At 39.3% G+C, this 72,089-nt stretch overlaps 1 protein-coding gene across 1 annotated transcript; it reads left to right on the top strand.

Moving 5' to 3' along the window:
• Window positions 1-20,042: 20,042 nt before the first annotated feature.
• On the top strand, window positions 20,043-65,795 carry LOC143904843 (uncharacterized). The gene is made up of 3 exons (XM_077419803.1): window positions 20,043-21,804; window positions 43,391-43,563; window positions 62,476-65,795. The coding sequence occupies exons 1-3, from the start codon at window positions 20,892-20,894 to the stop codon at window positions 62,758-62,760; spliced, it is 1,371 nt and encodes a 456-aa protein (XP_077275929.1). The 5' UTR covers window positions 20,043-20,891; the 3' UTR covers window positions 62,761-65,795.
• The last annotated feature ends 6,294 nt before the right edge of the window (window positions 65,796-72,089 follow it).

The raw sequence follows: 72,089 nt of genomic DNA, 5'->3' as shown, positions 1-72,089 counted from the left end.
GACTTAAAAATTCCCTAGCGGCACTTTATGCCAAGCGTAGAGAACCTTCTAATCCGTTGACTCAATATTTATTATATATATACCTAATTTACCTAAATAGAAATCTTCCTCCTGACCGATAAGTCTATCGATCTAATTTCGAAATACGCGGGCGATATCGAAACTGGCGATACCTGCGCCGCCAGCGTCGAAAAAGTGAAAGTAACGTTTCTGATTATGACGTCATCATATAACGTCGGCGTTAGAAGTAGAAGAAGAAAGAAGAAGAAGAGGAAGTATCTTAAAAATAAATTTTCCCATTTGGACTTTGCGTCGCAATATCTCCGCTCGTAGGGCACGTAGCGGAATATTATGAGAGAAACCCCCCCCCTAATTGGACCCCAAGCTATCGATCAAGCCTACTTAGAACTTGATCCGTTCACTCGTTATCGAGATCTCAACATCTCGGGTACTCGCAACCCGTCGCGTCGCGTAAAAGAGTCACGGTCGGTCTCTCTCCGCGTGTACTTGGCGCGAGACACTACTGTGTCTCTTGATATTAAATTAGATATTACAAATTTTCATATTTAGTATGAAAGTATATCTCGGGTAAAATTAATTTTTAAAAGATTCTTTAATAAAATCGTTGCGAGAACGCAATTTTGTTTAAAACTGATATAATTAGCCAAAAGATAAATCATCAACAAAAAAATTAATGAGAAAAAAGTGAGTCTCGGCTCGTTTATCGTTAGAAACATGCGCGATTGTGAGATACGGATGAGTTTTAGGTGATAGTTAAAACCGATGAGAGAATTTCACTTAATGTGCAATTAATTTGAGAGATTCGTAACTTGCGAGTAGTAACAGCCGCAGCAACGAGCGAATAAAGATCGGTTCCATCGGTGCGGGCATGAAATCGCCGCGCGATTTGTTCCTTGATAACAATCGAACACGAACAGCGCTTGAGAGACGTTCGTGCCCGCCGCGTACGTACTAATCGTCGAAAGTCCATGCCAGCTGTCTACGGAACTATTAATTTATCTCAGGAGAGAACCGCTAATTTGTACCCCACGAAGTGAATCCTGGATATCTGCGTTTTCAGATGCGTGGCATTCACGTTATACCCGACTGAGGCCGATTATTCCAAGCTCATCGATCACGAGGATCCTCCTCGGAGGATCGACGCGAGCTCTCTATAAATCGCAATTATACAAAAATGTATTCAGACGCGATGGGATGGCCGCATTTTGCGAATATTGGAAACATTAAATTTATCAATTATTTACTGTTAAATATTTGAACCAATACTTTGAGTTAAATAACATTTTGCTATTTTTAACCATTATGTGTGTCAAAATTTATTATTTTAACACAAAACAGTATTATTTTTCAACTCAATTATTTTAGTTAAATTAACATTTTTTTTTAGTGCGGGAGCAGTGACGACCTATAGATTAAAAATGACTCAAATTGAGTATAATCGGACACTACGAATTTAACAGTATTGGCTTATTCTTTAGTCTTTTAATATTGACTCATTCGATCTTTGAAAGGAAAACTTCTAAATTTTAAATTTTTTTAAAAGGACCCCGCGCGATTTACTTATATGGAAAAAAAAACAAAAAAAAAAAACGTTTTTGGTCAATCTTAAAAAATTGTTTTTAATATGTTGTAGTACTTGTGTCTCTGATGAAAAGTTTTAAATTTCATCAACTTTAGTGAAAGCACGAGTAGAAACCGAAAATCGAATCTCCAATGCAATATAGTATCAATTTAATGAAAATTATGCATCCGATTTTTTTAAACTTACAAGGGAACGTTTGGAACTTTCCCTCATCTATTTTGATGGGCTTTCGATATATTATAGAGTAGCAAAAAATAACAGCTATACGTATTTTTTTATCGGCTTCGAAGCATGTTTAAGGGGTTGAAATAACCACTCGAAAGAAATTTCATATATTTGATTACGAGTAAATATCTCTGAAACTGCGAGGTATATAAAAAATGTTCTAGAGTCCTTTTTCTATACATAGCTTAATATCTCTTTTGCTCAAATTTTTTCCGATCTTGATATACGTGCGTTTGACTGCAATTAACATGAACAAAAATTATTTGTTTACTAGGAAATCATAGAAGTTCGGAAATTGCGATTGGCAGATGGACCCATCGTGGTCTGATAGGGTTCGTGCGCTCACGAATCGATCTCTGCATCCTTGGCAATCGTCGAAACTCTATGCCCCAGCTGTTATCCGAAGAAACTATTAATTTATTCTCTGCCGAGCAAGTCCTAAATACGGTGTAAACGCGCTCGGAGGTATGAGATGCGCGGTGTATAAGTGCCGATCGGCCGATTCGATACACAACGAAGAGGCGCACGATGAGAAAGAAGAGAGAAGACGAAAGCGAAAGAAAGATCGCTGGTAAACCGAAGAGGCGCGTTGTGTAGCTTGATTGCAGGGTGCCGCACGGTGTTTGCTTTATAAATCGTGCCTTGAACCACGAGAGAATGAGAGGAGAATACGGATGCAGCGCTTGAAACGAAGTATCCTTGTTCGAAGGCAAGCGAGTAAGCTAAAAAGGACGGAAAGAGAAAGAAAGAAGAAAAGGGGGGCAGGGGGGAATTGCGCGATTGATATCGTTCTGAAATTGGGTTATGATTTATCGAATTTTCAGGGTCAGTTCCGAGAGTGGTGGAGAGTGTCCGATTGAATATCGTGCTGCGTAAGACCCCAGATAAAGGGTATTTTATTATTACAAATCACCAGGTTGCGTACCAGGACGATGCGCCAGCGAATCGAAACAAAGCCGCGATCCCGTTGATGCTAAGGATGAAATTATTGACGATATAAGAGATCAGTCTCTCACGAAAACTGGCTTCTCTGTCTGATGTTCGTTGTGTATATAGGTATATGAATCTTAAATATTCGATCAAAGTACATTGATGACTACAATTTGTACAGGAAACGAGCATAACTTCTTTTTTTATGACTCCCTCGGATCATGACTTACGATTTGATTTCTTTTTTATTTAGTGACTTATAAATCCTCTATTAGAGCAATTATATTTACGCAAGTCTTTGATTAAAATTATTGCATTTAATCAGAATGATTAACCTTTATTATACAAGCTATAATGATCTGAATTAATAATTAAGCGATTAACCCTATAGCTTCTCACACTGGGGTGCCTGTAACCGCAGGTAAAATTCTCTAGTTTGCTACTTCGAGAATTTACTTTTTCTTCACAAGCGAATATTTTCCAAACTACTATTTTTTCATATCTTCTTATTCATAGGCATAATTCTTGATGTCTGGGATATGGAAAAAAGTGACTTAAAATCAGTTGATTTTTTCATATAGTTTTAGCTAAATATACGACGTGGGGTAGCTTGTACCCCAATGTGGGAAGCCCGTAAAAATTTGGAAGTGTGGGAAGCTAGGGTTAATAAAAATAAAACATTTATAAATTTTTTTAGGTTGCATATTTCTAATAATAAATGCAGTTGCATGAGAAATGTATCAGGAAATGTATTAGGTGTGAAAAAAAACGGTTAGAACAAGAATAAATCGTATATTACTATTTTTAGATATTATATACGCATCGTTAGCATTACATTTAAAAATATTTTAACTGTTATTTTTGTAAATTTGAATGTTTGTGTTGTTTTCTTAAAAAAGCTTCTTCCGACGATTGTTTATGTTAGCCTTTTGAAATAAGCATTTATCACACATATTTATCACTAATAATAATAAGACGTCCTCGCAGTTCCGTATATACTCGCTGTTTTCATGTCAATTAAGTCATACGTCAAAGGCAAAAGCGCACATTGGGGCTTAGGAAGCCTGAGTCAATCAAATCTTTCTTTTTTTTCCGCCATTTAGTTTGATATCGGCGTGGTCCTGTTTCCACTTCGATACTTAGATAATAATCCGATAATGACGGGCTCCGTTCGAACGGATTACTTTACTTTTTACTCGCTTATCGTCGCGCGCGCGGAGAGAACCAGAACAAACACTCCAACGTGGAAAATGATGATGATGATGATGATAACCATCATAATGATGATGATGATCGTAACGATAATGAGCGGTTTTGCGCAACTAGCTCACCAGCGCGCTATAAGTATGCGTATATGCATGCGTAGGTAAACATTTATTTTTCAATGGTAAACAAAAATTCCAGCGATATCGCCAAGGAGATAACGTTCTCTGTTACTTGAATATATCTTGATCGAATCAAATGATCCAAATCTTGATGAAATATTTGTAGCGTATATATAGCAACGATTATGGAAATACTGCAAAATAGCTTTTATTAATGGCGAGTAATAATAGAGTAATATAATTACGAATATTTAGTTTAATTAATGTATTATCCTTTCTATTTTTTTGAATAAAATTTAATAATACTTATAGAGCACATGTTATATCAGTTGTTGATCCGATATCTTTTTATTCTTTTGCATAAATAAATTATTATTATAGAAAGAAATAAAAGTGTCGCTATACTTGTATCAATTGCTAATTAGTTTTTAGCTTCGATTTATAAATGTATTTACGTAATATTTTCTGTATTTGCGTAATTTTTTACCTCTAGTTGTTACAAAGTCAAATAACAGAATTATTATTTGCTTGCAAAATATTTATGATAAAATGCGACAGTTTTGAAATATTTATTCTTTATACAAAAAAGTGCATCTATCGGAATTTTTAAATCGTCAGGAAACACACGTATATATTTTTTGCGCATAAATGTTAAAAATTTTCGAGCTTAAATATGTAATTTAAACAATCTGTGTTTACGTTATTTGACAATTGTAGCGATTTCACTAAATTGTAGTTGTCGTTTATGCTTGATTTAACGAGAAATAAGTTGCTTCCGTCACTTATTCACTCTGGCCCGTGTCCCAGTGTTTACTAAATGCCTGTTTCGATGCAAACGGTGTCTTTTTAATCGGCTACAATCACGCTGGGCCCCACGAAAAATTTTGGTCTCCCGGTTGACTGCCACTGGTATGCCTGGAGGTACCGCCTCCTTGTTTGAGAAACTAAGAGACGAGACATGCCTGCATGAGTGCTTTCTTTCTTCTCGTTCTTCTTCTCTCATTATTCATTCTTCTTCTCTTTCCGTCGCGTTTGGTTCTCCCTCTCTTCCTCTCTCGCTTCTCTTCGTTCTCTCTTCTCTCATCGCCTTAGAGAACGGGGTTCATCCGTTTCTCCGTTCCCTCTTTGTCGTCCCCTTTTCTCTCGCGCAGCATCGTCTCTCTCGAGCACACGCAACCCCCTCGACTTTCTCGTCGATGGAAGGTGTGCTGGTTCGCAAGGTGGCCAGTAGTTAGCACTCCATTACACATGGTTACCTATCATCAGAGCACGCCAGCCACACGATTTGCTCTCCGGACCCTATGGATATTCATGGGCCGTAAGTAACGCGTTTCATGGTCGTATCGTGCGGATATACGAGCGAGGAATATCGGCGACACGAATATCGGCTAACGATAATCGATCGCAGTGGGCGAAGGTATCAATGGTTCGCGAGGTTCACGCAAATTGCGATATATTGGTGAAATAAAATAATGTTTCGATAGAAATTGAGACACAAAAAATATTAACTGTGTGTTTTAAGCGATTTTAACGGAATGTTGAGTAAGCAGATTTATATTCAAGTTAATATATGACTACAAAGCTCTGCGCACATTATGTAATTGCTTACGAGGGGTGCTCTCATTAGCCTAATTATTTCTCTTATATATGCAATATTTGAGGGGTACGTTCGTTATTTCGACTTCGCGGCCAGAATAATTAAAGCTCATCAAGATGTAACGCCGTGAGCATCGAGAAGGTACTTGCCCAAATTGCCATATAATTGCTCTGCCGGACACGTTATGGTTATAACATAAATATAGGCTATTAGATATAATAGCTCTCCATCTAATTAAAAATGATTGCACGGTATCATAGGTGGACGGGTATAAAAGAATGAGGAGATCTATTTGAATTATAATTAAAATTAAAAATTATACAATCTTGGAAGCCGAGTCGTGCCGGACCTCTCGGTGCCGCATGCCGACGAGTCGTTTTATCTCGAAAACGGAGCTAATTGCGAATGTAATTAACACCGCCGAGTGACGTAACATCCCGCGCCTCTCTCGACTTATGGATATTCATGAGCAATAAGGGACGTGAAGAATGTTGTTCTTCCAAGTCCTACACCGCGCGCTCTTTAACGTAACGCCGCGACCGTAATTGAAGTCTAGTGAGCGATAATTATCTGGATATTTGCATAAACGCGAAAAACTCATTCGTATAACGCGTAATGAGTTTAGAGAGAAAAATCGATGTCAGAGCACTATAACGCGTGAAAAAATGAACGACGTAACATAACTTAAAAGTCGACAAAATTATATTCATCGCGATTACACGCGATGCTTTGGAAACATCCTATAAACTTTGTATAAATTTTTGCACTTGTCATTAATACATTGAAGTTGACTTACAAAAATGTTGAAAATAATTGCACAATTATAGTCCCAATAGCTCATTAAATTACAGAAATTTAATTACTTGTAATGTAATTAGAAATTTTAATTAGGAGAGACTTAGATGAATATAAAAAATACATGAATTATTTACATATATAATAAATTATATATATATATATATATATGTATATATATAGTAATATATACAATATAAATATATAATATGTATTTTATACATAATACATTTTTTTCAACATTAAGAAAAATTATTATTTTAGTATAAAACGTATTATAACGTTATTAACTAAATAATCTTTATCTCGCATATTTTGAGATATGCATGTAATGACAAGCTTTCATCTCGCGCTTCCCTCGAATCTGTGAGCGAAGAGGATCGTTTTTCTCACGATCGGTCGGTCGATCAGCTGCACCTCGGGCTTCCGCCTTCTCTCGCGCGCGCGTAAATCCGCGCCTCCCATGTTTTTAAACGGGCGTGCAGAAATATCAAGTGCGAACACGACCGATCAATTTGCCCTAAAGAGCCGTTAATTTTCGGTCGATGCACTCTCACTATCTTCGTGCCCGTCAAAAATTATATTCAAACCGGCGATATACGAGATGCCAAGGGGCCCGTTCTGCCAAGAGGCCTACGAGAGGAGGTCCACGACGCACATAATAAGGCCGATCGGGCCTCTTTAATGAGGCATAATGGCCCCGGCAAGTATGCGTAATCGTCGATGATGGCCTCGAACACGATTTCATCGCGTTTTTCCAACCTTCCCCTCGGCTCGTCCTGCATGCCCTTGCGCGTCCCGCACATCCGCGCGCACGGTGGTGCGCGAGGTACAGTGTATATAAAATAATAAGCGTCATGGCGACATACATATGCATGCATAATAGATTGTTTCACCGTGGCCGCACTAACGGTTAAGTCTTTCTGGACCTTTAGGCGCGCATGTGTTACGTACATGTATACATATTTTCGTAACGTAAAAAAATATATATGCACATATTTTTTAAGTTAAACACGTATAATGTGTCGTAAACGCAAAATAACTGATTATCATAATGCGCCTCATAACACGGTCTCCCGGTGGCTTCTTACGGATCGCCGTAAAATTGCGTTTCACCATAAATGGTCGGGTTTTAAATTTTTCTTTCATGAACCATCTGTGGTTCAATACGCGGAGCTTTCTTACAAACAAAATAGAGTTCTCGCACGCGGCGCCTATCGTCGCTCATCCTGTCAATAATTGCGCTCGTGTAGCGCAATTCGGTGGATCTTCCGGCGCGCAGTTTTGTCGCGCGGTCACTTAAACTTATTTACTTACCGAGACAAAACGATGCGCAGCCTTGTTTTATACCCATCTTTTCCCCCGAGCTTGCGAATCAATTTAATCGAGCCGTCGGTCGTTCCAAGAAAATCATAGGTGCCGGCCGGTTATTTAAGATACCGCGGGAGACCACGATCGTCAGTGGTTCTCAGCCTTATTGTTGAAATTCCATCTGCGCATTCGATATAGCGTATTCACTGCTGTCAGTTTGAATTCTTCAATACGCTAATATTGATTCGTCTGTCGAATATCCAATCCAATATTTTCATTTAAGTCAAACGTTTTCTTCACCACTGGATGCGCAAATAATACCCCTTTTATAAAATAATTTCTTTTTTCAATAAAATGTCGAGAGACTCGGTGAGATTCTTGCTAATAAAAATATATTTACTTTATATACAAATTATATATTTTATATCAACTTTGTTATTCATCTAAAAATGTTTATTTCGATTTATCTTCGAACTAATTCTAGTATATGATTTGAAGTAATCTTAGTGCGCCTGGAGGTTGTAAGGAAGAAGCTAGCGATCAAGACCAGTTTGAAAAACAGCCGAACGCGATCGATCTGTCGTGCTACGATCGTAAAAGACAACGTGAGCGGATCTCAAAAGGTATAACCGATCTCGCGCGTAGTACCTGCGGGTTAGAAAACCCCTTCAGTGCCGCGTCCGAGATTTCTTATTAAGGGCGATTAGCCTGAAAGTGGGCAGATTAAGTGGATGCACGTATAGCGGGGCCTCGCCTATATAAGTGGACGGTAATTGAATGTCAGCGTAACCTCGGTACTCCTTTTGTGCACAGCTCTTATCCCCCGGAACGAAAGTACAGCCGTGCGTTAGCTGGATCGTCCGGTATCGGCCACTATCCTCGCGCAAATCCGCGCAGGGATCGCGACCTCTCGTAAAAATGCCGTCCGTTATCTAAGCTCTCCTTCATCAGGTTCACGAAAAGGGCAAGGAGTTATTTTTAACGTTCCGCGAACAGCGGCACGGTGACAACGGTCAAGCTAGGTCGAAGTTTCTAGCCCTCTATATCTTGCAACAAATGTAAAAGAGAAGCATTTCGAGGCCAACCTTAATTTTTACTTATCAGTATTAGAAGGTAAATAAGTTTAATCTTACTATTTTTGGAAGTTATTTCAATCAAGATTTATACTAATTTATAAAATACACAATTATAATTTACAATCAATTAGAAAAGGTCCATTTACGGTTCAGGTTGAATTTTGGTAGTCTAATAATAATAATATTTTCTGTGTAAATTTTGTGAATTTTTTTCCAAACTCAATAAGCTGCACACTCTGATATTTTGTCGATCTTAAAAACATAGCTTCTTGTTGGAACATAGTAAATTCATATATTTAAATCGGTAATTGATTTAACTTTTTGATGCTAATAAGAATCCTTATTAAATCACTGTAAAACATTTATTACGAAATATATCATCCCAGCCAGGATTCGAACCTGGACCTCTCTACATTGCGTCTTCCATGACGTCTTTTACCAATTCAATCACTAAGCCATGTGATGATATTTAGTGCAATAACCGATTAATTAAATAATAGGAAGAACATCTTCAGACGATGTATATATAAAAGTGAAACAAAACTGATATACAATATATGATATACAATCAATTAGAGAAAAGATTATTTACGGTCCAGGTTGGATCTTGGTAGCCTAATAATAATAATAATAATAATAATAATAATAATAATAATAAGTTATTATTTATACTCTACTTAATTAATGTTTAACTATAATTGATGAGATTCGAGCGCGCATTTTCTTCAAACGCGAGATTGAACGGAGGCGTGAGTTGTGATTTAAAGTTCAACGCGAATTTAAATGAAAGTTTCTACTTACGTTTAGGTGCAGACTCGTTCACCTTTCTCACAGTCCGAGAGCGATAAAAACCAAGAGCGACGCTTTTGAGATTTCTTTGGGACGAGTCAATGGTTCTCGACGGTGTTTCATTATGCCGACATTACAAGCTTATTATAATTTCATCGGACGCGCGCAATACATACAATGTGCAGTAAAGTACGCGCGTCCAGGCCGAGACCAGCGGGGCCTCGGTAGACGTTTCGGAGTTCACAAAAGTGCCCTCGCTTTTCACGGCCAGACCGGCCGTTGCTCGGCGAATAAATGGCCTGATTAAGCACGCCATTTTGCCTGTAATGCAATCCTTAAGCACGTCGAGAAGAAGAGAGAGAGAAAGAGAGAGAAGCTTCATTCGTCCCGCGCCATTGTGCCCTCGTGTACATGCGCCTCTGATCGTGCGGTCGGATTAGTCTCGCTCCCCTTTTATATGCTCGATTACATTCGATTCTCGCGCGTAACAGAAGGAACGCGCACGTAGAAGCCGCGGTCTGGGAAATTAATGCTCCCTATGCGAAACGAGCCTTTATCCCGCGACCGATTCTTAAGCCGAGTAGGTCTCCAGCGGATTTGCATAATTGTCGACAGTCGCGATAACGCGTTCACAAGTCGCAGCGTTTACGAGCTTGTAAATGAGAAAGGGTCCGTTCTCAATTTTTAGTGATTTAAATTTATGATTATTTATATTTTGTGGAATTAAAAGCTCCGCTTGTACGCCGTGGTTTTACCTTATAATCTCTAAGATTTTCTACTAATTTGAAACTTTACTAATTTATGACTTATATGTCTGCTTCAATAACGATTGCTATATTGATACCCTTACTATCCCACGGAACACACGTTTCTCGAACGTATAATCTGAAAATTTTCGCTCTCTCGCGCAATACCCGGCGCGGAACTTTCTTTTCGCACGTCTGCTCGGCGTAACGTAACGCCAACGAAAAATCAAATTTCTTCGTTTGTTCGTGACGCGAGAAAACATGGCGCCAATAAAGGGGTCAATTTCAATCGATCGTGAAATACTTCGGATCGGATAGGAAACGAGCGGACAAAGAAAATCCATTGTTGCTCTGGGGCTATCAAACAATGGCACGCACAATGCCAATACAATCGGCAATTGTGCAGTAGCCGTTACTCTTTTTATCTTTTTTTTTTCCTAGATCACACTTCTTTGCCTTTTTCATCACGACAATGGCGGTCTAACGATTCTGACTAGTTAACGGAAAATGTCAACGGATTTGTCGAGTGGCTTCCGCGATTTTTTCATGCAGTTCTAGAAAATGACTTTTTTTTTTAATAGACTCATGTTTTTTTACACATGTAAACGGATATTCTCAACGGTTCTTCATGTCGGAAGAAAGAAAACTGAATTTAACCGAAAGTTACTTAAAAAATTTCGATGCACTTTTATAAAAATGTCTTATAGGACCTTAGAGCTATTGACAAACACGACTTACACGTGCCACAATTCTGTCTATAAGGGAGGGTTGAAAGCGAGGATTGTAAGAAAATACAATAGACTGCAAGTTCAACTGTACACAGGACAGAAGTTTCCCTATTCTGTATGTTTTGTATTATTGCGAATAGAGAGAAAATATATTGCGATATATTACAAATATAACAATAGGTTGTCAATAATCATGCATTCTTGATATTATTAGTAAAAATTGATAATAAATAGATAATAAATTATTTTGATGATTGTGCTCTAAAGTCTAGTGGAAAATATGTCTCTCTCTTTATATATATATTTAATAATTAAAACAATTATTTATTATAGTAAAAGTAAAAGAAACAAAGTTGCAACTATATTGTTGGCAAGTTTTAGGTTGAATAATAAAAATTGGTTTACATTTCCAAAAAGTAGATAAAATAAGGTATTTTTTTTGTGTGTGTGTACGTTTGATATCCAGCAAAAAATGCATAGTTGATTAATTGATTGAGGCGTATTCTTTTCGATTTTGCAAATATGTTTCGGTAACATATGGTAATATATATGACTCTTTCTCATTTTTATTGTGTTAATTATAAAAAATGAGGAAAGTGTCCTATGATTGGATCGGAATCGTTAGCTCAAATAAAATAGAAAGAGCCTTGCAAGAAACGGTCAATCTTTAGAAAAAGTTACACAGCTTAGATCACTTCTATCTTGACATATGTTGTACAAGGACTCATTCCTGAGTAACTTTGCCTTGACAACTATATAGATGGCGGTCTCTTATTATTTCGGAAATATTTCAAGTCCAAGTTCAGTAATTTTTAAACAATGTTCAAAGAATGTAAAAAAAGCAATTAAGAAATATAATCTTGACCATATAATTATAAAGATAATAATTCTAAGTAATTTTAAAAAGATTGTAGTCGTTATTCATTATTTATTTAAAAAATTTTGAACAAATATAAAGTTGATTTAAATAAATGTTAAATGCGATAACTTCAGCTTTACCGAGTATTACGTTAGTTGCATATTTGCATATTTAAGGTAGTCGTCTCGTCAGGGCATGTATTAGATAAAGTTTTCGATTTCGGATTTTATATCAAATTATATGATCAGCTTTGCAGTCGATTTTTTCTGTGGCTCCTTACCGACTATTTACTCTAAAAAATCGATCTCGAAAATCACAAATTTTCCATTACTTCATATTACAGACGGCCAGAAAAAGAAGGCTCTATCCACGGTTTTAATCACATCATATATTTTCACATTTTTCGATTAGATGAAGTGAGAAAAAACATTGCTTTTTGTACATTAGATTTCGAAGAATTCGATGCAACCATAAAATATATAGTTTACCGGAGATTTCGCTGCTAATTTTTTAGTTTATATTTTAGTGAAAATGCGGTAATCGAGCAGACATTTTTTGGTCGAGGTGAAGTTGGAAAGACTTGGCAACGCTGCTGGCTAATCACTGTAGTTGCAGGTTATGGGGCTCGTCTTTCTTAGCCGACGTGGATAGTGATTGACACCCCTGTCATGCGTTTTGAAACCCTTTCTCAGTAATTGTCAAAATTCAATCAAAATGTATTTTTCTCACTTGTAACCTTTCTCGACAACTCGCATGATCAGCTGATCAAAACAGAGTCAAATGAAAAAAATCACATAATTTGGAAAAAGTAACATACTTTGTCACGTATGAAATTTTACACCATAATTCATAAAATTATTTTTTCCTTAGCAAAAATTGCCTGAAATATATTTCTGAACGTAAAAACCTACAAACAGTCACATGACTAGCACGTAGCGAGACACCTATACCTTAAGTAAATGTGTGGGCAGGGGCAGGGGAGAAGCTCTGCCGCTTTCCTGCACCTCATCTATCCTAAAAAAATTCTCGCCGAACACAAATCTAATTTTAGTTTTAAACTAGAAATTAGCTCCGCCCTTCTCTTTTTCCCGCCTATGCATTTACTTTGTAATAAATATAAAAACAGTAATTCAGATGGTATGTTTTCAATTTGGAAGTCAAAGACTGTATCGGTAACGCTTTAAGTAAAGCGTACTAACAACCCAAACACAGCACGCATGTTTAAAAGACATCGTATAAAGACATCTTTAAGACATCTTTATGGCGCCTTTTAAACATGCGTACTGTCTGGAAAGTAACATAACAACAAAAGAAACGTAAACTTTTTATTTCTTATTGTTTTTGTGTATAATACATGTATATTACGAGAAAATAATATTCTAAAACGTTTTATAACTATCAATTTTAATTATATATTTTGAACTTAAATATATCTCAAAAACTACAAAAGACCTCCACCTATTGTTAAAGCAAAATTATTCAGAAATAAAACTCTCTATAACATATAATCAAGATCAAAGTTATCCGAGTTGTGTAACTTATATACTTTCATACATTGCGGTAACATGAAAAAAAAAAAAAAAAAAAAAATAAAATAAAACATCTAAGCTGTGTTCATATCTGAGACTTACTGTTGTTTTTCTTATTTTCTACAGAGAGACATCTTTCTCTAAGAAACAAAATACAATTGAATATGTTTTCTAGGGAATTTGGGGAAAATGCCCATTTAAGTAGATAGTTTTGGTTTTAATCTTTTTTTTTATTATACAGATATATGAAATAATAAAAACAAAATTCCGATTCAACTATAGATTTTGATATGTTAATGTTTCTATAAATTACAATTATTTATCTAAATTAACTTATCAAATACAACGATAGCATGAATATTTGTCATGCCAATTTAATCGCATCATGCAATTTAAAAATCTTCTGAAAAATCCTTCATTTCCTCCTTATAAATTTTTCGCTAAAATTCCGTTACCGATAACCGATATATTCTTCAAGAGATATACGAATAGCTTCATTTCTGATATAAAGAAGTTATCAGAGGAGGTGAAAAAATCTCGCGATCGGAGAGAAAACGAGGAGAAAAACGGCTAAGAGAAGGAGGAGAAGGAAGAAGAAGATGAAGGAGGAGAAGAAGAAAGAGAAGATAGAGCCGAGGGAGCTCGGGGAGGAAATAAGAAAGCGACGAGTCGTTGAAACGGGCGTGCTCGCTGCTCGCGCATTGGTGCACCATTGTGCACGATATGTGCACAGTCGCCATGTTGAATATCCCCACTTCTGTTTCACGTGTCGAGATACCTACACACGTCACACGTGCTGCTGCCACTGTCCTAGCCACACGCGCCGTCCTCGGTAGGGTGAGAGATCGAGCCTCATATCGGCTCCGCCATGGGGGCTGGTTGCTGCTACGCGGCGAGCCGGCAGAAAGAGAGGGGAAACAGAAAAATACGAGGATTTAAGGGGTTGGATGCAATTTCGGATAGCCGACTCACTGCGCAGCCTCCTCTTAATTGAAGACCCTGACGGCGGTTCGCGTTGTACATGATATTTATTAGGGCGCAGAGTATCTTTTCTTTTGGACTTGAATTACGATCGTAACGTTCGTAAAATTATCCGTGAGAGAAAGGGATATATTCTTCGGAACGTCAATGAGCAACATTGATCCCATTGTAAAACTTTCCCGTGATAATTGTGGTTTGAAATTCTAGGCCGAGTAAAAAAAACAATTTTTATTGAATTGAACCAATATAAAATTGATCGATTACTAGAAGCCATAAGAACTTAATTTATTAATCTGAATTTATTATTCTCTTCTCTCTCTCTTTTTCTTAAGTGCCATTATGAGTAGACACTAACACGAATGTAATTTCCCTTAAAGCACACAACAATGCGCCACTAAAACTAATATTGATCGATTGAAATTAAATTAAATTATTGATTGAAAGTATAATGATGCGAATCGTCAATCTCCAAGCACTTACATTTCTGCGTGCTGTAAATGCCGCACGATATCATCCGAACATGTGTAACATTAAAAGTTAATCGATTATTCCTGGCGAGATGAGGATCGTGGTGATTGAGTGCTTTCAATCTCACGCGATATGGCGTTTACCGAGCGTCTCCGATCCGTCGTCCTTTGATACGTCGATTGATTCGTTCTAACTCTGATTAGACGTAGCGATTTAGCACGGAATTTATTGTCGCTGATAGACTCGATTCCCTCCTTCTCCCCCTGTCATGACGGAATATTTCTTCTTATAACATATCGAATAGTCGATATCGATTTGCTAGCAAATGCAATTTGCAATGCCGTATATGCCTTTAATAACAATGTCGAATGTTTTAAAGCTATTATCTCTATATAGCTCTGACAAATCGTTACGTTTAAAATGAACCGACTATAAAACGTATTCTTGCCACGTCCATTTAATGACATATATCTTTCTTAAATATGGAATTTAAATTACTCTTTATAGAAAAGATTCGGTGAAGCTTGAGAGAGAGAGAGAGAGAGAATATTCCAGAAATATTTAAAAAGTAAAACTTGTATTTTATATATAATCAAGTATTTAGCACAATGATGTAATCATATAAATATACGATTCATTAAACGTTTATAATAAAAGAAAATATGGTCGTATTGTAGAATTGCATTCTGTATGAGTGCCAATCAATGTAATTGTAACGAACGCGTCGTCATCCGTTCTAATTTTCAACGCGGTTTTGAGACCAATGTTAGCTTGATTACAACCGATGGTTAAACGTCGCCCGAAGATATACACGTCAATTATGAAATATTCGCTCGGTTGACAGTAGATTTTCACGGATCCGTGCGATCACGAGCGTTTTCATCGTCGTGACAGGAGTGTCAATTCGCGCCGTCGGCTGACGTCTTAATTGCGTAATTAGCGTCGATCAAATTAGACGGTGTCGGATGTTACTGTTAGATTCCCCGTAATTGTTAGATCGGACGTATTAGATATCAGCCAGTCGACGACACATGATATCGAGATTCGAAATGCACGAATTTGCATGCGTGTTCCACTTCTAAACAATCATAATCAACTTTTCATCCGTAACTTTAGTATTTGTGTTGCGTTTCATCGAATGGCTAATTTTTGTCGACTAATTTCAGGGAGCAGTTTCTGCATATACAAATTAACAGATTTAAATTAATGCTTCATAAATTGTGAAAGAGATGTCTTTAATTTGACAAAATACGCATTAACACTTTACTATGGTGGTTTCACGGTGATTGGTCATCCATATCCATGCAGCGCTTAACATTTTATTAGTAGTACCTCGATGGTCACTGATGATGACTGGCGTTAACGAAATTTTTTTAAACATTTGTAAAAAATAAATGCCATTTAATATAAAATTTTGAATGACATAAACAGCTAGATAACATTGTAAAATATAAAATGCACAATTCAATATACTCTACCCGTGAGAATATATTCTTATTTAATACATATTTCTTAGTATTTTTTTAATATTATATGCTTACGGGGGGGAGAGAGACAGTGAAAATTTGGTAAATCTACAGAAAAACTTACACAGCATAAATAAACACGACCTTGACATATATTATAAAGGATTAATTCCTGAGTAAAACATATGCTTTGAATCAGGTGGCGCTCTCTTTAGTTCCTAAGATATTTGAAATTGAGAATATATGTGACTAAAAATAAGGGCAAGGATATATTGTATAGAACATCTTAGAATATATATTTCCCCGTAATATATATAATATATATATCTTATTATATATACTTATATGATATGCTCAAAAACTGTAAAAGATGAGTTGTGTTTCCACTTTCTTATTTTAATGTATGTACGCGTGCGGTAGTTTTTCCAAATATGTCATTCGACCAATATTTAATTTACAAACATATATATGTATGCATGTATATTTTGGAATTATGACTGACAATTAAAGGGTAACATTAGGAAAGAAACGCATTCTCGCCCCGAAAAAAACTAACTAACTCATACCTATTTCTGAGTTAAAATTATGATCAAGTTTGGGTTAGGTTAATTTTTTTCGGGATGGGAGTGCAGAGGGAGGGATGAAGCCCGTCCAAGCATTTACTTAAATATACAAAAAAAAATTATTCTAAAACGTTCTACACAATTATCGCGCTCATACTTTTATATCTTTCACCTGCAATATCTTAGGAACTATGAAAGAGCACCACCTGATTCAAATCGCATTTTATTTAAGAATTAACTCTCTATAACATATATCAAGGTCAAAGTCGAGGTTATTCATGCTGTGTAAGTTTTTGTAGATTTACCGAAAATTCTAATACTGTAGTCTATACTCTAGGCAGAATAAAAAGTCAAAATGATGTCAAAATAATGTCAAAGTGACCTAAAAATCATTATTTTGCCACTATTTTGACATCGCTTTGACATTATTTTGATTTTATTATGATTTGCTGCTCTACCTGAGACGGTAAGACATATAAAATTTATTGGACAGGCAACGTGTTAAAGACACCTTTATAGGTTTAAAAGACACCCACTGACTTCGATCTCTAGATATTTTGTTATAGTCCTAATCTATTACAGTCCTAATTTATAATATATACAGAATAGCCTACCTGTTACAGGATCCTAAAAATCCTCTCAGGAAATATGACAGAAAGTACGAATACTTTAATACATATCAAAATAATATCTGAGATTAGGCTTGAAAATTTTTATTCTTTTTTCTGGATTTACTTTTTCCATTTTTATTCTTTTCTTTTGCCTTTTGTTATCATTTCTTTTCACATGTTCTTTCGTGTTGACAACGAAAAGAGAAAACCAATTTTTAAGTAAAACTCATATCTTCACTCGTCCTACCCCGAGTCGAAATTTTTCTCCTATTTTCGACCTCAATGTTCAATCTAGCACCTACTTTCGACCAAAATGTTCTACCTAACACCTACTTTGATACTTTAAGCAGTCACATCACCCTAATTTTGAATCTCTTCAACCTCTTCAACCTCTGGCTCCTATTTAGAATCTGACAATTCTGTTTGAATTAAGAAATCATGCTCCTACTTTAATGTTCCTAACGTTTTCTTAATCTGTTTTGATGTCAATTTAACCTATATAATATATATAGAACTGTTATTTTTATTTAGTTAAAAATTTTTTTTTGTTATGACATAATATGAGTTTAATAGGTTAATGAGTTTAGATAGTATGCAAGAGTACATGAAAGCAAATAAATATATGTTTCTTTGTACCTTAGAAACAAACGTGTGCGATTTCTTAGATTTTTTCTGACTCTCCTCCTTATATGCTATTTACCACATTATCATATTAACATGCTCTATGTCATGTATATTATCGGTGACTTGCAGTGGAGTTTTTATTTAAGTTGTGTTTCAGATGATTAATAATAAAAAAAGATTTATTATATAAATAAATTTTATAACATTATTAATTGTGACACATGTATGTCTATATGTATCTGATTAATTAACAATGTTATCAAATATTTTTGGTAATATTTTTTTAATATTAAAAATCTTAGATTCTAAATAATAAATCTAGATAAATATTGCATTTAACAGAGCAACGAGATACGACAATATAAGTCAAAGTCACAACCGCATCTCGTTGCTCCATTAAACGCAATTACAAATTTATCAAAACCTGTACTATGAATCACCGATGATGTATGTAATATGGAACATGTTTCATTACGATTTAAAAAGTAGTAAAAATTAATACATTCATAATAAAATGTACTACAATAAATGTTTTCTCCAATAGTCCTAATAAAGTATTCTTTTGAATTCAGTAAATATTTTATTAGGTTTAGAAAATTTGTTTCAATTGGATGAATAATTTTTTCATTCGAAAAATATTAACTGAATTAAAAAAATACTTTATAAGGACTATTGGAAAAAACATTAATTAAAATTTAGTACATTTTTCTATCAGTGTAGGATCTAGAGGGTTTTAGGAGGTTTAGGAGGGTTTTACCGATAACTCCTCTTTTAAACCTCAAAATGGGAAACAGTCCGTTTTCTGCCGTTTTCAGGCACAAAGTAGGAGCTAAGTACAATACAATTAGAATCTATCAAAATCCTCCAGAATCCTGAGATGTGAAAATAAGAGGTCGAAAGAAGGAGTAAAATTTCGACTCGGGACAAGTGGAAATTCCCAAGTATAATTTGCCATAATGGTAGAATCCACGATTAAATTTGTAACCAATCGTACAATCTTTTTCCCGCTAGTTTCCGTTTAAGATAAGATTATTTCGTAAACAACAGCGAAAACGGTAGCGCAAAAAATCATTTTTCTTAATTTAAATATCCATTAATTATCCATTTTCACGTAAAATATCTTTCACTGAAAAGGCTATTGTACAAAGAATGTAAAGACGGTAATTACTATATACAAAGAAAAAGATGCTTTTTGTTTTGAGGTAATTTTCTAGATATTTGTTACTCTTTTGACCTTTTCACAGCTTTTTATTCGAATCCTGTATCCCTGGCGGAGTTTTATTGCTCTCCAGTAGAGAGGATAGTCGAAGGAGCAAGCGAAGCCGTACAATTCACAAACGAACGAATAGCTCCTCTCAACGTTTCTCCCGCGGGGCGGAGTGGAAAGGGAGGAGAAAGGGGTAGGGGGGCGGAACGGGGGGCGGTAGGAGAGAAACGGGGAAACGCGGGTGGGAGCGAGAGCGAGAGCCAGACGTATTAATTAAACGACTCATTTTCATCGCACGACAAAAACGTGAGTTTAACGCCCATCGTCGACTAATACGTCGCCCCACTGCAGCTTCTACGTATCTCGCAGGAACTGTGGTATAGCCAGGACCGCGTTCGTGTCCAACTCTGGTTTCGCGTCGCGTCAAATTGGCCAATCGGATCCGAGTGCACGCCTTCGCGTGTGTAACTTGAGCAACGCCCATTCCCCACTTCGCGAGCACAATCTTGCTTCGACGAGAAATAAGCTGGTGGGGCGTACAACTCGATGCCCTGCTCCAACAGAACGCTGTTCCCCACCACGGCGTGGCAAGCGCCTCGTTTAGCCTGTAATTTGGCTCAAACACTAGCAAGCTCTCGTGCCAGGAACATCCGTCAGAGCTGGCGCTCGGTGTTCGCTCTCTCGTAACCGCGAGAGCTGAAATTCACAGGACACGCGCGACGTGTGGTCCCCTTTCGACGTTTTATCCACAACAACCTTCCGTGTCGCGTTTCTCGTCGAGGGCGTCGAGGCTCCAGTCGTGTCGCGCGAGCAGGTCGATGGAGAGTGTCTGACGTACGTGACGTACGAGTGAGTGTCGTGAGACTCCAGCCAGTGCGACGGCATTCGTGATTATATATGACGGGATTACATCAGTTGAGTTACGTTGGTGGGTGATTTGGAGACACCTGCGCGGCGGGACGACGAGTTTGCGAGTACATGATATATTCTATCCGTCGTATTCTAGTGATGCGCCAACAAGAGGCCGGGACTTAATTGTCCGCCGTCGCGAGTGACTGTCGAGAGGCAATCGGTGCCGATTCAACGTGTTCGCGGAGTAACAAATTTCATCGATGATCATTGTGGTTGAGAAGAAGCAATTAATATTCCCGGACAATAGAAAACAATCAAGAAATTGAGATACCCTGGGAATTGTACGAAGAGATACAGACTTTGAAAATTGTAGATCTTCAGGTGGGGGTTGATATGCCCCAGTGACAATTTAATACCGCTTATCGAGAGCGAATACGTCTAGAAGTTTACCGTTGACGTATTAGGTCGTGCGATCGATTCGAAGAAGACGACTTCGAGGCGGTCGCGATGACGCGGCGAACTTAATCAGCGACGATTCAGCGCTCGCAGATCCGTTGGTCCTTTCAAAGTGGGTTGTCCACCTGGGAAGCGTACGATAATCGTACGATGATGCCGCTCGCGCCGACGCCAATCGTTCCGGTGCCGTCTAAGCCGAAGATCGGCTTCAGCATCGACTCGATCGTCGGCGGCGGGCAAGGTGGTCGCGAGGCAGACCGGCTCGAGCAGCGAGTCGAGATCGATGGCAGTCCGATGGAGATAGTCGAAGGCTCCTCCTCCCCGCGAGCGCGCCGGGTCGCCACGAGATCGCCCGGTGCTCATTCCGAGGGTTCCGATCGGCCCGTCTCTAGGAGTTCCTCCGTCGAGTCGTATCCCAACTCGCGACGAACACCGTCGCACGCTACCGTCGGTAGCGGCGGCGGCGGTCACCATCATCTTCACGGCGCTAACCATCACGGTCACCCGCATCACCACCTGTCGGCGACGACGCATCTAGACTTCGGACGGACAACCGTTCACAGCCACAGCGGCGGGTCCACGCCCAACAACAGCCCCAGCCCGCCGCACAGGATACCACACGGGGATTCACCGATCGGCTCGCATCCCCAACCGCCCCCAGGGGTGGTCAGGCCCAGCCCAAATTACCTCGCCCCGCCATCTAATGCCGCGACGGCCGCGGTCATGGCCGCGGAACAGCTCAAATCTCTGTATGGACTACCCGGCGGTCACAGTCCCGCTGGACCGCAGGCCGGTCAAAACGAATACCACTCTCAGCAATTGGCTCTAGCCGCTAATTTGGCCGCGGCCCAGCATTTCCAGGCGGCGAATATCGCGGTAGCACTTCAAGCGCATCACGGCGCGTCGCCCCATGGGCCGCCGCATGGACCTTATCCGCATGGTGGGGCTCCCGGAGGGCCACATCCGCCACCTCATCCGCATCAACAGCCTAGAGATAGCTACCCCCTGTACCCTTGGTTACTGTCAAGGCATGGTAGAATCTTTCCGCATAGATTTCCTGGAGGTATGTCCTTCATCTTTTCCGCTCTTTTGAGTATAATAATTCTTATTAGTGTTAGACGTGCGAAGTCAGGTAACTGTTTGGAAACAATTTATGTTTTTCTTTCGCGAAAGACGTTTAATGTGTCCTTTAACGCGTGAAATTTAACGGATGTTATGCGATTTACGCGATTTGAAAGAAAAACTACGTATAATAATGAAGATAAGATGTACGTTATATATTTAGTCAAATTTCCTTCGCGAATGATTGACTTGTGTAATTCAATGGAATTTACACGCGTTGACGTTAGCGAGTGTCAAGTGTCACTTGAGTGAAAATATTTATTTTGTTTAATGTGAAAGAGATCGCTGTTTGTCCGAGAAATGTTTATATTTGGAAGCTAAGATCATCTTCAAGAGCCAAACAATTTAGAAAACTTACTTGACCTCGATTTAACGATTATGTCTGTTATACGCTGAGCACACAACTCTAAATCTGCGTCTGAAGATTTCGGCAATTCGGTTTGCAGACGTAATTATATTTACACATCGGGTTTATCGCGTAGTAATTTATCTGCGTGAAAGTCATGCAAGTAGATAAACCATACCATTCACATTCCTTATCACAAATCATGCGAGATCGATGTGTACAAGCATTAGAGAAAATATAACAATATTCATAACGAGAGGCGATTTGTCTCGGAGACCGCTTTGACTGTTTCATATGTATTCATGCCATTCCGATATGTCAAAGGACATCGACACATATTTTTTTTCAAATGTTATCGGATCGAGACGTATGTATAAATACCGTCAACTGACAAAGCCGAGTGAAACTCGATCGGCGCACGCGATCGAGAGATCGCGGTCGCGCCCGCGTCCCATTTGCAATATTGATAATTATTCCTTATGTACACTGACGCGCGCGCATCGCTGCGTTACGTAAGTATTTCGTAATGTAGGATTTTGTAATGTTGTTGGTATGGCGTTTCTTATCGCGCGCCACGCCGCGCCGCGCCATGCCGGGCAAAACAAGTGTCGTGTAGCGCTTCCCGCGTTTCTCGGCGTCGTAATTAATTTATTTCCTCGCGTTGATATAAGCGCCAATCCAATTACGCGCCTATCGCCGTACGTACTATTAATGGGAAACAGAAGAAATATCGTCGCACCCGAGAGAGTTCTCGCTCTCTCGCGGCGGCGTCTCGTTCCGGCTCCCCGCGGTTCGACCGTTTCGTTCGCGCGATGCTGAAGCACGCATATGCACAACTTTATGATGGATGATGCCGCTTATCGGTTACGCCGAGATAACGATTTCTGTCGTCCAATATGTATTATTGAACAATCTGAGGTACCTCGAAGAGATATTTAGTGTTTATGATGCGAAGGGGACGCGACGCTGCCGCGGCGGGAGATCAATTTGAGTCTCATTGAAGGTTCGCTAGACAATCAATAGTAATCGGCGTCTTATCTTTGGCCATTTGATAAATACATTTCATTGATCAATTAGACATCTATTACTGCGCGGCAGATAATAATTTAATCGATGACTTTTAATACAAATTTAAAAATTGACTAATTGCTGGATTCTTATTTTAAAGAAAGCATCGATTTTGAATTACAGTTTGTCGAACCTTTTTCGAAGTTTGAACAGAGAGATATAGAGTCTGTTTCGCAAACTTTTTACAAACTACTTAAGATACACTGACCGGCAATCAGACAACATAGGCCTCCGTTTAGTATTACTTACGTGGTAGGCCACAAGAGGCAGGCAAGCTCGGAGAAGACAGAACGTCCCCGGTAGGTAGAGAAGACGATTATCATAAATTTACCGCAATCGGCATATATACGGGGCGTGCCACTCGGTAAAGAAATATATCTGCGGAGACGAAACTAGTTTCCCCTGAGAAAAGCTTTCAAACGAATGCCATATTAGTCCTTGACGTTTCGCACATTTCTTAGTCTCTAAAGGCTAACTTTTTTTTCTTTATAATAATGGTAGATAATGGGTAAAGGCGACAAAATGTAATATTAAAAAATCTGAAATTTCCGCGAATTAATTGGAAAAATGATAATTATACATAAGTATAAACATTAGCCTAACTTAAGTGTAAGGATCCTCTCACACAAAATGACATATGCATATGCACATGCATAGCATAAGATCATCTGTATATCAATTAGCACCTAGTTAAAAGTCTTGACTATATTTTATGCTGGATGTTCATTGGTCCAGGCGGTCTTATATGGTGCGCATATGCAGCTATTCCATTTCGTGTGAAAGAGCCATAGCTCAAAGTAATATCCGATGATCATAAAAAATGATATGTACAAGGAATTTCACAGAACGAGTGAAAAACAGTAAAGTAGGAATAATGGATTTTTTTCAAGCAGACACAGTATTGTGTATGGAGACATAAGGATTGAAAGAGATAAAAGAAAAAGAAAAAATCTATGAAACGAATCGGATATTACCGAGAAGAATTTGGAAGAATACACATCAGAATTTGATACACATTAAAAAAATCACGGTTCAAGTTAAGTGAACGTGTCTTGCATAAGTCTTTAGGACTGAAAGATTTAGGAAGAAAAAATAATGTCCACTTTTAGTTCTCATATAAAAATGACAGTTAGATGATAGCTTAAATTAATGAAAGTATTAGAAAGCCAGCGTCAAGGATTGATCCTTGAAGAACGCCGGATGGGACAATATTACAAGAAGAAAGGGTAGCAAAAGGGTTGTAAACTTATTGTTGAGAGCGATTTAACAGAAAGGAATGTAAAAGAAATGGTGAAAGCAAGTAATCCGTAACATCACAGCTTTGCTAGAAATAAATCTTAATTTATAGTTTCAAATACTTAAAAAAATCAAGTGCTCTTAAACAATTAAGGGTCCACTATGAGAAGAGCGTAAAACAGAATTAGAAACGCGAAGAAAAAAGACAGGAGAGAAAAAGAGATAAGATAATATTACACATTTTGCGAATAATAATGAACATATTATTCGTGCTACTTTGGTTTAATATAATCAACATAATAATTTTGTTTGTTTGTAAATTGAATTAGGGGAATAAATGCAGTGCAGCTCGGTACTCTCGGTAGTTCTCTTTTCTTATAAACTCTCATCTAAATTCCACAGAGAGTTTTATGCTTTTGGAAGCTCTAAGCTATCTAAAGCGACTTTCCTTTAGATATCAATTAAGATATTTGTTATCGGCTTTTTCGGTTTACAGCGATTATTCGTGTTGAAGCGTTGACACGATAACGCGTACTCAAGACAGAGTGTTACGCGCATTGCTGTAATAAATATCTCCTATAATATATATTAGAAATTGCGCGAAATCTCGCGCGGCGATCGGGTTTCAATGCAACAAGAGCACCGGGACGCACCTCGATGTAGCCGATCGGAGGTTCAGTCACGTAGAAGAGGCGGCCGCTTATCTAGCAATTAGTCGATATCGGTAATTACCGTTGAGAAGAGCGAGAGATTCTCCCTTCTCTCACTATTTCGTAGCACACGCGTACATCCGAATACACGCACGGCCGATCTTGTACGAATACACGCTCGATTGCGCGCGAGCGAACGCGCAACCGTCTCGATAAGCGAGTTTTTGATTATTTTCTCTAGCCTATTTCGCCTCAGTTCTGCCTGCCAACGTCTTTAAAGGCTCTTAATGGCGCAAAGTGAACTTCCTCCTCGTTGAATCTCCTGTGCTCGACCATCCTAGACGTTGACGGACGTTCAACGATTAATTGCGATGCTCCTGGCGGTTTTTTTCGCCGCTCCGCTTCTGCACTGCAGATTTTTAAAACCGACACCGATATCGCGAATTAAATCTCGGCTGTTACAAAATAACTTTTATCCTGCGTTAAATATGAAAATAAGATTATGATGGATGGTTTGGTCGAAAACATATTCTTTTATTTAGAGATTTACTTCAATTATCACTTGTACATATAAAGATCCTGTCTCTGTACATTTATCGGATGAAAAAATTTATAAATACCTCGGTTCCTTAAGTGTCACTAATCTATGAGCTACATTATTTGATTACGATGAATTGACATCCGCCAGCAGGGAGGTGGGTCTTACCGTGAATTAATATCAAGAATTCGTGTTGGTTTATTGTCTGATTTTGAATCTCTCGAAAATAACAAAATTTTTTTTACGAATGAGATTTGAAATAAGATTACACAAATTATGTAATTTTATTGATGTCGTCTGACACGTGCTTAAAAGATTTTCCGTCCGCCGACGTAACATTTAAAGTGCAGTCTTATAATCTATCTGATCTATCACATTTGTCAAGCAATGATTTAAAAATTGGACTTTCTCACATTGAGAAGTGAAAGCTGTGTAATTCGGACGTGATATTTGAGGAAGCAGTGGCAAATAAGAAATTTTGAATTAACATTACTTTAAATCTCTGCTTAGAGTGATCGAAGTCTCTCATATATATATATATGAGTATATATATATATATACCGAGAAAAGATTATATAAACAACGTTTCTCAGTTAAACACTTTAAAGAGCAACAATTTGTTATCTGTTGTAACATGTAATCTCAGTTAACTCGCAGTTAATTCACAGTTCATTTTCAATCTCCGTTTACCCAATCAATCGCTAAATACGGTAGAGAACATTCCACTGTCGACGCCGGCAGGTATTACCGTTGCAATTACATCCGAGATTTTCCAGATAACAGGCAGTCTCTCATCCTTGAGAAAAATCTAATCGCCGATGCGAAAACAATGCTATGTTTAACGGCGCATTTAGTCGACAACGCGATTGCAAATTCTGCTTGATAGTGCTCAACGCTAAACATCGGTTGGCAGAAGCTTTTGCAAGCAGGATTCGCATCGCGCATGCGGTATTCTAATGGAAATTCGCACGTGGCCGAAGGAAACGAATCCTCGTTCCTCGTACGAGAAAAATCCACGAGCTTCCTCGGTTTTTTCCGCCACATGATGGTTGTCGCTCGTCATTTCACGAGGAAATAATTTGCTTTTTCACGTTATTATGATTGCATCTCCATCCTTTCGCCGATACTAATCATCACTGACGGCAAATTGCATTCGGCGTGTTTTTCCCGTGCTTGCTTTTGAATATATTCGACTCGCGGGACGTCTTAATGACCGCGTCCCGCGTGAATGACCACCGCGATCGCGGCGCGACTCTAATTGCCTGTAATGAAGATCCACGGACTCGAAAAAGACACGATTGTGAATATACACGGATTTGCGTGTATATAGTATCCCGCTTCCCGCTGAATGCCACACTCGTGCCAATAATGCTTGTGGAAAGTTCATACTTATTAGCGGAAAAGAAACCACTCTCCGCGCGCGGCTATTCCAGAGATTGATCTCCGAGGCTTATTAAGTAGCCTGCGTTTTTCTTTTCTTTTGTTTTTGCGAGACAGACACGAAAGGCGGGACTGTGGTTATGCTTGTAATACGCCGCGAGAGAGAAAAAAGTGTTCCCGTAGTGGAGAAACGTTCGCGGAAAGGATCGATGCGTGTGTATCTGGATCTGTCATTACGGCTAACAGTGTTGCGCAATTTCGCTCCCATGCAAATGCGGATAATTGAAATGATATCTATATAGTAGTAATATGTCGAGAAATGGTAATTGAGTGAGTATATGATGGAAAACTTCAGGTGAACATTCCTCTCATTCCATTCGCGAACGATATATTTTGTAAACGTTAAAATGCGAGAGTGTATTCATAACATCAATAATATGGAAATTAAAAATGTGTTGAAATGTACTAAAAGAAGTGCAAATATTGTATGTGGAATACTCTAAGCTTTTTTCAAGATAACTTAAAAACTATTAAAGATAACTGAATTCAGTTTTTACAGTCAATGAATTGCAATGCCATGTATTTGTTATAACGTGTTCTAAACAAATTTTATTTATCTATAATAAGTTTAGTATTATATCAATTCTATCGAAGATAGAGTTTGAAAGGGTAATGTGGACGACTAGATCGGATAATGCGGAATACCTTATTAATTAAAAAAAAATAATTTTTTTTGTATTTTGATGTATATTAATAATTAAATAGTCTATAATATTTATAATATAATATTGTTATATTAAAAATTATAATATAATATTGTTATATTAAAAATTATAATATAATATTATTATATTATATAATTGTTTGAAATTCAACACTAATCAGATGTAATTGCCATATTATTTACACAACGCATACGCATGCGAGTTCTGTACATACATTTTAGAGTCATATGTATTTCGTAGGAATTAGCAGTCTATAGTAGTTCAGCAATAGTAATTTCAGTGCTGTCCGCGCTAGGTTGGTAAATTAATAGGCTAGATATCATCGTGATATTTCATATTACCCCACTATTCCACATTACCCGCACTTTCTCTAATGTAAAATAATGTAAAGATAATGCGAAGCATCGCGCTCATATAATCATCTCTGGAATTGATAATCAATATTTTTTCATTTTTTTCTTACGTTGCGCAATAATTCTGTGTATAGATATCTATTGTATAACTTTTTTGGAATCACATCATTTTGGAGTTTATTATCTATTGAGTCTACTGGCTTATGAGCCATTAATATCGAGTCTATATTGTTTGGTTCTAAAATGTCGTTCCTTTTAAGAAATATGCTTCAGATACATTCTGACACAAATGACTTTTCTTACCTGACAAGCGTATCATGTACAAAGCTTCCGCCTCATCGCCAGAAAGCTATCGAAAAGTTCAATAACGACTTAATCAGTATTACTTAAGGGCCGTTTACCCCTATGGGTTTGGGACGCTTTTCGCTACGGGACGTCCATTAACAATAGCTGGTGGTGTGCCCTCTGTTCCCTTTTTTTGTTACACGTCACGTAAATGTTCTCTTTCCCGATTCTAGTCGTATTTCTCTTTTGTGAATTTTGTTGCAGGCCTTTCTTTCACAAAGAGAATACTATTTTTCGATTATCGAGACACCATATATCGACACTTTGTCGTTGATCTTCCGACACTTCTCGTCCAATTCTTTCGTAAATCGGAGCAGTGCCTCGATCAACTATATAGTTTTTGTTCCGAACTGTAAATATAACTAGTTTTTGGTTGCCTGGAATGAGAGTATTCTAATCGGCACTATATTTTTAGTTTAGCTACCACCGCACGTGTTGTGCATTTGAATATTCTCGCAATGGTAATACACACTGACGCTGACGCTTCGTCGTCGATTTTTCATGCGCGGGAATGCGATTATGAATCAGGTGATCGGGCTACCTATGCATTGCGTATCTCTCAATGAGAGTACATGGGTACGCAAATAAATTGACGGAGGCCGACGACGGTGATTGCTTATTCCCCGCGGCTATTAATGTTTGTGGCCTCATAGTATCGATATAATGACGCGAGTTACTTCATGGAAGAATAAATATCGCTTGATTAACTTTTTGCGCAGTCAAAATTAATATATAGGGAAAATTTTTGCGCAGTTAAAATTAATATCTCTTCTAAGATATGTATGTGGGAATTTCGTTCGGCAGTAACACAATTTTTAAAACCTTGTAATTGTGATTAATATGATTCTTTTCCTTTTTCTCTCCCCCTCCTCTCTCTCTCTCTCTCTCTCTTCTACAATTAATAACTAAAATTTACATTTGCATCCGGCAGTAGTGTAATGACATATACATCGCGCACTTTTATCGTAGAAAGTAGGCAGAGTTATGCGACGGAGGTAACGAGGATATTTTGCAGCGCAAAGAAGTAAGTCTCTTACTTGTTTATGAAACGACGCCAGATCATTTTCATTTGCAATTCCACGAGCTTAATTGAACGTTATCACGAATGCGGGGACTAATGCAAGCGACAAGATAGCCTGAGTGTGCCTGAGTGTTAAATAATAACAGAGATTTCTGCGACTCTCTCGATCCCGCGATTTCTCGCGGATGTAAACGTCATTTCTGCTAACGATCCTTAACCAACGGTTGGTTCTCCCCGCGGAAATGCGATACCATATTGTCAACAATCTGCTCGGCGGGCGCATACCGCGCCGCTAATTGCACGCGCGCCTCTCGCGATTTTCTACGCCGGCTGGCCGCGCGAGAAATTGTTGATATCCGGTATCGGATATCAAGCTCGGGGCTAACGCCCATACGTGTATTTTGCTGACGTGCAATTAAATAAGAATAATCATTCACTTACTTACGCCATTTATCGTTATTGTGCGTACGTCCGCGGCCCGGAACACCGGGCCCTACTGGTTTTCGGTGTAACCGGCCAAGCGAAATTCTCTAATCCCCATTCGCCGCTTCAACCCTTCCAAACCGGAGCATTTATTCCAGAGATTATATTCAAATCTCGCTTTACATTAACCCTTTGAGTGCCAATGACGAGAATTTTTGTCATTTTGGGACTTTGCGTTCAGTTCCGCGAAAATGCATTTTCTCGTTATGAAATATTTTATTATATTAGAGCCACTAAGTAATTTTATTACTGAAGCAAAGTGTAACTATTAGGGGTTTTTGGGTGTGCTAAACACGATTTTCAAGTTTGTTTTACAAAATGTTGCGTCAGAAAAAAGATATGGCTATCAGAAATATGAAAATTTCGAATATTCTCATAAACGGAGAAACCCATTTAGTTGTTTCAACTAAAATAGGTTTCTCATTGTCTCAGTGTAAGATATATTTTGTTATATTAAGTTTTACAATGAATTGATAGCTAAAACAAAGTACGTTTAGGAGTTTTTGGGTGTGCTAAACATGATTTTAAAATCATATTTGAAAAAAAGGTTAAAAAATTTTATGACAAAAGTTAATGAAGATTTATGACAATTTTTTTTATTTGACCTGAAATTCGGTATTTTAGGACTATTCGAGGAAAATAATGTGGCATTCAAAGGTTAATTATATAGATAACTTAAAGATTTTTCTTTGGATTTTTTTTCCAACACGGATTATTTTCGCAATTTTTAAACTTGGATTATTGCTGATTGTAGGTACACAGTAAAAAATCGTGTGTACATAGCGGTCCATAAGTTAACATTTTCTTGTGTTACCAAGATTTGATTATTATTTTAATGTAAAATTAACATACAACAGCTATGTTATTTTTTTCTAACATTTTCATGTGTTACATTTATGTCAACGTGATAACTTAACACTTTATACATATGTCATTTAGAAATTGAATATTATTTTGAGTTCTTGTAACACCAATTACTTTAAAAAATCAACATGTCTTGAAGTTATTTTAACACCTAAACAAAAGTTAAAGTAAATAATCGTAAACTTTGACACACGGTAATTTTTCAGAATAGGGTTTTTTCTCAATTTTGATATTTTCTTGCGGTTTTCTTGGTAAAAACCTTTGTTGTGACTCCGACAGTGATAATCGGGGGAGTCCGAAAAATATATGCACCCTATACCTATTTTTTTCCTATTTTAGTAAATCTGAAGGAAAGCTCACTCCTCTCCGATTTCGATGAAATAAGGCTCAATTAAAGCGTTTTTGCTCAAAATGACTAAAAGTATTTAATTGTTTAAAGCGCGTCATTAACCTATGTAGGTTAGTGATGCGCTTTAAAAGTATTTAATTGTTTAAATATAATGTTTCATTCTATATATATATATATATATATACACACGTATGTGTATGCCCTGCTTTAACGAAAATCACAACTTCTATAAAGCAGGGCATACACATATACGTGTGCGTGAACCTCGGTTCGCGTGGAAAGTGTATGCGTGAACTATTTCGGGGCTACCGCACTTCCCCCAAAAGCAGGGGGGGGGTGTGCGTGAACCTCGGTCGCGTGGAAAGTGTATGCGCCTAGACATTTATCAAAAATAAAGTAAAAATAGGTAAAAAAATAGGTAAGGTGCATATTTTTCGGGCTCCTCCGATTGATTATCACTGTCGAAGTCACAACAAAGGTTTTTACCAAGAAAACCGCAAGAAAATATCAAAATTTGGAAAAGGCCCTATTCTGAAAAATTACCATAATTAATATCATGTGTATATTTTTTTATGAAAATAACTTGAAAAATAAATCAAAAGAACAAATATAAAAATGTAAAGTATAGTGTCAATTAATTAACATTTTTAATTTGTCAACATTTAACACATTTTTTATTTACACGTATTGCGAGAAAAATACATAATTATGAATTTGTAAAAATAAATATTATAAAAAGCTGGAAATTTAGCTGGTTGCATCATATGTTCAGTAATATGTGCTCAGAAGATCTGAGAGGCTATTTCCATAAAAGGAATTTAGCTGAAATTCTTCGGAGGCATAGTTATAATTATTAATGTTAGAAAGTATATTTAATAGTTTCCAAAAGTATGTCGATTATATCGATATTATCGTACGTGTTCAAACACATTCATTTAAAAAACACACAGATTACCAAGCATTCAGTCGAATAGTTAACCTTTTTTTTTATAATATTGATTTTTACAAATTCATGTATGTATTTCTTTTGACTTTACTTTAGTATATTATCCAAGTCCAATTTTTTAATGAAATTTTGCAGATATACGTACTATTCATTAAATGTATAAGCGAAGTCACAAATGCTGAGTTGCGGAAACGCCTGCTTCCAAGAAGATCAAATTTTAATTATATAATTATTCTGCTTAATTAACATGTTTCAAGATTGAAAATAATAAGAATTCAAAATAAAAATTTAAAAAATTTTTGCTGAAATGTATTTTGATAGTGTATTAGAAAATTGTATGTATAATATTGTCAAAATTTAATGAAAAAAACAAGAAATCAAAGAAATTTTGGCCGCGTGTCCCTCTTTAAGGCTTAGTTTCACAAATGTCGGTTAACCGTTAACCTCAGATTAACTCACTCTTCGTCTCTTTTTAAATCCCCCTTAGAAAGAGACGAAGAGTAAGTTAATCTAAGATTAAAAGTTAACCGACATACTTGTGAAACTGTGCCTAAGATGGTAGTCCGGCACTACACTAATTAACTGTGCGTGGGCAAACACGCTTTCTCGCGAGCGCCTGGCCGCGCCGACTAAATATAATATATAAACAAATTCGGCAATAAGATTTATTGCTCTTACCAACGCTCTCAACAGACGATCGACGCTATATACCACCAAAATCGAATCCATTTCTACCAATGTAGATTAATCCCGGTTTAGTTGATTTTTTATTTTTTTCTAGTCTTAAGAATTAGAAAAGAATAATAAGTAAGTTAACCCAAGATTAAAGTTAATCTATATTGGTAGAAATAGCTAGACATTAAGGAAAACCGGGGTTCGTTTGGTACAAGGGACAAGTTGGCAATGCGTTCCGTTTATATGCATTTATAGCAAAAGAACAATGGAAAAGTTATCACAAAATATCTCTTTTATGACATAGGTACTTTTCCAAAAATTTTATTTAAAAATCAAACAAGTATGTTACAATAGAAAAAGAGAAAACTCTGATTCAAGAGGTGGCAAGTAAATTTTCGAGCGTTTCAAAATATCGTATTAATGTTCTTCAGCTTGAAAAGTAAATCAAAGTGACGTATTATTATAAGTTAAAAGAAAAGTTTCTGTTACTATACAACATGTTATTTTGAGGAACAACAGTAATTTATTGTAATAAAATGACTAAAATTAAACGTATTTAGGGATGGGTATGTTGGCTCATATCAATAAGGCACGCTTTTAGCTTGACTTGTTGTTGCCGCGCGCGTGAGACTGGTGTATGTGATTTGCTACCTACAATGCTGATAGAGAAGCTAGATATATATTTATATTAATATTTTTATATTGAAGAAAGCTACATCTAAAATAGTTTACATTGTTTTTCTGCAACAGCATTTTGCTATCTGATCATTACAAAATAACTTTGGAAAGATACAATCTTCATGAAGAAGTACATATACATATATCTGTAACCCGTTTTGTGTTTTTATAAAGTTTTCATTAATTTAACATGGATTTTTGTCGCATAGATTTTTGTCGCAACTTACCCTACTATCGGAGCAAGCTGGCTACAATGCAGCATGTTCGTATTTCACTTATTACAAAGAAACTATATACAGTATTTAGCAGCGTTCCTGGCACGAAAATGTAGAGAAAGCTTCTCTCTATCATATTAGTACTGTTTTAATCATCAAAATTAGTTGTTGAAAACTTAAATGCCGAAATTGTGAAAACGGTGCCAACGAGCCCCGGTCTCCCCTAATCACATAAATATACTCGTGGAGTTATCATTGCGACTCGTACAGAGTCGCGCATGGTATTTTTACTAATAATCATCTCACCACAGTTTATTTTCTCGTTACATTTTTTTATCTTGTCGCTCGTTGTTTATCAAAAAGTAATTAATAACCACATGAGTTTCCACTTACTTTCCAACTTTCCACGCGAAGCGAGGTCCATTCCACACCGCTTGGTGCTTAAAGTGTGATATGTAAGAAAATGAGCTTCTTTTTTTTTCTTCATAATGATATTTTATCAACTTAATACATAAGTATAGTTCTCTAATACACTAATAAAATAAAACATTTCAGCAAAATATTATTAACAATAATAAGAGAAATATACGACTGTTATGATACGCAATTAAATTAGAATAAAATGCCATTTACGGTTCAAGTTTGGATCTTAGTAGCCTAATAATTATATTTTTTTTTATTACACATCTATTATATGGTATATAATTTAATATAAAATATTATTAAATTTTTATTATTTTTCTATATGAAAATCTTGAAAAATATTAATTAAGCCGAATAATTAAAATTTTATTTTCTCGGAAACTAAGCATTTCCGCAACTCTGCTTGTGACTACATTTAGTGAATACTACGTAGCATACAATAAAATTTCATCAAAATCGGACTTGAGTGATATATACTAAAGTCTTACCTTTCTTTTGCATTGAGTATTTCAATAACAACAGATTTCTTCTACAATATAGTATTTAATTTACTACATTACATCCACTTATAACAAAATACAATAGCTATATTTAGTAAAAGTTATAAAATAACAGTTATTTAATTTCCCAGTTGTCACCTTATAAGATAGTTTTTTTCAAAAATTTTCGCAGATGTATCGAAACTATCCCGAATTGCGATTTCAGTAATTTAATACCATTTGTGCAATCTCTCCTGCTCATACAATTAATATAAGAGTCTAGATTCGAAAAGTGAATACAGTCCGCTTTTGCTTAGACCGCTTTGACGTTCGGGATATATCGAGTTGATTGTGCAAAAAAGACAGAAAAAGACTTAGCCAATTTAATTGGTAATTTGCACGATTAATCATAATCGCGACTTAGTTGATTTGCAACAGAAGATATTGCGTTTAAATTATAACATTATTTTTAGATATACATATAATTCACGCTTCTTGCTGCGTCAATATCCAAGAAGTTATGGACTCTATTTGCATTTCAAATGGTAGTCTACACGCTTTACGGCACGGGTTAGAGAGCAGGTTGCTGCATGTTCACATTATCGCGCTATTATCTGTGTAATCGCACGGTCCTTAATATATCGCTAAACTGAAGCGTTTTATGCAAGTACATGACAGTGTTCGCGAAAAACCTTCGTGAATATGGAGCTGGCGCGACACCACTTGTTACGGCGAAGCGCGTATGTAAATATTTCGGTGATTATCGTTCTTTTGTTTACGCTCCTATACGGCGATTGCAAAAATGGCGTGTGAAGGTGTAAAACGGAAGTTATTTACGTTTTCAGCGTGTAATAGCCTCGTTATGAGCATCTTTATCGAAGGTGACCGTGCAAATGGTCCGTAAAATATTTCTACCGTTGTGCAAAATAAAGCATGTGTTTACTGACAATGCATGAGAAAAAAAATGTTGAAAAACGCAAAATATATGTTTCAGCCAACTAAAATATTTAATTCGATACGTTCAACTAATTAGTTAAATTAATTAATTCTTGATTAAAAAATTTCAATGGTTGACATGAATAAACTATTATATCATATACCTTTTTTAGTGCAACTTAATAATTGTTGAATCAATCAAATCTACAACTATACAAATTTAGTTCGTATAAACAATTTTTTTTTATTGTAAGGTGACTCGTACTCGCACGTAATCATTATAGAGGAAGTAGTTGGGTTAACGCGAACCATATACATGTGGACAACGTAAACCATCACGATATCTAGAATATTAAGTATTGCAACCTGACGGACAGCAATGGAATTACTATAGCTATTGGCTCCCTAATCTAACGTAGAAAGTGCGGCAGTATGGCACAACTTGTCATAAAGTTAAAAATTAAACCTGATTTAAGATTTGGTGCGTGTATATCGCTTACAGCGTAAGCTTAGTATATAAACTGTTATTTTGCAGTCAATCTACATCACAGCTTCTTAGTCGCTTTTTGTTGCATGTAAAACTAAGATAGAACTTAAATGTTGTCTATTTAACAAGTGCATGTCATATGGTGTATATTTCTATTGTGTACGATAACAAAGTAAAACTAGCGATATCGAATAATTTTGAGATAGTTTGTACAATATTTTTTATAAGTATTGCATTTTATATTCTATTGTTTTTTTTCTTTCAAGAGTAATAATATTATGATGAGTATACGTTATAAGTATATTATATTATGATGACTAAAAGTTTTAAACATGTTACATATATTTGTATGACATTGTTATAAAGAGCACAAAATTTAGAGTTTGTAAAATAAATTAGAATATAATAAATATATAATACAATAATTATTATAGATTATTTTTCATTGTTAATATGCCTTAAAATACGAGAAAAATGATATTCTTTTGCAAGATATAAATAAAGTATGGTTCACCTTTCCCAACATGGTTCAAAGTTACCCTACAAAAATCTATATACCTTCAAAAATTTTTGCTATAACATTAAACTCACTATAAATAAACAAAATTTGTTAGAAACACGTTGTAACAAACATTTGGCATTACAACTCTACGAAAACAAAGTTCAGCTATCTTCACAGGATGATTCACATTGCCCCAACTTCCTCTATTATATAAATACGAATACATCAAATGATACGAAATAAACAAATAAAGCTATTACACGCTGAAAAAGTAAATATATAACCTCTGACTGTTTGATTTTAGGTTTTTCATTGCGTATATAGTATCTCGTGATACCAAATCTTGGGATTGTCGACTGCTCGCCCGCGCCGCGAAAGTCCGCACGTGCAAGCGCGTTGGCGCTAATAATCGCCATTAGCGAATTCGATTATGCTTTAAATAGCCGCTCTCGTAAAACCTGTCGCGGCTGCTTGCACCGAGGCGGACTTTACGACTACGACGTGCCAATCACCCCTTTTGTCGCGGGGGAAATGGGATTTCCTCGCGTCATTTCTATTCCGCTCGCAAATTGCCGGTAGCGAAATCAAAGGACCGCGTCGCCGCCCGCGTTCGATCGATCGCGGGCCGTTAAAAATCGTTAAACGGCCCCGCTTCGGCAACCGGAAGGTGTCGTTTCGTAAATTGCCGCGCGAGTCGAATGTTTTATTAATTTATGCGTGGATTCTTAGGCGCGCTTGTGACCTTACGGGATATTATGATGAGGATACTTAAGGCAACACGTTGTCGTGACTGTTATATAAAGCTTAATTAATGGAATATTACCTAATGGACGGAAGTAGACGTGACGAAGATGTAGACTTTTATCATGTCGCGGTATTGAGCGATTAATCACACTTTTGTATAAGATATTAGATATGAAAGATGTCTCACACACGCTTCCTATTGTAATTACGTATACATAGTTAATTGCACAATGCTATTTATATAAGTTTTTATTATATATTTACATAAGTTTACTTGAAGATCTCCTTGCAAAGATGTGTTAGGTGACGAAGAATTTTATCGTGGCCCTAGCATTCAAGGCTGCCTGCCACCTTGAGTTAGCTATTGGCCCAACTTTCAATTAATCTCCCGTTATGAGATTAACTCTTCATCCCACGCAATCCTCGCCTCGACTCGCTATATATTTACAGCCAGTTGCCAGTTTGAAATTATCCGAGAGCAAACGGAATTAAATAGATCGGTTTCGAATAATTAATAGCGTCACGGTTAATTATTTCAGATACGTGATGAAATTACCTTCGTGAAAAAGTTCGACGATCGCCACTGTAATTACGGCAGCCACGAGAAATAATAAAGTCGAGCAATCAGTAAAATGCCGTGCTATCACGTCGTAATTCCATTGAGATTTATGGACCTTTGACTTCCGATAAGGAAGAGAGATCTAGGGTTTCGGAACGAGAGGGTGATGTTTGACAGTCTTTGACGCTATTTTATTTGTGTATTCGCAATCTCTTTTAAATTTAATAACGCTGTGTTTTTTAAGAACAGCCTCTTTCGAGGTTCGTTTTCTTCTCGGATAAATTAACACAACTCATCAAACGCCGACGCATCTACCTTTCCCTATTTACATTTTCACCTGTTTCGCGACGCGTCGTCGCGTCACGTCGGTCGGTTGGTTTCGTGCGCGATCGTCAACATCTCGTTGCACGCTTAGCGACAATTAAAAACACATTAGTGCGATGCGTTAAGCGCGCGGGAGCGGTTTTTGCTGGCAAAATGCGGTACCAGAGAGAGAAAGAAAGAGAGAAATGAAGGAGAGACAAAGAAGGAAGAGAGAGAGAGAGAGAGAGAGAGAGAGAGAGAGAGAGAGAGAGAGAGGAGAGGAGAGGAAGAGACAAGACCCGGGGAAAACTTGATGGTAGGCCGCGCGGAGGGAGGAGGGGATATAATTTGATACGTTTACTATTTGGTCTTATTTTTGAGTAATTTCGAGTCGCTCTGGGCGTCTCAGCTGCGAAAGCCGCAGCACAAGCTTCCCGTAATTACAGGCCGTCCGACTCGCCTCTTCGTTCCTCCGCGCTGTGTCGTCCTCGTTGTTGTCGTGGTTTCCTCCTTCTCTTCTTCTCCTTCCCCCTTCTCCGCTTCCCCGCCGCACGGCAATGGACGAGTTAAGCGTGTCGCTCCAGGCGATGTCTAGGAAGTTCCTAGGGAACCGCTAACGAGACGAAGCGCCCGTCCGCGATCCGGCTACGGGGTCGATAGAGATCGCGGATCGATCGCGCATCGCCCATCTTCGTGAAGCATTTTGAATACAGAGTCCTTCAAATGATTGTAATCTTCTATATTTACGCTCGTTTAAAAAAAAAGGATCTTAAAATAATAAAAAAATATTATAAATTGAATTGAATATATAATACGTACACACAGTAAAAAATTTTGTGTATTTTTGTTAAAAATGGATTTTGTTAAAGTTTTTGTGTTAAAAATGTAACAAACTTGTTAATTTAACTAATTTTGATTGTTATTTGATTTTTTTGTGTTAAATTCATATTTAAGTAAATCAAATGTTAAAATAACACATTTTATATTTAATTGTAAGATTAACATAAAAATAATGTAATTTTGTTAAAAAAATCTTTTTCATTTATATTTAATATTATATACAGATGTCTCTATTGTACATACAAAAATGTTAAATTGACATGTTTTTCAATAATATTTAACATTTATACAGATGTCTGTTGTACAAAAAATTTTTGTTAACATATCAAACTTTTTTTTATTTTGTGTTAAATTATGGACATAATATTTGTGTCATAATTTGACATATTCACATTATGTTAAATTAACACAAAAATTTGAGTGGACCGTTTGGGACATGTGATTTATGTTATATTTAACACAAATCTTTTTACTGTGTAATTGAAATATAATGATTAAAATAACGGTAGCAATTGTTCCCTGATGGATGAATATATAATATTCCTTATTACGATACATTTTCGACAATTTCTGTTTGCCATGATTACCAAAGCTCGGGTATAATTATTTATCACGTTTGCGCACTGTTTGAGCACTTTTCTCGCGTCGTTAAGCAAGAATTCTAGCCGTTCTGCCAGCTGATTAATTATTAGCGAAACGCGATTGTTACCTCACAGTTGCGGGCCATAGTCACGGTATGCAACATATGTCGCGCATTCAAAATCGCGGCCGAGCACGGTCGCAGTATAAGAGTCATCGCATTACTATTCATTACCCATATAAATAGCGATCACTTCACGCACGAACGCACCGCTAATGATCCTTTATTCCGTCGCTGTAATTAGCACCGGCCGTGTACCTGCAGAGAACCACCCGCTCGTGTAATTCAACGTAAATTTACATTTATCTGGGTTCACTCTCTGTGTTGTGTAAAACAACAGTAAAAAATACATTGTATATCGCAGGTGTAAGATTTAACAGATAGATTAATATATTGCAATCGAAATATACTTTAATAAATTAATATAATGTATATACTAAAACCTTCCTGGAGGATTACTCTACAGAACAGTGAAAACCGCATTTAAATCCGTCCAGTAGTTTTAGAGAAAATCGTGGACATACATATATAAACCGAATAAGTAACATTTGTTTCGCCAGTGAGAATAATAAATACAATTAAGCATTGTTATTGACTGTAACTGGCAATGATTATAATCGTAGCAGCGATTATACTCGTCGTGACGAATCGTCACCCCATTTTTCGACAACGATTCTTGGTCATTTTTAAATTGATGTAATTTTATATGCTTATAATATAATTATAATGATTATAATCGCTGCTACGATTATAATCATTGCCAGTTACAGTCAATAACAATGCTTAATTGTATTTATTATTCTCACTGGCGAAACAAATGTTACTTATTCGGTTTGAATTTACACCGTTGACTGAAAAATCGGTGTTCCATCTTACATTGTTATTGCGATGAATATTGCCACATGCCTCGGTGGTCGAATTGGTACGACGCCCGCACGGAATGAGGGAGGTTCCAGGTTCGAACCCTGGCTGAGGTAATATTTTTCGCAATAAATTTTATTATTTAAATCAAGACGCTTATATTATAAGCATCTAAAATTACATCAATTTAAAAATGACCAAGAATCGTTGGTCGAAAAATGGGGTGACGATTCGTCACGACGAGTATAATCGCTGCTACGATTATAATCATTGCCAGTTACAGTCAATAACAATGCTTAATTGTATTTATACATATATAAAGCCGAATATAGAACCTCCTTTTTTTGAAGTCGGTTAATAAAATGATAATAATCTTTATTGTTAATGGTCAAAATCAATAAGTTTTGTAGCAACGAGAGATGTAAAGAAGAATGAAAGAAAGAATTGTACATGCAAATGGTGAGGCGCCAGCAAGACTAATGCTCTTACATATACAATGCCTATCAATATACATATATGTATAATCAAAGTTACATAATAGATATTATTTTATTTTTAAATACGATCATTACAGAAACATCATAGAAATATCAGAAACATTATGCAGAATATATATATATAACATGATTATTATTATTCTGTAAACGTGTGTAAAAAAAAAGTAAAGCACTTGTGATGCTGCGTTTCTTCAAGTTCATTCACCAGGATTTACATGGATTATGCGAATTACGTCGGATTAGATGGAACGAGGACTACGTTATCGCCACCTTGGAATAGCGCCGATTAACGCGTCTATTTACACGCGCGAGGCTTTGATCCCATCAAGAATCAACCTTCGCCGCGCGATTCGCAAGAATGCGCCCGCACGCGTGGAAGCGCGTACTGTTTAAGCACCACATGCCCGTGTATGTTTATTAAGGCATTCGTTTCGCGATTCTTCTGCGAGAACGCGATTTCGAGGAGTGACAACGAAAAATGAGTTGTTGAGCAAAACAATGACGTGAAGTCATATATACACTCGAAGAGATATGCCACTCAATTAATTTTGTTAAAAAATTTTATATCTCTTTCTTCAATCTCAGACAAAACGTGACAAATAAAATGAATGATTAAGCTGCGAGTTTAATCATCTTCTCGCATGAATCTTTTGATTTCTTAAAATGAGACAAACCTTGACTTATATGCCATGTGACGGAAGGCCACACGGAATGGAATAGGTCTATAAAATCATCTACGAAGATTATATGATGGATTCTCTTATGATGCAAATGGAATTAATACTGTTGGTATGAATCGGTCGGGGTCCCTCCGGATATCAAGATACTCATTTATTAATCCAAAGTCGCAGGTACTTGAGTATCGACAGCATTAAATGTAATGATTCATTGGTCGATTGCGATATACTATCCGGTCGATGCGTTTAACCTACTTCTCGATTACTTTGTCAGCTCTAATGCCGCAATTGAGAATCCAGCCGGCCGGCAAAAAATATGGGAAACGTACAGATGTCTAGAGGATATAGCAGTCCCTGCACTATCCTAAGCTATTAACTTGTCAGTTTCAGCCGCGAAGATCCTAACGGATAAATTTTTCGCAATGCAAATGATATAACGATTCACCGTTGCGGCTGGTCGCGTGTACGTTATACCGGTTACTAGCTGTAACCTACTGCGCGTGACTTATTTAGATTACTTTGCACGCTGACGCTGTAATTTAGAAACCGCAATGAATAATAACACGGAAGGCGCATGCAAATGCTAATTGATGTCGGAGATCGTCACGGGGAAGGATGGAGAGAAGTTCGAAATTCTGTTGCGTTTATTTCGGATTCTACGAGAACTTTTTTCCAGATTTTCTCAGCCTCGAGCTGAATTTCTGTAGACACATCGTCGCGCAAAATTATTATTGCGCGTAAACGTATATACTCTTTAAATCTGCACAACGCCTTTCGTTAGACTTTCATCGATTTTCAGCGGACTTTCTAGCAGTTCGATTTCGACTCCGTATCCCTGCGATGCTTGTTGGACGATTTCACAGACCGATTGCTGGAAATCGGATTAACACTCTGTATAACATACAAGTCGCGAAGTATAGTCACGCGCCGCGCCGAAGGGAAACCGTGCGGGCGACGTGGCGATTTATCGTCTCGAGCTTTCCGCTAAAGCATCTCGGGTGACTTCCGGCAGACGTGGCTATCGGTCGATCGACATGGCTCTTTCGTGGTAGAATACTCAATTACCTGGCCCCGAGTTCCTGGCTCTGTGCACCTTCTCTCCACCGCCGCCACGAGTAGGTGTTTTTCTCTTTCTCCCGCGTCGCGCTGCGGCACGCACGGTCCTATACAGTTCGTGAACGAATTCGTGGCTTGCGTGCCGATTATTTATTTTCAAGGCGAGGCTCTATGAGGCGCGCACGGACACTAGCCGGATGACGTTGTGGCGTTTAACAATTAATTAATCGTTAATAAATCGCGCGGTCTCCATTCGCTCATGCCATCAACCGTCTGAACCGTCTGAAACCTTATGCAGGCAGCGGCTCCTCGTGTAATTAAATTACCATTTTAATTTGTTAGCGGTGAATTACGCGTTCTTATACTAACGGCGATTCATATCGCTGATTCATTATTTAGATTCAACATTTACCTTCCTTCTTAATGATATCTCATCAACTTCGTGGTAATCTCGCCTTCTTCTCCTCTCCTTTTTCTTCTTTTGCATTATTGTCGTCTCATCTTTTAAATTTCAGCGAAAAACGATACGGCGATGATAACCGAACCTTGTTAAAATAATTTTAGAGATTAGATCTAAATGACTCGAAACAAAGTTTAAAATTTCCTGAAATTTCCTGAAATTTTAAATTTTGTTAAAATTGTTCGTCTCAGGTCCCGACATACCCGGCTTCTTACTTCAACCCTTCAGGAAACCGAAGAGGATAAGGACAGCCTTCAGCCCGAGCCAACTGCTTAAGTTGGAACACGCCTTCGAGAAAAATCACTACGTCGTTGGGGCGGAGAGAAAGCAATTGGCGCAGGCGTTATCGTTGACCGAAACTCAGGTAAGCACAGGAAAGCTAAAGTCCCGAACGTAAAAGCATTGCGTTGATCTCATTTCACGAAGATAAGTTAAATCGTACGATTTTATATAGTTTTTCAGTCTAATTTGGAAATTTGTAATCCAAACGGGATTGCTATTCTATCGTATTTCTATATAACGAATCGATTATTATGATAATCACTATTATTATTTGCCATTTGCGTGATGCGGGGATCGCGATATATCCCAAGTAATATCGAATAATATCTCTCTATTGTTAACATCATATTAAATATTTAATAAGATTTAGAATTGCGATTAATATAGTCAACCGTTTGATTGAGAATAATAATTAGATTAAGATACATGCACGTTTCCTAGTTGCCGAGAGTGATGTGCGATGCAAATGGTATACAGAATTAATAAAGCAATGTCAGTGGCGACTTGACATTCATTCTCGTGACGCGTTAAGCAAGATTGATATTTCTTACAAGGATCGCGCCGTGAGAAGAATCGCGGTCTCGCTCGGAGATGCATTCGCGTGACGCGGCAATCTTCATTGTTTTTTCCGCTCATTTCGCAGTCAGTAATAATCGTCTCATTTGCACTTTGCTCGCGCGTGATATACTCCTGATTCATAAAAAAGATATTACCATCGTAATGTAATATTCCTGATAATGTAATACTTTTGACACTTTGTGCAGACAAGACGCAAAGAGAAAAAAAAGATATTTTTTTACATGTATATAATTAAAATACACATATGTGTCGATCAATCTTCTTTTAATATTAATTAATCTCTTTTTACCGTAATCCTTATATCGATATTGATAAGAAAGACGATAATAAAAAAAATTATTATAACCTCGATGTTTTGATATCTTTATCTCAAAATAATCTCAGAAATATTACAAAATGAGAAGATAAATGCGGGATATATATCAATACAAACATTTTTTATTAAGCAAAGCGTATCCAATCAGACATATTGTTGGAACTAAAAGTTCCGTTGTTATCCATTAATGAATTGGATACCATAAGCTCATCCTATAGTTTGTACGTTCAGCTAGTTTAAGTTTGTTGGAGTCGTTTATAATCATTTAAGGATTACCATGTATGAAACATCTGTCGAACAGAAAGAGATTTTCTTGCCATGACCAGGATATGGTCATCATATGCAACGGTGTGATCCATGGCAAAAACAGTATTTGAAAAATACAACAATTTTTGTTACGGCAATGATATAGTTTTATGTTTGAACAACATAGTGATAACTTTCAACATATGTGTATTATAACTCGATAAAAAATGATAAAAATGTCCAAGATAAAAAAGTGCGTCCAATAACAAAATTTTTAATAGCTTGTAATTTCATAACGGTATGACCGGACGTGCTTTGCTAAAAAAATATTTGTTTAATATATGCCTTGCATCTCTGTCGTCTCATTTTGTAACAGTTATCTGAAACACTGTATATGTATGATACATATTAGGTTAGGTTAGGTCAGGTTAGGTTAGTATATATGATTATTTCAGTTAGAGAAAAGCGGAAAGATCGTCAATCATATTGAAGATCTTGTCCGTAAGATTTACGCGCAAAAACTCCATTATCCATTAACTTATATGTCAGCTAATATCATGTTTCAACATTAATGTAACGTGGTAGTAGTATAATGCGCCAGTCGTTTATATGATGGTTAATACCATATTACCAGACGCAATAGATTAATGCAATCCGTCGACGATATTTATTAGCAGTATTGATATTTATTATCGTCGGACGTAAGGATTACATTAATCTCTCGTTAATATCACTATAGAGTCGTTTTCTCTCTATTCTCTTAAATATTAAACTTAGTCTTCACTTTGTCTATGATTTGTCTATGATTTGCAATTAGAGTCCGAATGTCGCGTCGAGGAGAGTCTGGGACAGACAGACAGAGCTAATCTAAAGTTTCCGGTTAGTTAAAATTCGCGTGTCAAATAGGACTGCTTTAAAATCTATAACTACCTATAGTCCGGGATATCAAGTAGAGCCTACGATTGAAGGTAACAATGGCTATGTACTCGCGCGAAACGTTAATGGCGCAAATCGAGCGAGTAGGAGAGGGATGGAGAGCGCGAATGAGAGAGAGAGAGAGAGAGAGAGAGAGAGAGAGAGAGAGAGAGACCGATGGGGTCGTATAACGAGGGGATTGATATGCTAATCCGTGACCGAGGGGTGGCCATGCGTCTTTCGGTGGTGCCCGATACCGTTACGTGCGCGCCACTCACGCACGCACTCATGAACGCACTCACGCACATACTCATGTATATGTACTCACGCACGCACGCGTTCATGCATTCACTCGCATATACGCGTGCACGGGTATAAGGCAACGTAGAATCGGGCATGGCGCGCTCCAGATGCGTTCTACGTACTACGTATACTACGTACGTATATCACGCGCCGCGTTGTTACGTATTCCATGGGCGTAACGCACACCAAAAAAGGGCAAGATGGTAAGGGTCGACTGACGATATCGGGAATTAAGCCGAGAGAAGGAGACAGAGAGAAAGAGAAAACGGGAAACCAACGAGCATGGACGCCATCTTGGACCGCCGCCACCGCCGCCGCCGCGCTGGGATGTTCCAAACAGGCTTCTGCCTCGCGTTCTCCTCTTCGTCCTTTCCTGCACATCGTCCACCTTCTTCTTCTCCTTGTACGCATTGCGACTATCTCGCGTAGAAAATATACAGCCGTACAGTCAGTCGACATTTCTTTTCTTGCGCGTGCTCTCGCGCGCTTTGTTAGTGTCAGAGAGATGTCTCGAGAAATTCGAGTGACGAGCAGACAGACTTACTAGAGGAAATATTTTCTAAAATTTATTCCCTTTTTATTTACCGTGTTAAGAAATGCGCAATTTCACGAATTTAACCTTCCGTAGTTACACCTATTTTTTCAAACAAGGAAGTCACTCCTGGGTCATTTTGACCCGAGACGAACTTTGACCGTTCGCCATTTGACCATTTATCCACCGATTGTGTTGAAAAAATTCTCGAATGCACTTGCAATATTGCTAAATTGATTGTTATAAAAAAAGGGCCTCGGAAATTTTTAACATATAAAAAAAATTCGCGAAAAATTTGTTTTTTTTTTTAAACTTCTTTTTGTTTTTTGAACTACAGCTCGAGGGCGTCATGCCCGGCAATTTTTAAGTTACGCGCAAGATATTTACGAGCAAAGTTGAGGCTCGGGTCAAATTGACCCGGTGTGACTACGGAGGGTTAACTTTATATACAAAAAAAGTAATTTTATATATTTAATATATAAATATAAATTTTTATTACAAAAATATTTATATATTTATTTCTTTATTTTTAATTATAGAATGTTGTATATTAACCCGGCTTTTTTTTAGCTTCAAAAGAAGCTATTATATAGCATTATACATTAATCGACTTATTATAAAAGTATTTCTAAAAAATACAGGTATCTGTTAATAAAACGTGTTTGTATTACGGATTTTTTATTGGATTGCATATTTAAAGGCCCGTAAAAAGAAAATTAATTAATATCTATTTTATAGTAATTTGAAATAAGCTGTTTTTTACTATATAAAGTCATTTATATTGCTCTGTTCAGAGAGAATTGTTAAAAATAACTTGTTTTTTAAATATTTGTTTATTATAAAAAATTTTTAAATGAAAATAAATATTTATATGTTATAAAACTCGATTCTTCTTAAAATCTTTTATGCATTAATCGATTAATCGGATAGAAATATAATATGTTTATATACAAATATATACAAAAATATTACTTTTGTTATTATAACAAAACATGTTTTGCATTAAATAATTTTATAACATTTATTTTATTTTTTATTTTTTTGTAAGCATTTACGCATATGTTTTCATTAAATTGTTATTTTTTCTATTTTATGTTAATTTATAATTATTATTTATTACAAACATATTTATATACTCATAACCTCATTCCAATTATTATTATTTTAAATTTATAATTAAACTCTTACCATACTTTATTAATTTTTTTAATGTAATAAACGATCACCTGGGGTGATTTCTACATTCAGCAAGTTTTAATAAGTCTGTACTACGAATGTACAAGTCCTAAATTTTTCCTATTATACGAGAGAGAGTTGGATATCGAAACCTTCGAATAAAAGATAGATATAGATTTTTTATCAATAAATAAAAAAAATTATTGTGACGTAAGCCTCATTTTTTCGACATTGAGGCGTTGAAAAATCACCCCAGGTAGCCATTCTCAGGTTAAAAATATAATTTTAAATATTACATTTAAGTGAAATATTTTACATCTTTTTCCATAGTTAGGATCAATGTTATTCAACTATTCGAAGTAAATCAAGCACAATGTAAAGAAGGTGTATATAGATAAATGACGCAGTTGCTATCGTATCGTAAAAAAAACTCGTAGCCACTTGGTAATGCAAATAGTCTTTTGCATCGTGAATAAGATAAGTCGAACTACATAAAAAATTTATTCGACTGTCGTCGTGCTTTTGTTTCCCTGTAAAAAAGAAGGAAATGAGGCCAACTCATGTGATCACGTCTGCCTCTGTCAATTTCGCAGTAAACGTTCATCTTTCCATAAACATATATATATATATATATATATATATATATATATACTGAATATTTTTATATGTTTATTTATCTCGATAATTATACAATCGTGAATGAATAATTACATAGAATTCTTCGAGTTTGTCGTTAAATGGCTAAACGGTGGTGCGCGAGGTTAATAAGTAATAATGCGGTAAGAATAAATAATAACGCCATCGAATGCCGTCAACTTTGTCGTTAAATATCGTTCCGCATGAGAAGGTATGATCGCGGGAAAAAGTAGTTGCAGCTTTTTTCTGCCACAACGACGGACCGTTTACTCCGCTGTGGGCGTCACGTTAACAAGGCGCACGAGTGCCGGTCGAATTCCACGCTTCTAGGCAAACGCACGCCTTCTCCGGTTCGACAATCTCTCTCTCTCTCTCTCCGTCGCTACATATTTCTCTCTCCCACGTCAACCCGGCGAGATTCGCTCGAAGACATCGCGGAACACGCCGATCCCGCGGACTGTGTTAACTGTACTTTATTACGTACTGCCCTCGTGGATCGCGTCGTCCGCCGCCAGCGCGACGACGGCACGTCGTTAATAAGGCGCGAATATATCCACGTGGAATTCCTACGAGGCCTCTTCGCGTGACTCCGGGACCCCGCGGATTATCGGCCAACAAAGTGCTCGCGCGCGGCACGTTATATTACACGCGCCGTGTCGACGCGTGTAGCTCTACCTACACATCGACCGGCATGAACAGCAGCGGTGGATTAAGGCGTTTAAAAAGACCTTAATCGTGAATCCATTTGCGGCCTCTTATCTATCGATCGTAATAAAATGTGAAAATTCGAAATAACGAAATAACGATCGAAACTTAAAAAACTTCGAAGAGCATCGAGTACTATCATTATTGCCGTTTGAGCTCGTTAGGGGTGGACGAAACTTTGACCGTTTTTGTTAATTGAATCAAAAGCCCGATTGTATGTCCGAATGCACGCTTCTGTGCACGCTGAGTATGCACGCGGCTTTAGATTAATTTGAACCCGGTGGATATGCCGCGATGCCGCGGCGTCGAGCACGAGAGTGAGACTGCGAAACGCGACGCTGCGCGACGCCTGCGTGATCGCGATTCGGCGACTCGTAATGTACTTATTCGCCGGGTAATTGCCGGGATAATCGCACGCAATTAGAGCTCTAATGAGGGCCAGCGGGTCGCGTGTAACGCGCGTTCGCCTTATGAATCTTAACAAGCGCGAGAACAACCAGCTTGTGCGTGCAATGTGCGTGTTGCGCGCACCTATATGTATATATACACGTGCGCTTCTCGCTGCCTGCGTACGTACGCACGAAAGCCGAAGGATGTGTAAGGATAATGTAACTGCTAATTACGCGCCTCTCGCGACGCTGATTGGCTTCCGCGGAGAAAGACGCGCTGGAGGGATACCGCTAATGGTGTATCATCTCGATTTGCATAACTGCAGTCGCCCAGGGGACCATTCGGAGTGAGGCGATCAATGGGGGCTCGAATTAAACGTCCGAGGAAAATAATGAAATTCATTAACGTATAAAAAATATTGTTATATGTATTATGTCCTATATATAGTATAATATTAATATATTATATATAGTGTATATATATATATATATATATATATATATATATATATATAATATATTCTGAAAATCACAACAAACAAATCCATTTATCGACCACATCTTCACGTTATCATAAATTTTGAAAAAGTTGTATGAGGATAATCTGGATAATGCAGGCCCATACCTTCTGCTTATAGATTATCGGTGAGCATTTGACAGCTTGAGAATAGAACAGACATAATAAATATATTAAGGAAAACGAGTTTTCTGAAGAAATTAATAAGGCTGATCAAAATTACATTAGAAAATACAACAATCGGAGTTATAGTACGAGGTGAAATCTCCTCAACCATCAGAGTAGAAACTAAAGTGAGACAAAGGGACGTTCTATTAAAGGGATGTTAATCTTCAACATTGCGCGTTGCATGATATTATAAGTCCTCTGCAAAAGTAAGGGAATATATTTTACAAAACAATTCAGATACTAGCTTATGATGATGCAGAACTCGACACCAGCTATGAATGCACTTGTTTTACGCTTATTTGCTTGCACATCCTTTTCTTTTTCTTTCTCTAGCTCTCTTTATCTTTCTATTTTGTAAGATTTCTACGTATTATATCTAGACATATCAGGATGGATTTACTTTCAGTGTTGGAAGAATTCTAAAAGTTCTTAAGAAACTTCTGAAATACAAATGTAATTAAAATTTTATTAACATTTTGTGAGAGGTTAAAATGATCCGTCCCGGTATATTATATTACATAGAAATCTGAGAGAAAAAAAGAGGAAAAAAATAGAATTAATAATCTGTATATTTCAATTAATCATCATCTGTATATTTCAATAAAGATTAAGGAAAGTTTCAGAAATTAAGATACTTAAAAAATGAGTAATTATTGTAAAAAAATATCAAACAAATCATTTTGACTTCTTTGGTAGTTCTAATGTCAATCTGACTATCGGATAAATGTGCTTGTCCAGACGTCAATTGTTCAAATCGAACGTAGGTATTTCTTTTCAAGCCACAACCAACCGAGATAAATCACTGGTGATCGGTATTGCTGAATTACGTGCGTGACGCGAACGGCGAGAGACGAGGAGGGCGCGCTTTTACAGCTGGACCATGTGTGCGCATTTTGCACGCTGCAATTAGCAGTTAAACGGCATGTAGCAAGCGTAATTACATTGCGATATCAAAGGCAGAGGAAGGAGATATTCAACTGAACAAAGGATGCAAATTGAAGATAAGTAGGCGATGTCGAATGTATAAACATTGTTGTGAACATTGCAGATGAACAATGGCCGTGCATTTTTCAGACTTTTTTCTTCAACATCCTTATCTCCAGCATCCTTCTCAAGCTTATAATATAACAACGAAAAGGGCTGGGCCCTTTTTCTTGCGCTTTATCTTCGCGAAATTTCGTTTTCCTATCGTATCTCTCTCTCTCATAAGAATTAGACGGCAGATTTTGTTTAACAAACGCAATTATCGCGGCATAATATTCGCGATTCTGATGGCCGACGTTGGCTTTCTCCGTATTTGCAATAATGTCCGTGCGTGACGTTAATTATCGTTCGCGAGAATTTATTAGGGAAAGCATGTCGTATTTTTTGCGGAACCCGTCGATGACTCGTTATTAATTTATCGTCGATTATGGCGACGCCGTTATTATGGCGACGCTGGCGTTAATCACGCGCGTGGCCTATCGTCGGAATCGACTCTTCGCGGATTTATCATCCCTCCCGATGAAACGGTGATTAATTATCACGATTGCCTCATTGGTATGCGGATGGCGAAAAGAAACTTGGACTCTATTTAAGACTCATCCGTATCATTAATCTCGCCATTAACTCGACGATTTTTCTTGACGATTGTCTTTGTCAGGCATTGTTCTCATCAGCGGAAATGTTCGTCAAAGTTTGACGGTGTTTTTTATAATTACTTTGATGATTTTTCAATGGTTTTCCTTCTTCTTGTAAAGTCACTGCCATGTTATTCGTTTTTAAGTTCTTTGAAAAGGGAATTTCGAAAGATACGTATATACACACAGACTTACATAAATAATACAAGACATAACTACTTTACTGCAGGAAGAATTGCGATCGAGGTATTTGCTTGACTCATTTTCTTTCACGCACGCTCTCTCGCGATTAATGAACGACTGCATTAGAGTATCCGCTGCGTACAAGAACCATATACTTATTAGTATATGGACGATTGCGCTATCGCGGAAAATTGACGCCAATTAACTCATCGGCCTCCCGTCGATTCATCAGCTAACGATTCATCACTCATACTTGCGTAGCTCTAACTGGCGTAGCTCTAACTGGCGTATTATATTAATTACATCGGTGCTCTCCCCGCCCGAAAATTCACGATTCAACGACGCTTTATTGTCAATCGTAATTGAACGACATCCATAATCCAAATTAATTATCTTCAAAAATGATCGACGAGACGTTCAATGATTAATGACGTCAAATCGAGGACTTCATTTGCGACAATCGATAGCGCGAGATATAGATTAATATAGCAACATCACCTTCCCGTTATCGCTGCGTTATACATCGGATCGTCACATCGTTGTGTTACGTTACGTTACATCCTGATATTTTCTTAAGTATAATTTATACGAAAGTTTACCTTGCCCGTCGCAACATCCATCGAGAATATATCGCGTACACCTCGTTATTTTCGACGGCATTGTTTGGACGGGAAATCCATGTGCGCGCGCTCTTGAGCCGCCGATAAATAAATGTCGCTATAACGTTCGCGAAACATACACACGAAACACCGTCGTATTTTTCCGTGGGAGCACGTAAGTGTCCCCCTGGAAAGGATCGTTACACCATCGTTACTTGTTCCGTGGGCGCGCGCGCGGAGGGTATTATTAACGGCGATAATTAACGACGCATTGGACATGTGGCGCGGAAAGAAGGTCAACGATAAATCAGACTGTGTCGCGGCGCGGTCGTTCATCGTTTACAAAATAATCGTCGTGGCCGGCTTGCGGCGAGTCAAGTCAGTAAATCATGCCTTTAATTGCTCCTTATCAGCGAGTCCGGTGAACGGGGACGCTCCTTCGTGTCTTGACGAAACGCCATCGATGGACAATGGTCAACGCGCAGGTTTCGAGTCACAGGCCCGGCGTCCCCGGCGAATTGTTTTGTGACTTCCAAATAAGCCAATAACGGGATAACTGCCGTGTAAGAGCACGAGTGAGTCTCCCTGTTCCTCCACATCGTGAAGTTTCCGAGAGATAGTTTATGTTTCGTAAAAGTAGAAATGTGCACTCTTTAATGGAGTTTTAAGCATTTATTCAGTAGATTTATATAAAGCTTATATTTTTGCATAATATGGCATGATTCAAGAAAAAAAACCAATAATGTAAGAAGTCACAGTATTGGTCATGGTTGATGAAGAAGAAAATTCGTATGAACATGAATGATTTCCGAAACAGAGCGAAGTTGAAAGTATAGTATATACGTGGTGTCATTCGTTGACCACCAATTGTATTCCGATTTCATTTCGTTGAATTTTTGTTTGTCGAGTCGGAACAGCAAAGTGTATGCAAGCAAAGAGACAAGAGAGCATTTTACTTGCTCGTATTTTGAATGTATTTGCTCTTAAGACACGCCCGCAACTCAAAATTAAAGTGCATCGAGAGGTTGACGGTAGCGCATTATTTAATCTTTGCTACAAGTAAGAATTTGTCATTAAACATGTAGCATTTTTGTTGTCAACGTAGGAGGATGAGAAGGACAAAGTGGAGTAGAATAAGTATCATCGCTATCTTGAATCTTCGAGCAGATCCGCCGCGCGGGGAAAATAAATAGCGCCGTATATTTTCGCGACGCAAATGCCCAGTGATACTCAACGCGACGTTATTAGCATGCCGCGCTGTATACTGCCGGAGTAATTTGCATCCACGTCCGTGTTGGTGAGCGCGATTGCTACGTGTCCCGTTAACAATCCTTTTAGCGCAAACCGTATAACGCGCGATAACGCAAATGAAGCTCGCGCAAAGCGCAATTCGTTCGTTTCCCTTTTTTTCCCTTTTTTTCTCACCCTCAAATCGACTTTCCGCTCGATTACCCGAATGTTCGATAAAGATGGAAGAAACAGCTGATGACAGGTTAGTCATCTCTCTCTTCTCGCTTCGTTAAAAGCGTAATTTTCAATCACGCGCGTTTGCAGATTCATAAATATGTCCTTAGAAGGAATTTATGGTTCGGTCGATCTTATCCCGACGCGATCTAAGAATTGTTATTATCAATCTTACAATCTTACGTGTTAGCGGCAATTGAGTCCTTGCCGAGGCGCGCGCGCTGCGAGCGCGCGCTATAAAATTCACGTGCGCGGAATCGTAAGTGGTTTTATTGCGGATCGAGCGAAAACGCACGTCGACGAAGAACTACTTACAGTTTCCGCGAAAAATTCCAAGAAAGCGCCTAATAAGCGGCGGCAAAACTGATGCAAGTCGATTATTTTCTCAGATACAAGGTGTTCGCAATAAGTTTCTTATCGCGCGGCGCGCGTGAGAATTAATCGCGCTGGAGAGCAACCATGACGACAATAATAATTTACGGCGCACGTATATACGATACACGCGCACATGCGCGCGATCTAACGCGCGATTTAGAGTGCAGGGATCTCATTCAACGCAAATTAAGATTCGCGTTTAATCGCGAGGTCATTTGGCGCTGATGCGTTTGCGTATATATGCGCGAACTTCTTCGCGGTATTAAACGCCAGGAAGTAGGGCCGTGCGCGCCAGATATATCGAATGACGGCGCGCGCTTTATTGTTAGTCCGACGACGACACGCCTCATTATGCATAGAGAATCCGTACGCGGCCTGCATAATATGCAAAACTCCTTCCATTACCGTCTGCAACGGGCGTAATACGCCGAACGGCGAGCCCGCCGCTCGCGCTCGCGCTCGGCTGGAGAATATAACAGCCGTGTGTGTTATTATATATCGCCTCACTCTCCTTTCTTTTCGTTATCATCGCGCACGTCGCGTCGCGACGAGGATTTTGAGAAGTGTAACGGTACGTGAGCGATTTATCGGTATTATAAGGACGACAGCGACGAAAACGGGACTAGAACGTCGCGAGTATAATACCGGTACCGTTCGTGCCCCCGAGTACTCGGATCGGCGCGCGAAATCCGTATAACAGGTTTGTGGAATATCAAATTACATATATGTCGTGCAGGGGTCAGTGATATCGGATTATAATAATTAAAGCGAAATGCGTTTTTTCAAAGAGCTCCGCGATCTAAAGAGCTCCGACCGCTTCCCCCGTCGAAGATCGCAGCAAACGTCGAATTTCGTGACGAACGTTATATCTCGCCTTATAAATTGGCATCGATCGAGGCATAGCGAAGTGACTGTATTCACGACGTGCCGGAACGCGGCAATAATTTCAGGCGCGAGACGCGTCTCGCTGTATACGGCGCGGGGCGCAGTCCTGTCACGTTAAATGGCACGATCTTCGCTGTCGGCACTGTCGAGATAGCCACCAAACAAACATTATCAGCCGTAATCGGCGCGCCGCGTTTAATCGATACTATCGACAGCCGTTTAAATCGAATCGGGCCGCTCGAACCCGACCACTTACCAGGCCCCTTATCGTCGCCCCGGCACGAGAATATAAAATTACGCCAACGATATTGCGCTTATCCCATTTTTACGCGGCGTTACATATCGCCGGCCTATCGAGGCGAACAATGGCTAATTAAAATGGGGAAATTTAGAGTCCTATTAATATAGCCTTTAAAAGACGCAATGTTGCCCGACGGTACCCCACGGTGCGACTTATCGCTTGCCTAATTGCGCACAGCCGTATATTTCACGGTCGCCTGGATATTTATCAATTAATTTCTACGAATTATGAGACGATCTTTCGAGCGATCTCGCGTTGCCGCTTGCCCGCCACGCCGCGCGCCGCGCCGCTTCGATCTGATATCAACGCCTTAAACGATATTTAGATCGTGAAACCTGTAATATATCGACGTAACCTGACGTTTAATTTAATGGGAATCTAAGGGCGATGGGGAAAGTTTGTTAGCTGTTTTATTTGTTAGCCGACAATATTTTATTATCCGAGTACCAGGCGCGGAGAATGTTTTCCTTGATATAATATTCTTTTATAACTTTGTCTTGACCGCGTATTATAAATTAATAATAATCACATGGGAAGCAATTAATAGCGGTAAATGATGGCAGATCCAACGATCTCAATATTCGTATTTTTCATCAAATTACGATCCTTCCTCGTGATTATTTTATATCTTTTCCGTATTAAATTGTTAATAAAATTGTTAAAACAACGTTCAATACAATTATTAAAATTATTAAAATATTGCACAAATTGATACTCTTATCGTCAGATATACATACACATTTTATATCTCGCCTCATCACTCGTGCGCCATCTGAAGAGAACATTTGCAACGTAAAATTTGCAACTTAAATCACGTGTCGTATATACGGCGGAACATGCAAAGGATCGAATGCTCAAAGGATTCCGAAACGTGAATAGTACCGAGTCGACTGATCGGCGTAAATGATAGTCGTCGATGTTCGGTATCGATTCTCTCGCGCTCTCTCGTCGCCTCTTCTGGTACTGGATTGGGGCAGGATGAAGACCTCCTTCGTTTTCTCGTCACGATCCCAGCATGTCACTGTCGTGCGCGTTGTCGACTTCGTGTACTGTCGACTCCACGATTCAACGCGAAATCGACCAATCGTTATTAAAATCGGAATCGTTCGCTAACATTTCCGATATCACCAACTAACACTTCTTTTCTCTGTAACACCATCATAAGCTAAAATATTTCAAAATCGCGTTTAAAAATCGCGATGCTACATTATTCTACATGTTTACGTTACATGTTTAGCTTTAACCAATGTAATAGATTTGTAGGAAAACTTCTAGGATTTTTTGGTAATTTATTTTAATATTTTATTTCAATTTTACGGATACTTAGACGACATCTGAAATGTCCAACGTACGAGTATCCGACAGACAATACGAGAACACATATCTTTTAGAAACTCCACTTACGCAAAATGTCGCCAAATAAAGCTCTCAGAAGTTCTTTGGAGTTTGAATTTGACACATGACACTTCTCCCTATAAAATACGATTGTGCAATAAGAGATATTCTTTTATATTTCCTATTTTTGCTCGTCACACGGTCTACGCGATTACCCCCAAAGAGCTTAAACGCAACAGCAATGGTGCGCGACGACCGTTCCCCCAAAAAGAAGAGGGAAAAAAGGAAAAAGGAGAAGGAAAAAAAAGAAAACTCGTGCTCTGCGAATATGGCGGATGGAGAAACGCATATCCGAGGAAATTGGCGTCCCCTCGCGCGAGATCACGCTCAATTTCGTCCTAACAAAACACGCGCCGCTCTTCATCCTGTAATCCACACCCACGTACGCGTACTACGTACGCGTTCGCGATAGCTTTTTTTGTGCGCGCGGGGCAAGCGCGTGCGCGCTTTTGTATTTTCCAGGCCGTAGCCGTGGAATCGGGCCCGTCGTTTGTCGTCCCCCCCCTTTCTCACTCTTTCGTCCTCTCCCTCTCGCGCGTACGATGTGTACGCTCGCGACGATTGAAAAATAATATCGCCGGGTTTATTTAGCCCGACGCGTCTCGCGCAATAGCGAGGGGCGGCGGATTGTCGCGGCCGTACGGGGGATTAAAAATAATGTTTCGAGCGTGACCGCCGAGCCCCCGGGGGATTAGGGGGCGACTAGCTCTCGCGCTGACGATTGGTTGCTATCCAGCTGGAGATTTTATTTGAGGGCTCGCCCGTGTACATATTACAGGCGGTTCTGTTTCGTCCTCTCCTTCTCTCTCTTTCCCGTTCCCCCCCCCACTCTGCCGGCGAAAAAAGCGGACACGACGAAAAAAATCGCTCAGCACACGTTGTGTTGTCGAGCTGCCGTTTGGCACGGCATACGGCTTCGCCAATTATAAATCGCCGGCTCGACCGGATTTGTAAAGCGCGCTCGGACGGATAAAAAAGCGCTGATTGAAATCGAATATACGCGCGTACGGCACACGGTGGTAGGTAATTAAATAGACGAAGACGACCGAGCGAATAAGAGACGTATGTCCTTTAGCTGCAACACTTTAATTAATCGAATCAAACTTTAATCTGATTTTATTTAAAAATTTTATTTAATTTCGATTAATCTAAAATTATCATAGATCGTCATAATATAAAACAAATTGATATTTCTTGATAGTAGAGACAGCGCGTTATTTAAAAAATACAGTTTAGATCAATCTAATTGAAATAAAAATTAAAGTCATTACGAGTTCTCATATAACGAATATCGAGGTAGACGCTCTTTCCTAAAATTCTTTAGGAAAGAATTAGGCGTTTCTTCGATTATATAGAAACAGGACGCCAGCTTCGCAGGGGTTCGCAGCTGGGAAACACGTAGCGACACGAGTGGCGCGGCATTAATTTCCATTAGCGAATATCCAATTTATCGCGGGAGCAAAGGCGACCAATCGGTGAGCGCGGTCGCAATAAACGTAATTATATTTAACAGGGCGCATAAAGGTCTCGATAGATTAGAGGTCTCTCCTTTCCTGCGCTCCCTTCTCTTTCGGCGCGTTTCCAGCCGCGGTATGTTCGCGCAGCGCGGCGCGGCGCAGCGCGATCGTCGAATGGCGCGGTTTGGCTCACGTAATTAGCGTAATTAGAATATCAATTAATAATCGGGATTAATTAATTCCGCGATTATCGATGCACGTCGCGAGTGTCGCGACGCGACGTGAGCTTTCGTCATCCGCGCGTTCGTGTGCGCGCACACGTACGCCTGTGCCGAAGCCGAAGATGGAGACGACAGATTAACTCGCGCGAATGTGTATACGGCTCATGTCACTTTTTTTTTGTCCTTGATGAGTCCAACGACATTCATCGCGCGCGTTTATTACACCGTTGTCGTCGTTACATTAATTACCTCGCTCCGATGCGGCTCTGTGCGCAACCGGTCCGCAATTGATACCAAAGTTAATTTCCTTTTGAGACGGACGTCTCGGGCTTATCGCGGATATCGCAAGGCATAATTTACATAGATAGACAACTATTTGTAGCAGTCATATATATACATACAATATATATAAGCTGTTAATAGTTATCCATTCATGCAATTATAGCATGTAGTATATACGTACAGCGCTCAACTTATCGTTCGATGCAAACGTCTCTGATGATTCATGATCAGCTATGGGCAGCACTCGTATGCATAATGCACTCACGATGCATTGCGATTCCGATATTTGCTGTGCTAAAATTAGAAAATTCTATTTGCAGAATTCTATTCCGGCTATAATATTAGAATTGTTGGATTCTATCTTTGACGCGCGAAATATTTATTTCCAATTAACCCCCATGCGCTCCTCGGCTGATGTTTCATTCATGACTTCACTGAGTGAAGATAAAATTGTAACTTATACAAGACGGCGAAGTTAGATCTCTTGCGAAACCTTTTCCCTCGTTCAAGAATAAACAATTGAGTAAATTGAATTATGATGGAGGATGGCGCGAATATAATCTTTCTCGGAATATCGATATTCGTATTGGACAAAGAAGGAAAGTTCGCGGTGATTTCGAAGGCAAGGAGTATCGGAATAAAAACCCGCAAATAAGACGGCAATCGTATCGAAAGTAACGATCAACGTCCATGCGTGCCGAGCCGGGATTAAAGCCGTTTTCAACGAGAAATCTCATCGCGCGTGAGGGAGAGCGTTCGACGAACGCGTATATCTCCGCGATGCAGACGAGCGGAAAAGTGTCCGTCGATCTCGCGAGATAACGAGTACGCGCTCGGCCGCGTTTATCTGCGCTTTACCTGCGTTAACTTGGCTCCTCGCTTACCTGGCCGGCGAATACGCGGGATAAAGGCCGAGCACGCTCTCGCCGGTGCCTACCTTCCAGGCACCGGTAATTGAAGCTGCTCCCGGAATAACGTGCCTAAGTGACAGGTGAACACCTTATACGCGAAGCGCGTACCCCGTGACAGTCGTACATACACACTGTGTGTCCGTCCGACGCGACGGCGACGGTTCGCCGTCGCTTTAGAGAGACGAAATATAAAAGCTTAGGTACACGGTAGAGGGAATAAAATGTAATCTTAGCGGTACGAGACGAGACGATGCTCAGGAGAAGTAGCCAATCAGCGGGCGAATATGATTGAGGAATCAAATATGGAGAGGTAGAGAAGTAGTACTCGATGAAAATACTTTAGTGCGCGTTGCGATCCGATTGGAATTAAAGTACCAGAGTATTCCTGTAGGAAAAGAAAAATACTGTACTTCGACCGACAGTCATCGGCAATTGCGAGTAAAATTCCGCGAACGTGCGCCCGACTCCGAATAGTTTCATCCATTAACAGTGAATTAAGGTTTCACAGACGACACGACATTTTCGACGGGGATTTGAAACGCGCGAGGGATCCAATCGACACCGGCGTCAGACCACTTTCTCGTCGATCTCGGCTCATTCTCGACGCCCAACACCGACGGGGACAAATTCCCAATCGCCCGTTACCGTCGTGCATTAAACTCCGCGGAGTAATATATCAGGGAATAAATCGTCGAACGTGTTGGAAGCTTTTATAGGATTTTTACAACATGCGCGTCCGTGAAATACTGGCATCGATGGAGGGCGCGGAGAAAGAGAGAGGCAGAGGTTGCAGTCGCGAGGGGTGAGGAGTGGTTAAACTGAGTGTAAATCCAGGTATCGTTGGTGTGAGCGGAGAAAAAGGGAGAGAGAGATAAAGATAAATAAATAGATAGATAGATAGATAGATAGAGAGAGAGAGAGAGAGAGAGAGAGAGAGATAAAAAGGGGCGAGAGAGGGTTGTTCGGCGGGGATGAAGCGTCTGGCTCATCCTGGGGGATGCAGCGTGCGGAAGGGGGACGCCCGGGTTTTCGCGTGCGTGTGGATCCGCCAATCGGGCTTCAGGACCGCCCGCGATCACCATGGCAACCCCGGGGGTTGAGGCGATTACGAAACGAGGGTAACCCGATTAAGCGTCGCGACGCCGCTTCTGGAGGCAACGTCTGGGGACGTAACGAGGTGGCTTTCGGGAGTAGGGTAGGAGAAAGGGTAGGCCCAAAAGTACGATCTGTCCGAAGGGGGTTGCTCTCTTTATTTGCCCTCTTAATCACTTGTTAAGTGCCGCGACCCCGATGTGGTCCCCCGAGCACGCAGCAACGAGTTTGTCCCTGCTTTTCTGCCTTTCGATTGGTCAGCGGTGAATAACAACCTTGAGATGGTCTCGAGGTGAGGTGTTTAATGCTGGGTTAAAGGCGAAATATTTCGGTTTGGGGTGTTGTTTGAATCATTTAGATTTAACAAGGCGCGAGAACAACTCAAGAATTTACTATACGATAGTAACTTGGCCAACTTTCTCTCTCTTTTCAAATTTGAAAGAATAAAATTTACTTCAACTTAAGTTGATTTGTATTAATTAGAATCATACTAAAACTTAATATAATAGTTTAAAAAGTTAACAATTAATCTAAATTAGATAATTTTTACATAAAAGCAACGATGCATCTTCAATGTATTTTTATTGTATCTTTAATGTTATAAAAATATCTGCATAAAAATCCCATACGTTGGTAACTAAATGCAATGAATTTATGTTATTTATCCCATTCATATTATAATTTTCATCATAATGGCCTCGAAACCGTGAAATCATACGCTTCGTTTCATCTCGCTGCGGAAGTTCACCGTGTCGGGAGCTAATCCGGGTCTTGTCAAAACCGCGCAGCCACCCGAGACGTTAGACAAATATCCCCCGTTTCAACTTTCGATCCACCCCTTTTATCGCGCGTGTGTGTCCTCTCGTGTCACAATGCTGATTTTCCGCGTAGATAGCTTCAAAATGGTGCCCATTCAACCCTTTTCTCACGAACGGCGCGTATATCTAACAGTCAATTCCAGGACAATGCTCCGATCGAGTTTGTCGTCGTCCCCCTCCTTCCCGCGTTTCGTCCCCCTTTTCTTCCAGAGCCGGCGACACGTACCATTGTAACCGGATACTCCCGTTTAGGGGTGGCTCCTTGATACATCGGGGGGTTGACCGGGCTTATAACTAGTTGCCACTTAATTTGGCAAACCTGGCAAGAACGAGGGGTTCGATTCGCCCCCCTGTCTCTCGGCGGAGGGATTGGCCCGCCGAGATCGATTGACGGATACGTCGGTATTCGCATGGGACGGCCACGCTCGAATTACCTCTCGTTGAAACGTCGCGTATCTTCTGCCTTCATCGGGTTCGTCGAAGAATTATCTTCCGCGGCGCGTTCCTTCCACCGAAACGATCGGAAATCTTTAACTCTCAATAGGTTCTCCTGCCTATCGTAAACCGAGCATCTCAAAATATCCTAGTTCATTCTTTAATAATCATGAATTTTTTGACTCAATTATTTTCTATGTTATTTTATATATGAAATCAAATCTGCTGTTCTTCCTTTAAATGTTCATTTTCACGACGACTTTTATAAATAAAGCATAGTTTAGACTTAACACTTAACAATTTTGTATAACTTTTAGTTAGAGATAATTGAGATAATTTGTTCTGACTTAACTTTTTTGGAAAGGATCAATTCAAGTACACATCCTAAGCTACAATGATATATTGGAATTATTGCGTTATGTAATCATGTTAGATTCTTGAAAAACTAACCGCAGCGAAATCATTGATGTTTCAGGTGAAAGTATGGTTCCAGAATCGGCGGACGAAACACAAGCGGATGCAACAGGAGGAAGAGGCGAAGGCCCAACAGCAATCAGGTGGTGGAGGTGGCGGGGGTGGGGGTGGCGGGGGTGGAGGTAACGGTGGCAATGGAAACGCCAACAACAACAGTAACAACAAAAACACTCATCACGTCAGCAAATGGCAGCAGGAGACTGGTGACTATCATCATGAAGAGGAAGAGGAAGAGGAGCACATCGATCCAGAAGCCGACGAGTGCTCGAGTGGCTCTGAAGCGTAGCTAGACGTTCTCTGCCTGGATTAGGATCCAGGATTGAACAGATTGTCCTGAACAGACTCCAAGGAGAGTTAGATCAAGATGGAAACCAATCTAAGAGAATCGCGACACACTGATCGACTTGATTTGTTCGAGTTCCAGTTGAGCGTCGAAGGATTGGATTTATTTTGAAATCGCAGCGTCTACGATCGTGTTAGCGTTATGCGCAGGAGGTAAATAGCAGTGAGTGAATTCTTATGGAATAGTCATCGCGCGGTGATCTTCGTATCGAATTACGCAGTCGAGGCTTCGGGTACGAATCCCGTTGTGAAAGAAAAATCGGAAATTTCGGAATTGGTCGCGTCGCCGGCCGGTTGACAGCGACACCGGTTTGACAGCGACGTCGGTTTGACAGCGATTAGCGGCAATACGGTACTCGTATTGCGACTGAAAGTCATCTAATATGAGAATGGCTGGACAGTTTTAAAGGTTTTAAGAAGAAAGACGAAAGAGACCTTTTCGTCAACGTAACCGCCGAAGAGAATTTGTCGAATTCTATTCCGAACTTGTGCCAGATGGGTCAATAGAGTAAATATACTGTTGTAGGGTCCAGTCATTTTGATATTTTTAAAAATATCGAATTGGTAAGACACCTGTCACGGATTAAGGGAGATTTTTAGGTTTGAACTTTGGCTGAAGTAATATTTCTCATAATAAATTCTTTACAGCAATTTAAATAAGACGTTTATTAGCATACTGTAGTTACAAAGTTACAAAATTAAATCGATTTAAGTAGAGGAGGCTTTTACTATTTCAACGGAAGCTGTGTTTTAAAACCGACAAACAATCGGCGCGCAGTTTACTGAGTTTGGGAAAAAGTATACCAAATTTACACAGAAATAATATTATTATTAGGCTATAATCTAACCTAACCAAGATACAGCTCGGACCGTAAATAGCCTTTTGTTCTATAAAAATTAATTTGTTTCCTCTTCTAAATATTTTTAAAACTTACATATATCATACTTTATATATTTCGAGATACAAAAGTTGAATCTGTAGGTGTGAAATATCGCCCACCGTTCAATTCTATTCTTTCACGACTAATGCAATGATTTCACACGTACGTACCATAAAAGTAATACATAAAATATTTGAGCTCGATGAAAAGGACTCTATATCGTATGTTTATTCGTCGATAGGCGACGCTACGAGGCAGAATTGTCTTTTATTATTTTCTTCTTTAGACCGGAATATCACGATATAGTTCCTCCAGGATCTCAGTTTCGCAGCGTTGCCGAAGGCCAAGGAACAATCGCGGAAATTCGTAAATATCGTCGCGATTAGAGCGAGACGTTCTCAGGCCAAACTGTCTTATAACGAGTTCGGAAGAAGCGATGGAGAAATCGAAAGCGTCTATCGGAAACTGACTAATGGAGGCATTGTTTGCCGAAGACGACGAAGCTAAATGGACGCGCTTCCGGCGGAAAGCGGCGAGATGCTCGCTATCGAGAACGATCGATGCCAACTTTAACAAAGCGAATCATTTTTTGGTTGATTGGTCGAATTGGAATTGTAGACATTTTTGCGACTTTAGGGGGAAAAGCACTTTTCATTTAATAAAAGCTTACTTTCCGTTTTCTTGCTTCATAAATTTTTCTTTAACTAAACTTTTAACTGAAAAGCCGTTCGCAATAGTTACTTAGGAAGTTGCACGCAATGTAGTTCAAAAGCGATTGTTATAACTTAGAAAAATGGTCTGAAATGAGGCTCGATCGTTCGCTATGATATATCGAGGTGATACGCCGATTGCCATCGGGGTGCGCCATTTACGTTTATTGCAATTATATATTTCTTGCCATACAAAACAATTCGTCATAAAGATTAACTTGCGTCGGGCGGTGTAAATAAAGTGTAGCACAAGAGTGAGCAGTCCTGGAGCCTTTCCCAGGAGCATCCTGACGCTTCTCGTTTTCGAGAATGTGAATGTAAATAGATAAACTGAGAAAAGGCGTACGAGATACACTGAATACTTGTTTGTATGCAGAAGCGTAAGTAAAAAAAAAAACGAAACTTGACAGAGAGTGCCAAACTTCGTAAACCCCTAGCGAGAGAAGAATCCAGTGTAAACGAGTTGTATTTGCAATTGTATTTAAGTCGTTATTCTACGCGAGCGAGCAGTATTTCTTTCGTCGATCGATGTTTCGAGATATGTACTGACAGTTTAAATTATTATTACTAATGTTATAGACCGAGATTCCGTTGCGCCATAACGGAGCCGTCGCAGTAGTAGAATATCAATCTCGGAATCGTTATATTGATGTATCGACATATTACCTCGATATTTTAATATTATCGAACAGCACGTTACATGAGTCTCAGGCCGGTATTTACAATCCATTCTTACTTTAAGACCGTCTTAAGTAATGTCTTAAGATGCTAATACGGTCATTTTATTGGCTGGATGAAGTCTTAAGACTGTCTTTGACCAGACTTAAGACGATCTTAAATATAATATCTAACTATGAATACACCGGTCTCAGACTTTAATTCGATAAGTTTTTTTATCAATTTCATCAGAAACCTATTCCTCAAGAAAGAGACGTCGAGTTTCACGCAGGAAACACACATGTCTACTCCGCTCAAGAATCCGGCCGGTTGTGGCGCAAGGATTTTCGCTTGTAAATAATCCTGTAAATAGCAAATTGTGATTTTACTCGACGTGCAGAGCCATAGAATTGTACGACCATCGAATGACTCAGTTCGTGTTCTCTAGCAATATAGCGAAATAAATTAAACCACCCATGAAAACGTTCCGCTTTTATCTCTCCAGTAACCTGCGAATCCTTAAAATATTCTTTGCTATAAAAAAAAAAAAAAGAAAAAAGCACAGAATTTTTGTACGTGCTGCGTGAAATTAGATATAATAAAACCAAAGATATTCCAATATCGTTGCAAGGAAATATGGAAAGAGCTGTGTTGGAAATCTTTCACGCGCATTTCTGTATGTTGTATACGGTAAAGAAAAAGGAAAGTTAAAAAATTCTGACGGTATCCAGATGGCAAATTCGATGCTGGTGAACACCGACTCGAGCTTGTATTTTCGAGGCGATACCTCGCGTGCACATACTTATACGCGCAGAGAGTTCCGACGAAATTGTTTGTTTTCCGCATGCGGTAATTTCTCGCGCAACGTATTATTTTAGAAGGCAGTCCCGCATGCGAAAAATTGAATAATTTTCGCCGTCGGACAAGTCGATAAGGAAACTCGCGCCGCGGTAATTCCTGAGTACGCGACATTATCGCAACGGCCGACCGTAATTACCGGGACGCGCGCAAAGGGGTGTCTTCGCGCCGCAAATTGTTTTTCGCGAGGGCACCGTCGCGTCGCGTCGGGTGTCGGGTCCCCGCGCGCCGACAACGTGAAGCCTCGACGACGAGAAATCGCCGGTACCTATCCATATGCGGCCTGCCGCGTCTGCGGGAGCGATCCTTGTCGATAATCGCTTTATAATCGCCGCTTCCAAAAGGAATAATTTACTACGTCGGACGTGGAACTCTCTCCCGTTCCCCCGTAATTAAACACGGCGGATCTCTCCTTTCGTGCCCGGAACAACGGATGTGCGGACGCGGCCAATGTCGGTAGATCCTACTCGGAGATTCGCTATCATTCACCCTTATTATTTTCGTCGGTACAAAGAGATAGTTACCCCCGAAAAATTAATCGCCGCTTTTATTCAATACTCTTTATTTGTGAATTTTTTACAAAATTTGATATCGATTTTTCATCGACAGAAATGTTGGGGGGTTTCACGTTATTAAGGTTTCAAAATCTTTAGGAAATTTATGCGAAATTGTGAGGCTGTGTGGGTCGAGAATCTGGAGAATTTTAAGAGAGTCAATTTCAGAACCTTTCTCATTATACATCGTGGTGCATTTAAATTTCATGACATCGACACGTGGTGTTGTAAGGCAGAATTCATAATTTACTCAATGAAAATTAATAGCACGGTGGTAACGTGACTTGTAGGCCATTATCGACATATTAATCGGTTCATGCTAATGAATTTGTAAATTGAAAGTACGCGCAGTTATATAAATACAGTTATATATACGGGTTCGCAAACTTGTAGGACGAAATAAGATTTCACAAGAAAAAAACCAGAGAGGGGAAGTTACACGTAACAAATTATACGATAACAACATAAAGTAAAAAGTCTATAAAGTGAATTTTTACAGATCCATCTTTTTAATCTCTGTTATTGAGAAGTCGGGTAATCAAACTATATAACTCTTTTTAAAAAAATTGACGGCATGTTGTTTAACAAAATCCTGTTGCTACACATATATCTTTCTTAATACAATTATTTAATAAATATCTTTGTGTACTGCGCGTAAACCGTAAATGAATATAAATGCGGCTACAGATATCTCCTCATGCAATTTTCAGTATGACACATTTAATGAAGTTTTAACGAAGTACGTCGTACTAATTTATTCTCAACATCTCCATTGCAAATTCCTTCAAAATCACCGTGTTCCCGCGGCTATTAATCATTAATTGTCTGATTGCGTATTCGACGGGGACTCGTTTCGACGGACCGGAAAAGGAGCCAACGATCGCCAAGATTACTTGACCGATTTCTACGTCGCGCGCTCGCTTATCGATCGATCAATTAAGCGGCCAAATTAATGAGCGCGCGCGCGCGCGCGCGGCAATCGCCGGGATACAAATCGTACGAGTGCTAATGAAGCGCATTAATTGGAATGTTGACCGGGGCTCGTTAATTAAATGGCTCACGGGCCGTGGTAACCGTCGTGAAGGCGTGCGATCAATCGGATCGATCAGTGATCGATAATTAATAGATCTCATTGTTCGCCGGTGCGCATTTTCTTCTGATCCTCGCGTCCACGAAGATCTTTCCTGGACAATTCAGCTTTCATTATCACGGACGCGCGGGGTTCGTAATCGTTTATCCGCAAATTAATACGAGAGACAAAACGTATCGGTTAAGCGTGCTTCGCGCTTCGTAAGTTCCTAGAATACCGATTTTCCGACGTACTCGTTAAACGCGAATTTACGACGCGGCCATAAGCGTCGCTCTCGCGATATTACACACGTTTTAAAATGTCCGATAGGGAGGACTTCCGCGGGAACGCGCGTTTTTACGACAAACGATATTCACAAGCGGAAACTTGATCGGACGCAATATGCGTGATCGTGTTAGATCGACGTGATAAAGTTGTCGCCGTTAGTATAGGTATAGGTACTCGGAATGCCACGCGCTGTCTCTCGCGCCCGAGACGATCTTAATCGCGTCCGAGCGCTATTGCGATAACGGCGCGGTTTAAAAATTATCGTGCGAGCTCTATCGCGAGCCGCGCACGGCGGAGCCTTATCGTATTTCGCGTGCCGGTAAATGAGTTAAAATAATACGTTTCATTAAGTCCCGCGGGATTAGTTTCGCTGTTACGAGCGTGCCGGCCAGATAAGCCGGCCGGATTACATGCGCGCATAGGACGCAAGTGCACGAGGGAGGATACGCCGCATTCTTGCGAAAGTTGAGTTGTTCGCATGCACAAATTGTTGTTTGCCGTAGGGTCACGCGTCAACTTAGCGCCAACGACACCGACGAGTTTCAGCGACGCGACGGTCCGGGTCCCCTCGAACACAGGCGCGATTCACACGCGCGATTCACACGCGCGATATCGGGTTACCATGTTTTACGATCAGCTATTTAAAAAATAAGGGAACGAAATCTCTCTTCTCTACATGAAATGAACCATGTCGTTTTGTTCTTCCTTGCTCGCATCGTCTTTCTCCTTCAATTAGAGATCGGGTTTGATTAAGATATATTAAATTTGAAGTATATAAGAGTGTCTCAATTTTCTTTTAAAGAATGGGATAAATTTCAAGAGTCTCACGAGTCTCGCACAGTCATGAATCGGAGCGATTTAGGCGTATCTATCAAGCCGCAATTCACGCAATTGATACCTCGTTTGCCTCTCCGACGGGGTAACGCCTACGCCAATGTGCGAGGGGTAGAACAGAGACGTGTTCGGTTTGTTGGGCGAAGAGCGCACCACGTAAGGCCCGCGGCGCAGGTGAGGAGAGTGGCCTGGTGGCCGAGGAGGAGGCAGACAGCAGCGGAGGAGGCGGAGGTGGCGAGAACGGGAAGGAGGGAAGGGAGAGACAGAGCTCGGAAGGGGTGGGGGAACGTCCGAGGGTTCAGAACTGCTAATTATGTAAATTGCCGGTGTTGCAAATTACCCTCACAGTTTGCGTTCATTCTGCACACAATCCACACGGTCTCCGCACACCTCGCATGGAATCCATCCACTTGGATACTGTTACTTCCTCCGGCGAGGAGGAGAGAAAAGGAGAAACGGAGGAGGAGAAGGAGGAGGATAAAGAGGAGAGGAGAGGGAAGATGGCGGCGGTTAGAGCGAGATGGATGATCTCCCCGAGGACGGAGCGAGAGCCTCTCTCGTTCGGTGCCTCCTTCTTACCTCTCATTCATCATCACTAGTACTTGACGATGCGCGGGTACCAGTATCCGCTAACAGATACCGATGTCGGACAGCTCCTAGCGAGCGATCGCCAACGTTTTCATCTCGGGTGTCGCATTACCGTGAACGGGGAACGCGAACCGTCTAAAGGAAAATAGAATAAATATCCGACACTCGCGAATCAGAGGACGACAACAAAGTATCTGGAGGATAATGAGATAAATCATTAAAAATTCGATTTGCTACGCGATATTAAAAACGTGTGATAACAGCCAGATGATTGTTCTCTACAACATTGGACGTAGGAATATTGTAAAAGTTAAAAAAAATCGTCCCTGGTATTCAACTGTCACTATACTCAGGCTCTACCTTTCAACTTCGTTCCGCGTAAATTCAACAATGTATCGTCCGTTAACCGCCGTTTGCACGTCACGAAGAAAAAGACACGAAAAGTACGGACAGGACGAATTATATTTCTGGCACTTATATCTGACATTACATTTGCAGTTCCAATCCGCAATTTGTCTTGTCAATCGTGAATGAGATGGATAACGAGAGAGATCCACTATGCGTGCCGCAATGTTGCGACTGTCAAAATCGAACGTTTTTGTCGAGCCAGACGGGCGAAACAGATGCAAATTCGTCCTGCGAGACATAAAGAGACAGAGAGATATAGAAAGGAAGAAAAAGAAAGGAAGACAAAATTGAAGCGAAGAAGCAGGGGGAGAGAAGTCGCAAGCGAGGGAAGAAGAAGAAGTATTCTCTCGCGACTTTTTTTCTCCTTCATCAAAAACTGGTACTCAACCGGGCACGAGATACGTAGCTCATGGCGAAACGGACGGCCGGCCGTCGGAAAAGTTAGCGGAACGACCGTTTTTATTTACTACGCGAGTCGCGCAGATGACAGCAATTGGATCGCGCGGGACGCAACATCGTCGAAGACGCAACTGCAGGCTGTGCAATCGCGTGACTACGATGAGTTTTACTTCGTTCGTGCTGCAGGTGACGCGAACTTAGTTGCATATCACGAGGAACGGATAGCGCTTGGTATAGCACGCTTGGAACGAATATGACGATATGAGGGACGGTATCGCGGGGAGTATCGCGCAAAGCGATCGTGTATGCAAATTTGTGGATGGCGCGCGTATTATGGTACGCTATAATTAATGTATGTCAATGAGCGCGTTAACGAGGCACTTATGGTACGCCGTGCGCATTGTTAGGAGAAGCAAAAATACGTGCACGGCGGCATTACGATGAGAATTTATAGCTTCGGCGAATTCAGGTCGACCTGACTGTGGGCTAAACTGCAAAGATAAGGTCGCGAGACGATTAATTATAATTAGAGCGAGCCTTCTACGGTGGTATGAGGAGAGAGAGAGAGAGAGAGAGAGAGAGAGAGAGAGAGAGAGAGAGAGAGAGAGAGAGAGAGAGAGAGAGAGAGAGAGAGAGAGAGAGAGGAGAGAAGATGAGCAGGAGAGAAGGGAGTCTCTGTGGTATCTGTCTCTCCTGTCCTGCTCTTCTCTTTCCGGTCTCGCCTTTTCGCTCTCTGCTTTTCTCTCTCTTTCCTTCTTCGTTCTCGTCTCTCCTCGCTCTCTCGCTCTCTCTTCTCTCGTCTCTCTCCCTCTCTTCTGTCTCTCTCCTACGCACTCCTCTCTAGCGCTCTCTCTCTCCCTCTCTCTCGAGAGAGAGAGAGAGAGTAACCTACACGACGTGGACGGATACATTGTCATTTAAATTTGGCGCAGGAGGTGTTTAACGACACGAAACGTCGTTCAGCATCGCTGAACGAAACAAGCTACGTAAATTAGGGAAGATAAGTGGTCGCGCAGGCCACAGGATGAAGAAGTTCGAACACGCAGGTCTTCTACCTTCTGCAGGAAGTGCTTGATGTCCGAACAATTGAAGAGTCGTGTATCTCATCTTTGTTCAACCGCCTTCAATTGACTTTTACTGATTTCGCGTTCGTCGATATTTCACAGGTACAGAAGAGATGGTGACGAGCTGTAACAACAATAAAAATTAATTACATATTCAATATGAATTTAACGATTTCTTTTCTCTGTATTTTTTTCTTATCTCTGTTTCTTTTGTGTATATATATTTACATATCTTTTTACTGACTTATAAATTAATAACTTCCAAAAGTATATAATATAGATTTAAAGTCATTGAAAGTGCAATCAATGTACTCCAACGTTAACTCAGAATGTAAATCGTTGGTTCAAGATTGTACGGTAATTACGCTTCGTAATTACCATCTGTCCGCGCGGGATTATCGCGACTGAACGTTTAGTCGAGAGACGGGACCGAATTTTACATCGCGCGCGTCAGACCGGCGTAACATTAAGTATCACGTAGAAGATGTCAGCCAATAAAGTAGAACGTGCACACGAACAAATCGTTTAATCCAACTCGAGACCGATCGAGGTAATGACGGCCATAAACTGCAGCGCCGAACAGAGAGCACTCCAAGGTTCCTGGACCCAAACGGAATTGGGCCTGACAGGCGAAATGGGCCCGAAGTCCCGGGGCATGTATACCTGCCCCCCACTACGTCCCTCTCGCTCCGTCACTTGTCTCACGCGCCCGTTCTCTCTTCCTTCCTCCTGGGCCCGCCGGGCCCTCCTGGGCCCACGACTTGGATGCCACAAGCCTGGGATCCCAGATGGAGGATCCAGTTCCAGGAACCGAGCGTGTAAAACACCGGTTAAAGCCGTGCTTTCCAAGTCGGAATCGATGGGAAAACAATGGCCCGACAGGTCCTAAAGTGTCTGACAAATGTTCCACGCGTGTCGCGGGGCCCGTCTGGGGCGCGGGCGCGGACGCGGGCCAGCGTCTCG

This window comes from Temnothorax americanus, unplaced genomic scaffold (assembly GCF_048541705.1).
Source record: "Temnothorax americanus isolate GAGA-0224 unplaced genomic scaffold, ASM4854170v1 Scaffold59, whole genome shotgun sequence".
Taxonomy (NCBI): domain Eukaryota; kingdom Metazoa; phylum Arthropoda; class Insecta; order Hymenoptera; family Formicidae; genus Temnothorax; species Temnothorax americanus.
This window is presented reverse-complemented; position numbering and strand designations above follow the sequence as displayed.

What these genes read in the sequence shown, in the direction of transcription:
- LOC143904843 (XM_077419803.1), top strand. Translation starts at nt 20,892, where the DNA reads ATGATGCCGCTCGCGCCGACGCCAATCGTTCCGGTGCCGTCTAAGCCG. An exon ending in TCCGCATAGATTTCCTGGAG is followed by an intron (nt 21,805 to 43,390) that starts GTATGTCCTTCA and finishes TGTTCGTCTCAG; the next exon opens with GTCCCGACATACCCGGCTTC. An exon ending in TATCGTTGACCGAAACTCAG is followed by an intron (nt 43,564 to 62,475) that starts GTAAGCACAGGA and finishes TTGATGTTTCAG; the next exon opens with GTGAAAGTATGGTTCCAGAA.